Source organism: Rhinolophus hipposideros (genome assembly GCF_964194185.1).
Source record: "Rhinolophus hipposideros genome assembly, contig: HAP1_SCAFFOLD_271, whole genome shotgun sequence".
Taxonomy (NCBI): Eukaryota; Metazoa; Chordata; class Mammalia; order Chiroptera; family Rhinolophidae; genus Rhinolophus; species Rhinolophus hipposideros.
The window spans coordinates 1-72,089 of NW_027669115.1; the positions used below are offsets into that span (position 1 = coordinate 1).

The 72,089-nt window shown below is 36.6% G+C and overlaps 2 protein-coding genes across 2 annotated transcripts; both read left to right on the plus strand.

Moving 5' to 3' along the window:
* Positions 1–7,707: 7,707 nt before the first annotated feature.
* LOC308495686 (protein lin-54 homolog) lies at positions 7,708–29,550 on the plus strand (the record flags this gene model as incomplete). Its single annotated transcript, XM_081080653.1, has 10 exons — positions 7,708–7,746; positions 10,938–11,154; positions 16,001–16,074; positions 16,227–16,424; positions 17,570–17,661; positions 18,502–18,573; positions 19,364–19,466; positions 19,927–20,064; positions 23,586–23,788; positions 25,864–29,550. 10 exons carry the CDS (start codon positions 7,708–7,710, stop codon positions 26,063–26,065), a joined length of 1,338 nt encoding a protein of 445 aa, XP_080936779.1. The 3' UTR covers positions 26,066–29,550.
* Positions 29,551–50,844: 21,294 nt separating this feature from the next.
* On the plus strand, positions 50,845–63,864 carry LOC308495687 (uncharacterized protein; the record flags this gene model as incomplete). Its single annotated transcript, XM_081080654.1, has 6 exons — positions 50,845–50,864; positions 53,081–53,306; positions 54,271–54,362; positions 56,485–56,555; positions 57,801–57,880; positions 63,243–63,864. 4 exons carry the CDS (start codon positions 50,845–50,847, stop codon positions 56,534–56,536), a joined length of 390 nt encoding a protein of 129 aa, XP_080936780.1. The 3' UTR covers positions 56,537–56,555; positions 57,801–57,880; positions 63,243–63,864.
* Between the last annotated feature and the right edge of the window lie 8,225 nt (positions 63,865–72,089).

Consider the following 72,089-nt stretch of genomic DNA (forward strand, 5'->3'; position numbering starts at 1 on the left):
GGCTTATATTACAAGCATCCTGCAAAAGCAAGCTAGGGCTTATTTTCTGGTCAGGTCTTTTTTAGGGGGAAATAATGGTGTTAAAAGTAGGTGACTTAGGGGCGGCCACTTAGGTCAGTTGTTTAGAGTGCGGTGCTCTTAATAACAAGATTGCCAGTTTGATCCCTACATTGGCCACTGTGAGCTGTGCCCTCCATAACTAGATTGAAACAACTACTTGACTTGGAGCTGATGAGTCCTGGAAAAAAAGACATTTAAATAAATAAAAAGTTAAACAAAAAAAAAGTAGGTGACTTAGCACAAAAAGTAAAGCTGCTCTGTTGATTTGCAGCAAATCTGCTTACAAAAACTTCATGATAGTTGAAGTTATGGATAACCGGACTTCAAGAAAGGTAAAGGTTCACAGAGCTTTGGTTCTGGAAAATTGGATCAAAAAAATGAAGGTTAGAAACTTTGAAACCCTTTCTTTCCCACTAATTTGGTCTTAGAGTTAGTAAATATTCCTAAAATGTAAGGCCTGGTCAAACTTTACGTAATATTGATGGGTATTTTTTTACCCCTTCATGTCTTTATGTGACTACATCTTCAAAATATCGTACTCGTTAGTTTTATTTATTTTAGTTTTATTTATTTTCTAATTATCCTGGACATCTTTGAATTCACTTTATATACACTTCTTGTCAGTTTTGTTCTTCTACCCAGGGAAGTGCTCTTTTATTGGCCTTTATCTGGCAAACAAATCTTTCTTGTTGGCCCACTCTGTGGTACGTAATTGAATCATCACATAGCCATTTAGAATGTAGAATGTACTTAACTCCCATGTGAGGAATTGTAGAGCATAAACTATGTAGAGCAAAAGCTATGGTGTAAGAAAAGCTTTTTGCTTTTCTGATTTCTATGACCAGTATACCTTCTTACACTCTTCCTACTTCTGGGTCTTCTAGCTAAGGTAGAATTCAATGAAGCGTCTATAACTAAATTCTATATTCAACATTTTACTATAGTTGCTTTATGATTTATCTATGCATCCCTCTATCCATTAATCATCCTATTTTTTAAATGCATGTCAAAGTAAGTGGCATATGTCCAGTATGCTTCTCCCCAAATATGTCTTCTAGCATACTATTAACTAGAAGTCACTTCGTTTAAAGGGCATTTTTTTCCTTATGAGGTAAAATTTACATGTACTGAATACGTAGATCTTAAAGGTACCAGCGGATGAGTTCAAATAAAATGAATACATCTGTGCAACCCAAACCTCTGTTAAGATAAAGAACATTATTAACAAAAATTTTTTTTCCTATTTCTGAATTTATCAGGGTAAACAAGGCACCTGTCATTTCATAGGTTTTGGTGAAAAACTTTTTCGACATATTTCCTAGAAATTGAGAATAAGTGACTGCAGATTATTAAAAATTCTTTTGTTTCTAGTTCAACTAGGTTCCATTTTTTTCTTTCTACTAAATCGAAGGAGGATCTAAATGAGTTTTCAGATTATTAAAACTAATTTTTGATGTTAGACTACCATGTTATTTTGGTATAAAATTCAGAAGGAGTTGAAAGTATTAATGTATATTATTACAATTAATAGCCTTCTGTTAATATATACTTATTTGTGAAAATGTTTTTCATCATTTTATAAATATATATTAAAAAACAGGAAGAGAATTGGTTGTGAACTCTTATTCTAAAAATATGTAGTATTCATCTGTGGATACAGGAAGTAATCTTAAAAATGAGTCCATCAATCTTACTGCGAGCTGCATTCCAATAAATCTTTTTATATTGTAATAATTGCAATTTATAATATGTTTATGTTGCTTTAAGTATATCCAATAATTGTATTATTAACTACTGAAATTATTTAACACTTAAAGCTTTACATAAGGGTACTAGGGAATAATACTTTTAAAATTTCAGTTTATATACATCTTTTAGTTTCAGAGAATTATAATTAAAATTTTCAGACATAAAAATGTTACACTAAAATAAATTTTTAGAGGATTGGGAATTCAAGTACAAGTTTACAAAGGAAAGGAATAATACAAATTTCTGAATACTAAAGAATGGTTTATTTGCGTACTTAAAAATATAATACTGGGGCCAGCCCCGTGGCTCAGGCGTTAGAGCTCCGTGCTCCTAATTCCGAAGGCTGCCGGTTCGATTCCCACATGGGCCAGTGGACTCTCAACTACAAGGTTGCCAGTTCCCCTCCTTGAGTCCCGCAAGGGACGGTGGGCAGTGCCCCCTGCAACTAAGATTGAACATGGCACCTTGAGCTGAGCTGCTGCTGAGCTCCTGGATGGCTCAGTTGGTTGGAGCACATCCTCTCAACCACAAGGTTGCTGGTTCGACTCCCGCAAGGCTGTGCCCTCTGCTACTAGGAACGGCAACTGGACCTGGAGCTGAGCTGCACCCTCCACAACTAAGATTGAAAGGACAACAACTTGACTTGGAAAAAAAGTCCTGGAAGTACACACTGTTCCCCAGTAAAGTCCTGTTCCCCTTCCCCAATAAAAATCTTTAAAAAAAAACAAACATATATATATATATATATATATATAATATTGCTGAATATCAAATCACTATGTTGATTTGATTCCATTGGATACATTTTATAAAGTGATGTGACAGTTTTATTTTAAAATGCTAATATTTATAACAGGCTAAAAATTACAATAAACTGAGTGAAGGTATCAGTCTCCCTGAAGGTTATCCCCGTTTCAGCCATCTGGAAGGGAAAAGATGTGGAAAAGCACATGTGGGAGGTTTCCATGGGCCAGACCTGGAAGTGTGCATATTGCATCCATTCATCTCACTAGCTAGAACTCAGTCGCAGAGCCTTACCTTACTGCAAGGGAAGCTAGGAAATCTGGCTATATGCCGAGGAAACAGAAGAGAATATGTATTTTAGTTATTAGCAGCAAGCATTCGATAGCATAATTGTCCATATATAGCATAATAGTGCTATATTAGCACAGGTAATTGGCATTAGTTAGGCAGGAAACTGGGAGCCTGAACAATAATGAAGGTTTCCTTCATCCTATGTTTATCAGTGGCTATCAATATTTACTGAGGTCTGTGTGTGCCCTGTGCTGAGACTGTGGGAACTACAGAAGAGTTTACAACGGTTGGGCAGACAAAATTGAATGCAAGTAAGACAATAATGAATAATGAAATAAGTGCTAAGTTGTGTGACATAGACTAGGTGATACGAAACTAAAGAGAAAAGAGAGAGAGATACGAAGTGTCATCAAGCAATACGGTAAATGTTTAAATAAAAAAAAAGTTACAGTAAAAGACACATTGCCATTAATCCCCTGCAAAATACTCCCCTTCATTTCAAACATACTTATCCCATCGTTCTTGCCACTTTCTGAATCAGTTCTGGAAGTCCTCTTCATGAGTGTCTGTAGTTGCGCTGTCATAGCTGCCTTGATGTCCTAAATTGATTCAATACGTTTGCCTTTCATGGTCATTTTCACTTTGGGGAAGAGCCAGAAGTCACATGGTGCCAGATCAGTGAATAAGGTGGATGAGGACACAACATGATGTTTTTATTTGACAGAAATTGCCTTATACCAGAAGCGATGTGGGGCATGGAGGCTTTCCGTTGTGACCACAAAATACGGTGAATACTGCTGCTAAGTGCCATCCAACGGAAAGGCAGGAATCTTCAATATGGGAAGTGGCATGTGGAACCTTGGTAACAGTGTGTGACACATTTCAGCTTGTTCGGTGCAGTCAATCGGGTGTGAGCTACAATTGAGAGAAGGTGTGTTTTAAAGTGTGCCGTAAATCATCCTCCATCATGACATCGCTCCATGTCACACATCGCTTCTGGTATATGGCAGTTTCTGTCAAATAAAAACATTACGGTGTGTCCTCATCCACCTTATTCACCAGATCTGACACCATGTGACTTCTGGCTCTTCTCGAAAGTCAAAATGATTCAGGACATCGAGGCAGCCATGATAGCACAACTAAAGATACTCACAAAAGAGGACTTCCAGAACTGCTTCAGAAAGTGGCAAGAATGATGGGATAAGTAAGTGTGTTGGAAGCGAGAAGGAGTATTTTGAGGGGGAATTAATGGCAGTGTGTCTTTTATTGTAATAATTTTTTATTTTCTTTAAACATTGACTGTATTTTGTGATCACACCTCATATTGTGGGAAGCATGCATGGGAACTCTTTATTAGTTTTGCAATTTCTGAATCTAAAATTATTTTAAAATAAAGTTTTAAAAAAGTTATTTCTACTTCTATTCACTATACTGATTAAAAAATACTTTCATGTTTCTTAGAGGCAGATATGCAGCTTTAGTTCTTACTAGTTCTTGAGGACTGGATGCTCTATTATTCAGACATTTAACATCTATTCATTAAGTATATATAGCAAGAGGCATTATAATGTCTTACTTAAGAAAATGGGCTTTGGAGTTGAATCTGGTTCCAGTCCTGGCTCTGCTATTTGTAGCTGTGTGACTTTGGGGAAGTTACTTTAGCTCTGAGCTTCAGTTTCTCCTTCTGTAATGGGCATAATGATGCTGATAAAAATAACAGTTCACATTTATGAGCATTGTAATATGTGGTGAGTTATTTGCACTTTATATAATGTAACTCATTTAATCGTCACAACAATCCTTTGGGAAAGGCATCATTTTCACATTTTCAGATGAGGACCTTTAGGCATAGAAAAGTTTAGTTAGTTGCTCAAGATCACACAACTAGGAAATGTTGTAGCCTAGATTAAAACCCAGAAACTCTGGATTTTCTGTTTTTGTCTATACAGAACTAGCTTGTTGCAGACCCATTCCACCAAGAACAGCTAAGAAACAGCATAAAGTATGTTTTAGAAATATGTTTGAAGGCATTGCAGACCTACCAGGGAACCATGATACCCAAGGCGACCATCCTGAAGTAAAGGGAAGCCTAGGAAAGTCCACTTGATGTTCACCAGTGACACTTCCCCTTAGGGCACTGGCTGCTTTCTAAGTGGTGGCTGAGACTTGACAAGGTGAGCAAAAAGTGGCCACAGAAAGGTTGAGGAGTTGAGATGATCTGTCAGTCTTACAGCTCTCATGGACAAAAATTTGGGTTCAGGCCCCAACAAGGAGGAGGAATTTACAAACACCCAAGCCGTAGTTGGGACCCTGGAAGTGTAGTACAGAGCAAGGTTGGATCAGAAATAGACAAGGCCTCCCGAAGGCTGAACTTCAGCTTCAAATCAGCTCAATTTATGATTGGTGTAGGATAATCTGCCCCTACTCTTAACTGCCTGCCAGAAGCCAAAGGGAATTCTCTCTAGAGGAATGTAACATCGTTCAGAGCCTCAATCTATCGCGTTAATTTTTATAAGCAATGGCTGGCATTTAGTCAAAAAGCAGACATACCAGGCAACCAGACCAAATTATTCAAAACCGAGAGATACAGGTAATGGACTTATCAACAGATTTTTAAAATAGCTAAGATTAATATATTCAAAATTTTATTTAAGAAGATGAATTTCAGCAGAGAATTAGAAACTATAAAAAGGAATCAGGTGAATATTTTCAAACTGAAGACTTAAAACTGAGGTTAAGAATTTAGTAGATGGAGGAATTAGCAACAAGGAGGGACACGCGCCTGGGCCTCGTGGTGGGGGAGGAAGCGGCCAGTTTAGGGCCTCACGGGACAGATGAGGGCGATGGCAAAGCTAGAGGGGGTTGGGTATACAAGGAGAAGGAGGGTTAAAGGGGAGACTAAGTCTTGCGGAAACTATGCTGGGGAAAGCTGCGTTGAGAAGGCCAGCAGTCAGCGAGGGGGAAGGACAGCCACACTCCAGGCCAGGCTGTTAGTGCTTCCTGTTGAAGGGGCCCTTGACCTCTGCGAGTGTGCCACTCCTGCGTGGGCTGCGGGAGCCCCTGGTTTGTGTGGAAGGAGAAAGGCAGAGCTAGATAGGAGAAGGTGGAGGAGACGGCCGGTCTCGCCACCCTGCTGGAGACCAAGTGGCACTGGGCAGTTGATGCCCTGAAAGTGATCAGGAAGGCAGGCTTTGGGATGCAGGGCCGCAGGGGGCAGGGAGTGCAGACCTTGAACTTGTCAATACCAGCAGCCCCCTTTTTTCCAGACAAAGGGCTGTGAACCCGCCTGGCGATGAGGCCTGGTCTTGTGGAAACAACTTAGCCTCGCGGGGCTGGCAGCTCTGGCCCAGGGTGGTATGTAATTTTGAGTCGGCCTGGGACAGGGTCCTGGCCAGACCCCTGGTCGGTGGTGAGGGTGGTCTGAGGAGTGGAGTAAGGTGCCATCCTGAGCGGTTACTGTTGTGGCGCCTGATGTGTCAGGTGAGGGCTGCTGAGGCAGGATGTTTGTGGACCAAATTGGCCCACGGTTTATTTTCCAGGTGGCAGTGCTCCCCTTTGGACTTTTCCTCTAGGTTCGGTGCTAACCTCTTCTGTGAACTCACTGCCCCTCCTCCTCCCTTTAACTCTCACGAGATTATCCATTCACTTAAAACCTTGCTTCTGGTAATCTGGTAAACCTGGGAAAGTGGCCGAAGTTGCTGTTGGAGTCGGTATTGTTGGTAATCTTGGAGGAAAGACTCTCCCTGCTGAGACTCTGGGTGGGATGGGTTGGTGTTGCTGGCTGGTGGAGAGGGTGGGGACTGAATGCACCCTTGGGTCGGCCCGCAGCGATGGTACCAGCTGAAAGTTACAAAAGTGCCTCGTGGACTGTGGTTTATTGCTGTAGTGCTCATCATGGCGATCAGATGGCACCAGGAGAAATGGAGCCCCTGGCCTGTGTGAGTCGTAGCAGTGCAGGAGGGGAGACCCTGAGGGAGAGCACCCGCCTAAATTGATGCCTGCAGATTTAATTTCCAGTCTTAGGAGGAGGAAGTTCTCCAGTGTCATGGTTCCAGGCCATGTGCAGGAAGCCCTGTAGTCAGGAGGCCATCGTTTAAGGGTTTCAGACTGTGCCCTTTGAGGGGACAGTCTTAACACGTCCAAAGCAGATGCATCCGGGCCACCAAGCAGATGTGTTGATTTGAATGTTGATCCGGAGCTCCACCCTGCAGGCACATGAATGGCCGCAGGCAACCCTCCTTTCCTGGGTGGCGGTTTTCAGATGCTACATCTTAATTGAGCCTCCTGTCATACTAGTTCTGTGCTACGAACGTTGCTTCTAGAAGATTCTTAAGCTGTAGAACATTTTATCGTTGATGCCACAACGCAGTGATGCCTTGTAGATGGAACTGGCAGATGGAGCCCCGTGACCCTCTCACCTACCCACCCACCTACCTGCCTGCCTACCTGTGCTTTGGTTGGAGGAATTCTTAGTGTGATGAAAACTGGGAAAATGTTTGTTTGAAATGCCTTAGGCAAATAGTTGGATGAAGTACATGGCGGGGAGGGTCACTGTGTTGTGCTGCAGTACGGAGGGTACAAGTTGGTCATGCCCAAATTCTGTTAGAAATGTCAGGTCTCCTTTGGGCATTTTGACGGCATTGTAGATTACTAAAAGAAGAAAATATTTTGGGTACCGCTAGTGATCTTTGATTCAGCTTGCTCGGTAGGGTTTTTTTTAACTTGAATTTTAGTTGATTTGATTTCAAGGTAATCTGGGCATTGGAATGGGAGGGAGGGCAGGAGGGTTGTGCGGGGGGAGGGGAAAGTGAAGAAAAGGAGGGGATGGTTAGATACATTTATTGCAGAGGGTGGGGGTAGGGAATGTGGCTTGAAGGGAATTCTCTGGAGAAAGATCAGTGGGTAGGAGGGTGAGGGAACCAGCTTGGTACTGGAAGGGATGGGGGTGAAGAAAGGGAGAGGTGTGTGGTTAGGTTTATTGTAGAGGGTGGCGGTGGCAGGGAATGTGGTTGAAGGGGGGAATTCTCTGGAGAAAAGATCGGTGGGCAGAGCTCTGGGGAATTGAGTAGAGCTCACGGGCAAAGAAAATACTAGTTAATAGTAATAGTGAATTGTTAATGTTAGTTAAATTGTTGCTTGGAAACTTTCTAAAGCACTTGCAAGTCGAAGTGCAGAAAGAAAAGCAGAATTGTTTTGCTTTGCTGCAACTTGCAGGTGGGGAAGAGTGAATACCGGTCACTTGAAAAATTGTGTCAAAAACTTGAATCAGCAGAGGATTAACATCCTTCACTGCTTTGCAAGCCTGAGTGGTTTACCTGAAGGTGTGAAGGTGTGCAGTGTTCAGGAGCAGAGGTCTTAGAGAAGGTTTTAAATGCGAACTTTTTATTTTAAATAAGTGGGAGATTTTGGTGTGCACTTAAAATGAGAGTACATGTACTCATCTGAGTTTGTAACTTATTTTTGCTCATTGAGATAGTTGGTGATTGAAAATTCTGAGCAAAATGAAAAAGCTATGATTTCTAAAGGAATTTTGTATGTCATATTGTGCATTATGTAAACACATCACTTGTCTTTCCTTTGTGGGCGGTATTAATAACAAATTTTGCTTCCTGTTATCTTCATAGTCATTGTAACATGAACCTCATAACCTTTGTGGTCACTGTAAAATTGTTGTAAAATTTGGTAGGAAACAATCTATGTGCCCTTGCTAAGATTAGAGTTAATAATCCATCTATCTTTACTTTGAACGTGCTTTTTGAATGATCCAGTACGAGAGGGGAAACTCAGCCAAAATTACTTTGGGGAATAAACAAAATGGGTGGGGGGATGTTTACTAGCTGTGGTTTGATTGTAAAAATTCAGGGAAAGATCTGAAAACCCTTGGTATCACTTGTTTCTGAGATGCATGGATTGAATTGGTAAAGTAATACCTGTGGCTTTTTGTTACCATGTTCCTCTTTCCCTCAAATTTCACTTTAAAAAATTTAAATCCCCCCCGCCAAAAAAAAAGAATTTAGTAGATGAATTTACCAGCAAATTCCATACAGATAAAGGATTAGACATTTTTTAAGAGGGAAAAAATTTCTTATCAGCAGACCCTGCACTTAAGAAATCCTAAAGTGTGTTCTTTATTCAGAGGAAAATGATCCCAAATGTCAGAACAGAGATATTGGAAGGACAGAAAGAGTAAATTTGTGGGGTATATATAAATGAATGTCTTGTGGAGTTTAAGTATATGTAGAATTAAAATAGTTAACAATAGCACAAACATGGGGCCAGAGTAAATGATACTGGTGTTCTATGGTTCTTTCGTTGACTAGGTGATGTATAAAGTACCAACTTAATTCCTACATTGTAATCTCTACGGTAACCACTAAAACACAGTAACATAATGTATAAATAAGCTAATACAAGGGGGAAATGAAATAAAATATTTAACCCAAAAGAAGTCAAGAAGGGAGAGAAAAAGAAGATTCAAATAGGAAAAAGTAAAATGGCAGATTTAAATCCAAATATTTAACTAACTATGCTAGATGTAAACAGACACATGCTGATTAAAAATATAGTCAAATGTGATATATTTTTAAGACCCAATTATATACAGCTTGTAACAGTTGTAGCTTGAAGTTTAGGATGCAGAAAAGTTGAAAGTAAAGAGATGGAAAAAGAAACACAGTACTGTGCAAACTGAACTAGCCCCTATTCTTGTGCCATGCTGTACCTAGCTCATAATGTGATTGCTAGATTTAAACCAGATAATCTCACTTAGAGGTTTTTAAACCATTGTCCTGGATACATATTAAATACTCAATACATTTAACTATTATGTTTGAGGTACCTTGTTTCTTAAGATAGTATCCCCGCCCCCCCTTTTGAGATGATACAGCAAGGACTTTTTTTGTAATATTGTACATATTTGTCTCGTAGGTTGCTTGATTTTTCAGTATCTTCCATATGTACTCATACACATTTTATTCCTTTTCTTAAACTTTTATATTTTCATTTAACTTGCAGAGTGTTATGGCTGTTATCTCTTATTTTTGTTTTAAGTCTGCTTTGTGGTGCCTCTGTCTAATGATAGTATTACCCATAGAGTTTCCAAACTAAACGGCATTCTTTTATTTTCTCCCTAGTCTTTTATGAGGTGTTAAAATTCTTCAGAATTATTCTTTCTTAAATTATTATTCACATAATATAGACCTTCTCCATCATGTCAATTACCTTTTAGCATGAGGGCTTTTTGAAGAATAGGTGGGTATGTAATTCTTTATAAAATAGTGCTATAGAACTTGTCAGAGAATCTTCTCTGGACCTTTGCTTTGTATGACAGTCTGTTGTACATTGATTACACATCGATAGGAGAAACTTAAAAGACTTTTGTTCTGCCTCTGGTGTTTCATTTAGCTTTTTAAGAAGGCACTGCTTTTTGAAGGAGATTAAAAATGATTATATCGACTCAGATCTGAATCACCCAAAATTAGTTAGTTTTCCTAAACAACCAAAATTGATGTAATTCTGGACTGAATTTGGTCTCCTACCCACATGTTAGTGGGCATATTTGTGTTTGTGGAATGTGCTAAGCCTTTCAGAATTGACTAGACTTACTGAAGGTATAATATGGGCTTTTCTTTGGGGTTTCTTCATCCTTTAGAACTTGGGAAAATGAAATTTGTCATAGTTAATTTGGTGGGTAGCAATAAAGTCAAATATCTGTAGTCCTTTTTTTTTTCTGTGTTGAATCTGAGACTTATTTCTGGGAGTTTAAAAATAATCCGCTTCTTATAAATTTCACCTTGTATCAATAAAACTGTACAAGTTCTTGTAATTTAAATAATAATTTCTTCATAGCAAGTCATCGACCTGGACTAACAAGGAAGGTAACTACTCGGGGTGGAAGGTAGAACTCATTACTTGTGGTTTCACTCCTGTGTTCGTTACTGCTCTTTTCATTTCTCTTTGAACAGGTTGTTCCTTTCAACAGCTTTAGATGCAATACAGGAACAGACATTTTTACTTGAGTGATTGTCTTAAGTTAAAAGGTGTAGGAAAATTCAATACCAGATTAATGAGAGCCATGTTGTATTGTTTACTAGGCAGTGAAATCAGCTGTGCAGACCATCACTGTTGGAGGCGTGAGCACATCACAATTTAAGACAATTATTCCTCTGGCAACTGCTCCCAATGTCCAGCAGATCCAAGTGCCTGGAAGCAAGTTTCATTATGTCCGACTTGTTACTGCCACTACAGCCAGTAGCTCAACCCAGCCAGTTAGTCAGAGTCCCAGTACAAACACTCAGCCTCTTCAGCAAGGTTAGTAACCATTTTTACAATAGTAATTAATGCTTTGAACATTATTGAAGAACATTGATCCTTTTCTTGCTGAAATCGTGATTAAATATGGCAATTCAGCTGAGAGTTTGAATTAGCAGCTGTTATACAAAGCAGTGACAGAATTGTAGTTTTATATAACTGTAGTATTTCATTCTGCTAGAAGTCGGTACACAGTGTGCTGTAGTACCAGATAATCATAATTATCAGTTTGTGGGTAGTCATTTTATTGCTGGTTTAAAGCCTACCATTGATGCCAGTGGGATAAATTTAGATGGAAACAAATTATTTATCGTATTTTCTAAACAATGAAGATGCTTGATAGGGTTTGGGTCAGTTGAAATAACCAGTAGGCAAGGTGTAAATAAGTAAGAATTTATATCACTTTCATTCTGTACTTATTTTGAATCTGTAATTTTTAATAAAAAGCCATTGAAATGTTCTGTTGTTTGCTCAGTTGTACTTTTTTCCTGGAAGATATTCCTTTTTATAGCCCTTCCATCTTCTGTTTGTGTTTAACCCTTCCTACCACCTGATACACATACACAGACTCACACATAGCCTTTCTCCATATTTATCTGCTTGTTAAAAAATTGAATCGTGTGAAAGGATCAGGTTTTTTTCTTGGAAGACTGCCACATATTCCAGTGATGTCAAAAAGCAGTTGAAGCAAATGAATGATTTATTGTTTATAGATGTTAATAGAAGAATTAAAGACCACTTGTTTATTCTTTCCTTTTTTTTTTTTAAAGGATCAGAAGGTGAAGCCGTCTATTGCTGATAGCTAGTTCACTTAAGGGAAACTAGAAGAAAAAAAAAGTTTATTTTTTAAATTACTAGTGGGAGAAAGTGGAGGACCCCTGAGGGAAACAGCATTTTAGTGTGTGTTCTATTAAAATCAGACATATCAAGTAAATCATATTTTCTAATCCTTCTTTAAACTGATTGTGGAAGAAAATCTTTTATTATAGTGTTCTTAATGAGAGGAAAAATGACTAGGGGAGTCAAGTTTTGTATTCTCTCAATACTGAAACTTAGCAGGTTACTAACAGAAGTGCTTACAAGTTCAATTTCCTTAGATATCATAATGATGTAAAGCAGTCATTAGATACAATTGGTGATATTTTATGTGTGTGTTGTTTGTATGTATACAGTATGCTGAGTATAATTTCCAGTGTGATGTTAAAATGAATTTACTCATTATCAAGAATAAGGTTTTGGTATAAGTAGAAAAGGGAGCTGAAGATCCAGGAAGAGTGGAGGGATGGGTTGGGCATTTTGTAATTCTAAGATATTTACCGGTGGCTTCTTTTCCAACTTCATGTCTGTCTTTCTGCCTGTATCTCTCTATTCTCTTTGCCCCCTGAAAATCCGTCATCTACACGCCCCCACATAACACCCTTCCCTGCTTCTTCCTGCTTTTCTGTCCACTTTCAACTTTTCCTCTCTTCACCCCTCTGTCTCTCTGGCTCGTTCTCTATGTATACCCTCTTCCCACCCACTCATAGACACTTACTACCCATGCAGTTTCCCTTATATTCACCCATATTTTTCTTTTTGTCTTTCTCTTCTATCCCATAAAAGATCTGGGTATGTATAATATACTATATTATTTCTCAGGAATAGCGAGTTAACTTGCAGTTTTTATTAGAGATACACTAAATAGTTGCTCTAGTTCATCAAATGTATTAATGTCTTTCTAAGGGCTTAATTTCCTATGAGCGATTTACTTATGCCAAAGAGAATTGGGCTCATCTTATACATTTTCTCATGAAAGCCATACAAAAACCAGCATTCCAAGGCTCCATACTGTTCATTGCAGGCTGGACGGCAGGTAGCACTGCAGAAAGAGCCAGAAGAATGCTTGGTTAACCTCTTTAGAATATTATCTCCTGCCATCTTGGTGAGGGAGGAAATCAGTTTAAGAAATTAAGAAGTCTCAGAAACTTGCAGCTGTGGTTTCTGAAGTTTGGAAGGGGCTGTTCTAAAAAGATTGTCAGAATTCTAGTTAAAGACTAAACAATGAAAGACTATGCCATCTTCTCTGAAAACTGCAGTAGTAGTATTATTGGACAGCTCAAAAGTTAAGGAGGAGAAATAGACTGTTGATTTATTATATAACGTCAATATGATAACCCCCCTTCCCTAGGCAATTTATAGTGTCCTTTTTTCTGACCATATTTTCTGCATTCCCCAGGTTTCAGTTAAAACTCATCATGTAGATACCAAGCTAATGTAAACCTGAGTTCCCAAATTTTCCAGCTCTGTCTATGTGCACATGCGCACACATGCATGGGGTTCCTTTCTTTATTCTCCAAATAGGAATCATCAGAGTTTGAGAGCAGACCACACACTCCTTCCCCATTATTTCGTGGACTCGGAGGACATTCTTACATATCTCTAGTTTTCGCACTTGCTTCAGAATTGCTGCTGTATCTGCTCATGGAATGATGATCAGCATCTCCTCGCCAAGGAGCCAGTGGTGTAGGGAGTCCACTCTTCTGTGTCCCAAGCATGACTTCAGGCTTTTAATACCTTTCAGTTCGCCTTTCAGTGCCTTATAGTATTGCTGAGGCCAGTCTACAATGGTTATTATAACTTTACTAAAGATGAAGTAACTGAGGAGACTCAGAACAGGAAACAATTTCAAATCAGGTATTGGATGTCACTGCTCCTATAATTCATGGTCATACTCTCTTTTTGTTTAACAACTTTATTGAGATATAATTCATAGCTACTATAAAATTCACCTCTGTTAAGCATATTGTTTAGTGGTTTTTAGTGTATTCAGAAATATGCAGTCCTTACCACTAATTAAATACTTTCTGGAGGTCTCCTGCCTTCCCCTCTTCTCCTTAGTTTATCACCTTGATGCAGGGACCTCCTCCCGTTTAGGTCAGCGTACTCACTAATGTTCTTCCAGGACTCTCTACTTTTGGTCTTCAGCCATTGACCTGCCCAGCGTTTCCATCCACAGAAATCTATTTTTTTTTCTTTTATTGTTCTGAGCAGTTTAGATCACCTTATCTCAACCTTTCTCAGACCAGGCTCTAGACTATTTACATAAATAAGGGATGTCCTTTCTAGCTACCTAAATCCCCTTTTTAGACTGTGAAAGTGGCAGTAGGCAGTATTAAACATTGTATTTCTTTTGGTCTAAAGATAATAATAGGTCTTGTGCCAATCTCCTGAGTTTCACCATAGCGTTTCTCTCTGTCACGTTTCATCTTCCCTTCAAATCAGCTCATCCTTGAGTTTTTAGTTTTAATAGCTGTTATTTTCCCAGTCACTTGAAAGCTTCACAGTGACTTTTCTTCCCTTATACCTACAATTTCTGCCATCCAAAAGGTCGATAATTCATGTTCCTTCCACCTCTCCCATGTCTCTTTGTAACTGCTCTCTCCTTTCCATTCCCAGTGCTGTCACCCCAGACTAGACCCTCAGTTTTTTCACTCTTCTAACTTGTTTCTTGCAGCTCCATTCTGTCTTACACTCTGCTGCCAAACACAGTTTCTTTTCGTGCTATTCCAATCATATTTCTGTACTTCGGAATCCTCAGATACTTCTCATTGCCTACTGAATTAAAAACACAAATTTCTCCCCCACATTCAAGGTCTTGCAGTCATCCTTTTTGCTTGTGCTTACCTAGTTGCAGCCAAACTAGCTCTGGTCACTAACATTTTGTGCAATATTTGCTGCTTTCCAGCATTACGCCTCCACTTCTCATGCCTCTGCCTCTGTGTGGAATGTCCTTCTCCAGCCTGTGAACCCTCTCTGTAACCTAATCACTGAACAGGACCTATCTCAGAACCTGTGTCCTCAATGCATTCTTTCCATAGCCCATCCCCTGCCAATCGCATGTATGTTCTGTCGCCTTTGAACGCCCACAGCACTTTCTCTTTTTTTAACAGTATTTATTTTATTGGGTACTTGTCTAATCTGCTCGACTTGAATATAATCTCTTTGAGCGGGTGTCTTGTACTTGAATTTCCCTGGAACACTGTCCACAGTGTATATAGTAGTAGTCATTTATTACTACTACTAGTTATTATTTATTACTACACTACTGTATATAGTAGTGTAGTCATCTACTACAATAAAATAGTAGTCATTTATATAGTAGTAATGGTTGTAGTAATAACATTAATGACAATAATGGCAACTAATATTTATTGAGCACTTACTATTTGTTGGGCACTGTTCTAATAAACGTTTATGAATTAATATATTTAATCCTTATACCCTTTAAGGGAGATACTATCCCCATATTGCAGATAAAAATAAAGGCAAAGAAAGTTTAAGTAGTTAGAAAGCAGCAGAATTGGGATTTGAACCCCCAGGGTCTGATGATTTAAGAGACCATATTCTTAACCATACTTTGCTGCCTTTTAATAGATACTCGGTAAATAATGAATTACGCAAGAAGGATATTTTTCTCTGGTGTAAATACAAACACAGCAATTAGAAATAGTATAGAAGAGTGTTGTTACCCGAGCTCCTGAATGGCAGTATTTTTTTCTTATGTAACGTTTCATCTGTTGGATTTAGTGATGACTATATAAGTCGTCCAAATACAGACTGAAGTATTTTCAGTAGAATGTGTTAAATGACAAACATTCCCTCATAAAGTGGACAGACTATATAGCTACCTAGTAGATGGGTTAAGGAATTTTGAAAGGTAGTGATCCTGATTAAACATTGTTTCAAATAGGAAACAAATGGAATTCTATAGGTCTTTCATAAGGATATCTTGAGGGAACTAAGTATCTTAAATGTTTTAAATACTATTTCCTGTAAGTAAATTGTCCCGTTTCCCTTTTTTAAAAAGCGAAGCCTGTGGTTGTCAACACCACTCCAGTGCGGATGTCAGTTCCACTTGTCCCAGCACAGACTGTCAAACAAGTGAGTATCACATAATGTCTTTTTTCAGTGGCTCCCACAGACAATTTGCTTTTAAAATTGAAAGTTAAGATTGAAGGACAAGAAATGTATACTGCACCGAGAAGCTGTAAAGTTTATCTTTGTAATTATTGATACAATTTATTTCTTTTTAGGTTGTTCCAAAACCAATCAATCCAACTTCACAAATCGTCACTACCAGCCAGCCCCAGCAGCGGCTTATCATGCCTGCCACCCCACTGCCACAGATCCAGCCAAACCTCACTAACCTGCCACCAGGCACTGTGTTGGCCCCAGCTCCGGGAACAGGGAATGTGGGTTACGCAGTGCTTCCAGCTCAGTATGTTACTCAGGTACGAGGCAAAAATGAAGTCATTGCACTTCCAAAAGGATAATTGGGTCTAAAATGTCTAGCGCTATCCCGTTCTGAAACTACTCAAACCATCTAATTCAGTATTAAAATGGCTCTTTCCACAATCTTGAAACGTTAATGAAAACTTCTAAGCTGTTTTCATGTATATTAAGCATTGAGGAGTACATAGCATAGGTCAACTATAAAAGTCAGATAATTTGGAACTGAGGGCAGTTTGGCGAGAGGGCAAGATCATGTAGATATACGAGAAAGTAAATTGAAGCTAAAATCAGCAGAATCCGAACGAATTCAGAAACAACTGTGACTAATAAAGCTCTTCCTCATCTATGAATATGATGCTACTGACTTGTTCTACTGTGAGATGCATTTCTATGCAATGTATCTTTAGTGACCTGTCCAGACTGTCTCATCTGGTCATCTTTAGATCAAAGCTACAGATTATTCAATTGTCTGGTTTGGGTTAGGAGTGCGGCTTCTAGGAAGCAGAAGTTTTTTTTTTCATGTAAGAATCAAGCAAATTAGTACCATGTTCTAAGCTATTAAATTTATTTCAGATTATAAGAGAGACGGAAACCTATCTGTATTTTAACGAAATGTACTTTGAAATATGTTATGTTTTTAAAAAATATGTTTTAAAAAGATGTTTTAAAAAATTAAGGTTCAATATTTTTATCATTAGTATCTCTTATGTTTAGAAATGAGTTTGAAGTAGAAACTTCGTTATTGTGCACGTAACTTCTCATTCTCTATAACTTGCAATGTGATGATCGATACACTACCTGTTTTAGTTACAAGTAGACACATTGCATTTTTCTAGCCAGTACACATTATTACTCTTTCAGAGCATTCATCTAGAATTTCCTAATTCTGATAAGTACTCCTCTATGAAAAAATTTCCTATATTTGTGTAATGTAGCACTTTAAAACGTTTATGTTGTTTTCATCTCTAGTATTAGTTTGGGTCTTTAGAAAAACTTCATGAGGTGGTGAGTTTGTATGAAATTGTCCATTCTGTGTTTCCTGTTAATATTTTAGTATATGAATTGTGCTTCTGACTGATCATTATACCTGAGAATTTATCCATTTTTGTAAATAGAGTCTAAAATTACCTTTCTTTACATGTAGCTACAGCAGTCTTCATATGTGTCAATAGCAAGCAACTCTAACTTTACTGGAACACCGGGTATCCAAACCCAGGCAAGACTTCCATTCAATGGGTGAGTATTTTGAAAATATATAAATTGTTAAATCAGGTGAAATGCAGCATCAAATATGTATATATATATATATATATATATATATATATATATATATATATATATATATATATTTCAAAATACATTTATTTAATTTTTTCCCCTCAAAGCTATGTGAGCATGCCTCTATGGTACTGTTTATTTCTAAATACTTTAAACAGAAAAGTCACAAGAATAGTCAAAAGAACTCCCAAATATCTTTTACTTGAATTCACCAATTTTTGCCACGTGTTCTACTATTCTCTCTGTTTCTCTCTCTCTCCACTTCTCCATCTCTCCTCTCCCACTCTGAAGATACTCTTTTAATTAGTTTTTAAATTATGTTAGGTCTTTGCTTTTTTTTGTCTGTTTTTAAATCTTTTTGTTGTTGCCTTTGCAGTGTTGATTTAGAGGCAGTGCCTAGCTATCTGACGGAATCAGTCTACCCTTTCCTCCCCTCCCAAATTCTGGCCCTACATACCCTTTTCTACTCACTACCTTTTATAATTGCATCCAAAAAGTTTTGAGGAGATTTCAACTTTAATTCTCTCAGAAGGAGGAATATTTTTTGTGGAATGTTTTGTAGAAGCTATTGATAACTTCCTTTTTTCTTTTTCTTTTTTTAAATCCGTATCTTGGCTGTTTCGCTTTTCGTGTTACTACTTGCTTTTGAACTTAATGTAAATGGACAACATAGCAAACTTTTATTAGAGCTGGATATGTTTATTAAAGCTTTATTTTAGGAGGAACTTACAGATTTTCTAATTTTAAATAGTTACTTTTAATTGATTAAAATGTATGTCTTTTTTGTTGTCTGTATAGCATAATCTCATCAGAGTCTGCCAGTCGGCCCAGAAAGCCCTGTAATTGTACAAAATCGCTGTGTTTGAAATTGTAAGTCTTTTTGGTACTGTTTTCTCATTGGATTTACCTGAAATGCTTTTTAAAATAAATAGAGTTAACTAAAGATTCTTGGTAGACCAATTTTATAAGTCTAAGTAATTTAAATAAACATACAAGTGTCAATGTTGGAAAACATATGGCATTGTAAAAATACTTTCATTCATTCAGAAAAAAATAATTTCAGAGTCCTTCTCATAGATGAGGTACTGGAATTGGGGTTAGGGAAGCAACAGCAGGAAGTAGATAGACATAGTCTCTGCCCTTAATAATAACACATTTGGTCTTATTTATGACCTTTCTATCTGGTCTCCTGAATGAGGTGATACGCTGCGTAGTTTTAAAAATTGTTGGATGATTAATTTGCTTCTTAGTACTGAAGTAGGAGATTTGACATAAAACAGTTAAATGAAAAGCGCTGGTCATATGGGAGTCCAAAAAAGCATGATAGTAGTTCAAGTGAGCAGGTTCCACTCATAGAATATAGCCCACAATTTTCCTTTTTCATTATTTTGAAAAAATTTACTTTGGGGGCACATAAAATCACATAGCTGTTATGTTGACAGCTGTTACTGCTGGAACTAAGTTTCTAAACCAAAATTCTAAGGAGCCGGTGACTTTCATTTTGAGTCTTACCATGTAGTTGACAACATACAACTATAACAAGGTAGTTTTAAGTACATTTCTAAAATGTTTTGCTGCATAGATCATGCAGATAATTTCTAGTTTTGTTTGCTTTAACAATGACTTTTTTATATGACTTACATTGACTTTTATATTTCAGATATTGTGATTGCTTTGCAAATGGTGAATTTTGCAACAACTGCAATTGTACTAATTGTTATAATAATTTGGAACATGAAAATGAAAGGCAAAAAGCAATAAAGGTGATTATTTTTATTTCATTTAACTCACAAAAATTTCTAATTTCACATGTTTTTTTGTAGGACTCTTTGTTTTACAAAGCAAGTTAATTCCCTTTGCAGTATGTATGTATGTATGTATGTATGTATGTATGTATGTATGTATGTGTGTTTGTGTGTATTTATTTATTTATTTATTATTTTAAAAAACACTTTTATTTAGAAATAATTAACACATGATTCACCCAATTTAAACTTTATAATTCAATGGTTTACAATAGTCACAGGATTGTACAACCATCATACAATCTTACTTTAGAATATTTTTGTTTCAAGTTTCATCCATGTTGTAATATTCCTTTTTACTGCTGAATTCTATTCTATTGTATGGATATGCCATATTTTATTTATCCATTCATTCCTTTGCAGTATTTAAATGTAATTTGTGATTTAACTTCACTTGATATTTGATCTGTTTTGATAGGCATGCCTTGACAGAAATCCAGAAGCTTTTAAGCCTAAAATAGGGAAAGGAAAGGAGGGAGAATCAGATCGACGTCACAGCAAAGGATGTAATTGCAAACGTTCCGGATGTCTTAAAAACTACTGTGAATGCTATGAGGTAAGATGCTCTTTGGAAAATAATCTAACCATCTTTTGAAAATAACTTTAGAAAGGGCATACTATAAAAATTTACTTGGAAATTGGGAAATTGCTTTGCTCTTGCAGTTAGAAAACATGTACAGTTGGCCGAAGGGCCCTAAATTGAGGAAGACCTGGTCTCCCAAGAAAGGTTCAGAGGAATAATTGCACTTCGCTTTATTGTGCTTCACAGATGTTGAGTTTTTTACAACTATAAGGCGAGACCCTGTACAAGCAAAAAGAGTACAACTCGCTTTATTGTGGCAATTGCTTTATTGTGGTGCTCTGGAACCAGACCCACAATATGCAATATCTACCATGGTATGCCTGTACCTTGGTTTTGTCATTACAGCTTGGGGTCTCATTAGCTGATTTACCAGTTCATAACTTCTTGATCATTATACCAGTAAGTATGCAAATCAGAGCACCAGTTTACTGATTTTCAATCAAAATAACATAAAAGTGGATTGGAAATTATAGCCTTCAACTGAGGGGCAATACCACCCAATCTCCCCCATGGGCTTTTTAGAAATATACATGGATACAAAATAGCCTGTATTTCAGGGTGCAGTCCTGAAAGTAAAGATTGATCTGCCCAAATGCCAGTAGCACCCTGTTGAAGAACACTGCTGTGCGAAAAACTAAATTATGTTAAGAAGTTTGCTTTGTGAACATAAAAATAGAAAAGGAGGAACATGGAATATTGCTGGAATTGGTTATTGGTCATTGTGAGGTGATTGCATTCATTTTTACCATTTCACCCTCCCACTCAACTAGCTGTTTTTATTTATGGGTGAATCATCTTTGCCAGAGAATATAGTTGAAACTCTGCTTTGAGATGCCATGTAAATCATCCCCTTCTTGCTTCAGACAAAGTACTATGTAGTTTATTATTTTTATTTGCAAAGCTTAAATGTAACAATCTAGTCAGGCCTGAGATTAACTCTAGGTTACTCTCATTGGTTTCTTGGTGTGTCTGAAACTCTTTATGGACAATCTTTGGGGTTGAGTTATTTCTATAGTTGGCTCTTCTCATCTGGTATATTTTCATTCTTTCAAATTTCATATTCAGAGGGAGACTTTAGTTTGGGCAGAAGGCCTAGCCTTACACTTGGTAAAGTAATACCACCAAGGATTGCACTCTCACCTGGTAAGATTAGCTCTGTTCCAGGAGCATGTACCTGCAATTTAGTGCCCCTTCCCATACATAAACGTGTCAGAGTAAAGATTTTGTGTACTGAATTCCCTGTGTAATGAATACTTTATGCATTGCAAAGGTCAAATACTTCTTTGAGGAAGTACAGTAAAGTAATATCTTGTTAGTCCTAAAGTCAGTTAGTATGAGTGAAAATTGTGTGTAATCAAGACTATTTATTTATTTATTTTTAAATAAATGTTATTGGGGAATTGGGGGACAGTATGTTTCTTGAGGGCACATCAGCTCCAACTAGTTGTGCTTCAATCTAGTTGTGGAGGGCGCAGCTCAGCTCCAAATCCAGTTGCCATTTTCAATCTTTAGTTAGTTGCAAGAGGTGCAGCCCACCATCCCATGCGGGAATTGAACCGGCAACCTTGTTGTTAAAACTCGTGCTCTAACCAACTGAGCCATCAGGCCGCACCAAGATTGTTTTCGAAAGTCTCTTAAATTGTCTCAGAGTCTAACAAGTTGGTTTTTCATCCACTATTGGAAAAGATTGATTCTTGTTTAAATACCTGATGAAAGAGGTGGCTTCTCTTCATAAACCATATCATATAAAAATTGTCATGAATATATAAAAATGTAAGCTATAAAACCAAGTCCACAAAAAGAGAGAAAATGAAAATTATTGTAAAGCTGGGTCTGAAGGGCAAAAAAAGCCTTTCATGTACATGGCATTGAGCAATCAATACATTCTAGGCATGTGAAATTCAACCATACGTGAATAATGTAATTGTCCACAAAAGAAGTTGAATTAGCAAAGCCAAATGGACGCCTTGTCATTCTAATTTCTCCCTCCTGAGATACTGTTAGGCATTATTAGTACCTTTCTTATGGTTCTTAAAACTTAATCCAAATTTCCATTATTGGTATGTCTCTCCCACCCCTCCACCCCACTTCCTCACTGAGGGATTTTTATCCCTTCATCATTAGATACTTATTAAGTATTGCTTTAGTTAAGTAAAGTAACCCCGCCTGGCTCATAGTAACCCAATTAACTCAAAATGTATATCCATTTTGTCCCTTGGTAAATAGAATTTATTAGTATATTGTAGTAAGAAAGGAGCAGGGTAAAATGTGTTCACAGTATGATCCATTTATCATGCTAGGTGCTGTAGAGAGAAATTATTTATTTAAATTGACATGGGTTCACTGAAGAAAATGCAGCCAGCAAAAGATACTCAAATTTACTAGGAGTCTAGAAAATGCAAATTAAAGAACAGTGAAATCTCACTTTAGGTTCCCCCCCAATCAGATTGGTGAATATTACAAAGAGCTATAATATACCTTGTTGGAGGGAATGTGGGAAAGGTGTCTTTTATACATTTCTGATGAGATGTGAGGTATTACAGCCTTTTGAAAAACAATGTGGCCACATCTATTAAAATTAAAATACATGTACCCTTTGGCCAGTAAGCCCAATTCTAGAAATCTAGCTCATAGAAATAAAAGCATAGTATATACAAAAATCTTTTTATTCATTGTTTGTGGTACTCAAGAACTTGAAACAAAATAAATGCCCATCGACAGGGGAGTGAATGCCCAAATAAAATGTAGCCCATTCATACCAGGGATTAATACATGAATTTAGCCTATGCCAGATGTCTTGGAGGGATGGATTTCTTGAGTCTTAGTGTGAGAAAAGGAAGATGCAGAAAAGTGGGAATATGATTTTGTAAAACAAACTGAAAAGAGAAAGACTTATATTTGTGAGTTAATATATGTGTATGTATATAAGATCAATGTTTTTCATAAATATACATATATTTTGCATATTTTAACATGAAAGCACACACTGGTTTAATATGGATTATCGAAGGGTTTGGGCAATCTGGAACAAAGAGAGGTTCAGGGAAGGAGATATCCATAATAAAAATAGCATCTATTAAATTCCTTCAATGTGAATATTGTGTGTGTGTTTGCATAAGTTGGAGGTCACTAACATGTCGAAGATTTCACTGAGGTGGTTTGATTCTGGTGGACTCTTACTTTTTAATACTGTAATGTATCATTCATATTTTTTATAAAGAACATCTATTATTCATACCAGGAGGAAAATCTATGGTGGAGGAGAAATTGACATGGACGGTCTCAAACACAAACATATAGCCACTCTCAGACTTGAGAATACCTACCGATCCACATGGGTGGTTAGCCCATTTAGTGTTTGTTAGCAAGAGATGTTTCCATTTTATCTTATATCGGTTGACCAGTCCTATTATTTGTTGATTTGATCATGGAGTCTACTTACAGTAATGTTTTTTGATTTGAATTTGGAAGCTTTTCTTTTGTGAATCTTCTAGGCAAAAATAATGTGTTCTTCAATATGCAAATGTATTGGCTGTAAGAATTTTGAAGAAAGCCCTGAAAGAAAGACATTGATGCACTTGGCAGATGCAGCAGAAGTAAGGGTACAGCAACAAACAGCAGCAAAGACTAAGTTATCCTCTCAAATTTCGGACTTGCTTACTAGGCCAACACCAACTTTGAACAGTGGAGGAGGAAAGTAAGTCAATATTTTCCTCTTTTTATAGTATGACATGAATATTCGTTTTTGGTAGTTTCTCATTTTGGACAAAATTGAGTTCATGCTTTTGGTTGCAAACTTCATTTTTGCATTTTCTTTAGTTATTGCTATAAAGGAATTTAAAGGTAACAGAAAAACCACTCAAATATATTGCACAGTTCTAAAATGCACAGTAATGCTTTAGTTGACTGTGCTTTAATTTGATTTCTCCCTACTAAGATGAGCAATTATGTAATTTGAAAAACCCCTAAGAAAACCAAATTTTTAATATCCACTACTGGTTGTGTCATTACCCATATTTTTGCACTTTCTTATCATCTCTTGCCTTTTGCGTATCCTGGTAGCGCTTTCCCATCCCAGTGGAGCACCTAATTTCACTAGACTGCTGAGCTCTGGAGTTGGAAAGCTGGAGCTTCTTTTAAAGTCAAGCCAACCTGAGTTTAAATACTATCTGTGCTCTGTAATAGTTTGTGAATTCGACAAGCACTTCATCTCTAAGCTTGTTTTCTTAGCCTTCAGATCTCCCTTATCACATGGCTGTGAGGAGTAAAGCATCTTTGGTGCGTTTGGCACGGCCTGATGCAACATGTTTACTAACTTGGGTTTATATTAGAGAGTTTGTTAGAGGTTAATTTGAGGAATTATTAAGTGGAATGAGGCTTGCAAATGGTATATCATTTAAAATGCCTAAATTGAAATAAGATCCAATACTAAGAACAGTAAGACTTCCTTTGTACAAAATATTTTGGATATTAGTTTTAAAGAACTCTTACAACTAATATAATCAGCAAATGGTTCTTAACTGAATAAAGTGGAAATGGGCAGACATCTTAATAGGCAGACTCCTTTCTGGTAATCTGCTTTCAATAATCCTTCAGAATATTAAATTTAATCTCCATTTGGAGATTGAAATATTGCTATACTCAAATATTTTACATACAATTAATTTTTCAATTTTCATGGGGAAATGTTTATATTATGAAGTATTTAAGAACACAAAATTATATACTATATTCAAAACTATGTTAAAAAAAACTGTATAAAAAGTTATACCAGCCATGTAACTTTTGTCTTTGAGTGACAAAAATTTGAAATTTTTTCTTTACTTTTGTAGTTTCTAAATATTACATGTACTACTATTATAGTTTTAATAATTATACAATATTATTGTAATATAATATTTTCAAATTTAAAGTGCTTTTTATATTTTAAAGATTTCTATACAACTATATAGCAGCCTAAGTCCTTAATTATCCTCTCTTGTCATGGCAGGCCTTAATTAAAGACTTCATTTATTTTGTTTTGTAGTTTCCTTCTATCAGTGACTGCTTACAAGTTGTTGAGTTAGTGGTTAGAATTAGGTTGCCTGATTTTATCTCTTGAAGGTTTTTACCACTTGTCTATGTATAGCAAGCCTCAGATGGATTGCTCAAATTTAATACTCAGTAGTTCAGAGCTTTATGAATGAAATTCCATGTATAGAACAGCATCTGGTTTCCCCATTGTTTTTGTTGTGATAGAACAATGCAAGAATTTGGGGTGCCTTTTTGTTTTGTTTTAAGTATATGGGACTATAGGAAAGAGCTTTAATTGCAGTGTTGTACAGGAATGGACAGTGCTTTCAATTCCCAGTATTACTCATTCATTCAGCAAATATGCATGGAGTGTCTCCATGTGTCAGGCACTGTTCTAGGCAGTGAAGAAACAGAGTAGATAAAGCAATGACTGCACTTGCGGAGCTTACTTACATTCACAAACTGGGAGGACTTTTGTTATAGAAATAGACCAGTCATGTAGAATTACATCTTTTAGTTAGGTAAGTAGACATATATTTTCTGAACATTTTGAAAATATGTTCAATCATAAACCAGGTCTAACTTTTCAAAGCTCTTTAGGATGTGCTTGTGCTCACTGAAAAGATTGTGGTGATGCTCAGTGTCCTGGTGAACCATGAAAATGTCAACAGAGATTTCCAAATGAAAGAATGTCATCCATTTTCAAAGTTACTCAACACCATCATCATCTCTCTCTTTCTTTCTCAAAAATCATTTCAGATTGCCATTTACATTTGTAACTAAGGAAGTAGCTGAAGCCACGTGTAATTGCCTTCTTGCCCAGGCAGAGCAGGCAGACAAGAAGGGAAAATCAAAGGCAGCAGCAGAACGGATGATACTTGAGGAATTTGGACGATGTTTGATGAGCGTCATCAACTCTGCTGGAAAAGCAAAAAGTGACCCTTGTGCCATGAATTGCTAACTTTTGTATAAAAGACTGATAAATGGAACTGTACAGAAAATTGAAGGTGCAGGGACTCTTGGTTTTCTGCAAGTTAGTTTAACAATGACTGTATTGTTAATTCAGTCCTTGTGAGATCTGAAATTATAATACTGAAAGAGAAGAAATTTTAAATGAGGATATTAGTACATTTTAAATCTTAGTTAAATCTACTTATGCCCCCTCTGAATTGAATTTTTCTGTATTGTATTATATAGATTTTTAATTTGCTTGGGTTTCTTAAGAATTAGATGTTCTATCCTTCTGACTCTTATTGACAAAGAACATTTATAAATTACTATAATTTATTATGTATGGCGTTGTATGACTTTGTTCAGTAGAAAAAGCCAAAGGAACATTGGTAATACCCAGTCGTTCTTTGGTACTAGACCAGAATATAAGCAGATAGAATGCCTACATAAACAATTCTTAATGAAGCATATTCAAATGACATTTTGTGTTTAGAAAAGCACTATCTTTTTAAGAAAAAATGACTTTTTAAGGCAGATTCTGGAATAATATCCTATTGTGACTTTGAGAATGTCAGAAGGGGAAGTAATCTGTAGGCACACTTAAAATGCAAAAGTTATTTTGTTTTTTTGAAAAACGTTAAGCGTTAAGGGATAGTAAAGAATATTCAAAGGATGGCTAATGTGTTTTTATAATAAGGGGTGACTAAGAAATGCTCTGGGATGTTTCCATTTTCTTTTAAGGAAGTGGTATGTATTTGAAATGATAATAAATTGTCAAAGTGATTACTGGGTACTATTAAAATGAGAGGTGCATATAAATAGAAGTAAACATTATTATTATTATTATTATTACTATTATTATTATTATGTAGTGATAAAATAGAACCTTATATAATTACCAGGTATCAAATTCGGCTTGGATGGAGAAATACAGTATATTGAAGCTTGAAGCTCTAAGAGATGAGTTTCGGGAAGGATTTTTCATCTATACAAACAAAAGTCTTTATAGACTTTTGAACCGAAAGGTATTAAACCAATATATGACTCTTACTTGATTTACTGAAATGGGCCTCCTAACAAAGCTTTCAAAATTGTAGTGGGATTTTTGTTTTTTATAAGGGAAGCTTAATATGGCATTATTTTTAGCCAGTGATTTGGTTAGCTGAAGGTATGAGTGTTTTCATATAATTCTAAAATAACTTAAATCATTTTCAGAAATACAAACCTTTATGAATTTAAGAGCCTGTTATAATAGGACTGTGGATTTTATGACAAGAGAAAACCATGTTGGAATTCAGGCATTTTGTTAGGTACCTTAATCCTCGGTAATTAGTATATAATTATTACATTTCCTGCAAGGAATCAATAGTTGTATGTATTAAGTGTGTATATATGTTCATATGAACACGCAAGATATAGGCACTAGAAATTAAGTAATCCAAAAGAAGATTCCGTTATTCATTAAAGTATCTTCCTCTTGAAATTTGGATTTATAAAATTATAGTGCAGTAAACTTTAAATGTAGATAGTGCAGACATTCTTAGCACCTCACTCTAGTATGTTTAATTAAAATTTGTATAAATGTAAATTAGTGTAAGAGGATAAAATAATATCTAATCAAGTTATTTTTCAAAAGATTACAATACCTTTTTGGTCTAAACCTAAACTTTGTTCATTTTGTACATATTCTATGTTTAATTCTAATTGCACCTTTGTGATGTGTATTTATATACAGTGTGCAGAAAATGTTTGTGAAATTTGGATTACAATTATAGATTATGTATGATGGCATTGCTTGAGAATGTTTTGCTTGTAAAAATTTGAAGGTGCAATCAAATGCTACTAGTTTTCCTGATTTTCAAGAAGCTAAAGTATTAAGTCTTTTCCTTTGTGTGTAGTACTTAACTAAACTTTTTGTATTTAGGCATTTGCATCAAATTGCTGAACAAGATTAATATCCACATTAATTCAACAATTTTAAAAGACTTTGGGGAGGGTTGGGTATATAATTTTTTAGCTCTATTTACATCCCAAAGTAGAAAGATTAAATTTATATTTACTAGAGCTATTCAAAGAATACACTTTTCTATATTGTAAAAACAGGACAGCAAAGTAAATCGTACAAAAAATAAACATTTATACTATTCTGTAAAAAAAGGTTTTGCACTTTTTCTTTAATAACACCACTTTTAACCATTTAACATGCAAGAAACCTTTAAAATACTTGATTTTAAGTAAATTTAACATTATTTCTGAAAGCACACAACTGAAAATCTATCATTATAATTGCCCAGTTATCATGAACATAAATTGCTTTGAAATGACAATGTCTTTTCTAATTTTCTAGTTCCTTTTAAGGACAGAAACTCAATCTACTCTTTCCTTTCGTTTTTATGGTGAGCACCTTTCTTAGTTTCCTTTTCTCTCAAGAACTGAAAGCAACCTGTAGATCTTGTCTTTGGACTCTATGGGAACCAGAACCTTAACCTTACAGGTAATGAACCTACTAGTAGCAACTTTGGGGAGAGACTACTGCTTTAGCTTCCATATCCTTTGATATGAACAACTGACATTTTCTAAATTCTTATGTAAAATGTAAATAAAAATACCTTTAGAAAAGTCTTCTATTTTTGTTTTATAATACAAATAAATAGCTAAGAAAATGAATACTTACGTAAATGCAGGACCTTCAGCCCTGTGATCATACGGCATCTCTTAAGCATTTTATATAGTTTTGTATTTTATATCAGCAACCCAAGGAGATGGAAGCCAATCCACAAGAAAGCCTTCACTATTATAATTTCTATTATTATGTAGTATTATGTAAATTACGTAGATCTTTGTTTGGGCTTCTTTAAATGTTCATTTTGTCATCTCTAGGCCAAACATGAGCTTTTCATGATCCACGTGATTTTATTAAATGTAAGTTACAAAGTTTTAAAAACTTTTGAAATTAAAAATTTACCTTTAAATAGTTTTATGAATGCATTTTAGGCATTTTAGTTTTTACTCAAAAGCAGTTAAGAAAATAATTATATTCAGGGCAATGTTTATTATAAGGTCATGTACTTTAACGTAATTTATTAGCAAATAAGATCAGACAATATATAAAACACAATAACATCATGACCAGGGTGGGTTTATCTCAGGAAAAACAGGTTGACCCAACATTCAGAAGAAAAAAAATCAATATTATGTATCAACATACAAAAGAAGACAAATGTGATTATCTCAAAAGTTGCAGAAAACCTTTAATTTATTTTAATTAGTTTATTGGGGTGACAATTGTTAGTAAAGTTACATAGATTTCAGGTGTATACAATTCTGTAATACATTATATCTCATTGTGTGTTAGAAAGCAACTTTTTAGATATGCTAAAACTACTGAGTTTATGCTTTAAAAGGGTGAATATTATGGTATGTAAATTACCTCAAAATTTCCCCCCCAAAAAAAGTGCAGAAAATCATCTGACAAAATTCAACACCCATTTATGATTACAGAAAAAGAAAAAGAAAAGCTTTTCAGCAAACTGGGAATAGCAGGGATCCTCAACTTGATAAAGAGCTAACATACGAATGATGAAGACTGCTTTCTCCTTGAGATTGGGAACAAGGCACTCCTATTCAATATTGTGCTAGAGGTCAATAAGAAAGGGGAACGCCATAGATTGGAAATGAATAAATAAGACACTGTTTATGGATGATGTGAACACCTATATAGGAAAATCAAAGGATTTTTTACAAAAAGCTACTACGATTAATAAGTAATTTAGCAAGGTCAGTATACAAAAGTATATTTTTACATAGTAGCAACGAATATTTAGAAACTGAAATTTTTAAATTACCATTTGTAGCAGCACGACAATACATTAAATGTAACAATATATGTCCAAGATCTGTATGTGAAATGTAGAAAACATTGATTAAAAAAATCAAAGACCTTAAAAAAGAGATACCATGTTCATGGATTGGAACAGTCAATATCATTGAGATGTCATTTCTTCCCATATTAACCCATAGATTCAACATAACTCGTCAAAATCGCAGTAGGGAGTTTTGTAAGATTGAACAAGCTGATTATAAATTTATAAAATTCAACAAACTGATTACAAAATTTACATGGAAAGGTACAACTGAAATAGCCAAACATTACTGTGGTATTGGTGAAAGTTACACTCCTGGATCAATGGAACTGAATAGAGCCTAGAAATAGACCCATATATATGTGGTCAATTTTTGACAAGGGTTCACAGATCACTAGAGAAAAAATGGTCTTTTTAACAAATGGTACTGGAATATTCACATGTAAAAATATGAACAATTTATATACCATACAACAAAATTAACTGAAAATGGATCATAACTTAAATGCAAAACCTAAAACAAAAGTATCCAGAAGAGAAAACATACGAAGAAAAAAAATCTCTGACCTTGAGTTAGGCAAAGATTTCTTAGATGATGAAACTAAGAAGTATGTTCCGTTAAAGAAAAAAAAATCAAATTGGACTTATCAAAATTAAAATGTCTGCTCTTCAAGAAATAAAAGCACTGAGAAATAAAAGCCACAGAGAAAAAAAAAAGCCATAGAGTAAGAGAAAATATTTGCAAAATGCATCTGATAATGCACTTATGTCCAGAATATATAACAATAAGAAAAAAACCAACCTTCCCAAATATGGACAAACAACTTGAACAGACATTACACCTAAGATCATGTGGATGGCAAATAGCCTACGAAAAGATTTTCATCACTAGCTATTAGTAAAATGAAAATGAAAGCCACAATGAAATACCACTGCACATCTATTAGTATGGCTAATTCAATACAAAACCCTGACAATACCAAGTACTGGAGAGGAGCAACTGGAAGTTTCAAATATTCCTGGTTGAAATGCAGAGTGGTATAGTCACTTTGCAAAAGCAGTTCTGGCAGTTTGTAAAACACGCTTACCACATGACCCATTGTATGGATACAGCACATTTTTATCTCTTCATCAGTTGGACATTTAAACATTTTCACTTTTTAGCTATTATAATGCCACTATAAAATTTCTGTACAAGTTTTTATGTGGACATATTTCATTTCTCTTGGGTATGTATGTCTGTCACTAGAATTACTGGATCATATGGTAACTGTTTTACTTACTTTATGAAGTGTCAGGCTGTTTTCCAAAGAGTCTGCCTTCCCACTAACAGGTTATGAGGGTTCCAATTTCTCTACATTCTTACCAACACTTATTATCTTTTTTATTAGAGCCATCCTAGTGTGAAGTGACATCTCATTGTAGTTTTGATTTGCATTTCCCAGAGGGCTAATGATGTTGAATACTATATTCATGTGTTTATGGGCCCTTTGTATACTTCCTTTTAAGAATGTCTACTCACAGTCTTTACCCATTTTTCAAACTGGGTTTATTATTGAGTTATAGAAGTTCTTTGTATACTCTAGATACAACTCCTTTATCAGATAATATGATTTATAAAAATTTTCTCCCGTTCTGTGGGTTGTCTTACTTTCTTGATGGTGTCCTTTGAAGCACAGGTTTTTAACTTTGATGACATCCAATTTATTTTTTGTTGCTTGTGCTTTTGGTGTCACAGCTGAGAAACTATCACCTAATCTAAGTCTCAAAGATTTACTCTCTTCTAAAAGTTATATACTTTTATTTAGGTTTTTGATGCATTTAGAATTAATACTTTTGCATGTGGCTATCCAGTTGTTCCAGCACTATTTATTGAAAAGTAAGAAGGACAAATTTCTGATGGGAATGTTAATTTTCTTCAAAAAATAAAAAGGACAAAGGCGCTGAGTAGAATTTATAAACTAAATTACCCCAATCAAATAATATAAAAAAATCTTCACTGTAAAGCATATCATATCAAGTAAACCTGGTATCAGACTTGGAACACTTTCACTAGGGCAAGAACAATTAACTGAAGGCAGTGCTAAAGGCAGTGATCCAAACATTATCTTCAATATTTGTCCAAATCATCCAGCACTTAAATAATTTAAAACACTAAGTTCTTAAAATATAGAATATATTAGTATATGAGTCAAATGTAACAACAGAAAATAAGACACTACAGATATGAACCCAGTTTTAAGTAAAGATCAGGTACAAAACTTGGATTTATATAAGCAATAAGTTAAAAGTGGTGATTTACAAACAGGCTTCCTTTAAATAAGATTTATCCTGGTGCATCTAAAAATCATTCTGCAAACAAAACAAAAACCACAATATTCAGACGTCTCAGCAATTGCTCTTGTGTAAAATACAGTACAACTCCGGTTACATTTCAAAACTTCAGCATTTGAGGTAGAATAGAAATGTATACAAATAGACTAAGGTGAATTTCAATTCATGAAACAACTTTTATGTAGTCATTAATCTTTAACAATTTTCAGTTTTCATATAAGATTATACTTTGTGAATATTCATTCAATGGCAAAAAGATGATTGACACTCATGGGTGAATAATGTGCTTGTTTCTTTTATCCATTAAAATACTCCCATTTGTAAAAGTACATGTACCTATGATTTTTTATTTATCTTTTCAAATCTGGATGTGAGAATGGAGAAAATTGCCCGTATTGTTTCCACCTTTAGATTATTTAAGCTCCTAAATTTCTGAAAAACTCATTACATTAAGACCACTTTTTTCATAACTATTGTCTCAATTTGCCACCTTTTTCCAATTTATTGCTCAAATACTATGAAATTTGTTTATTCATTCAACATATGAAATCTGTTTCATTATTTTAGCCACCCTGCAAACACAAGTAGACTTCAGAAGAAGTTGGAATAAAGGCTTCTCATTCGCTGATGAGCACTGGATTCTTCGAATAGGAGTCAAGTAAGTGTGCATTCTATTATTCACAAGTAGTATTTCGAAGTCTAGAGACAATGGATTGTGAAAATGATGTCACCTGTGTACTTCCTAGGCTACATTCCCCAGCTTGGTTGCAGCACAAGGAACCATTTCATGGCTTATGTGTTTACCTTCTGCCTGATAAAGCATGGTGTTTCTATTTTAGGGCACCGTAAGCAAAGGGATTTTTGTGGTATTTGATCTTAATTTAGCTTTAATTTTCAAACCAGACCTTAACTTCCAAGTAAAAATTATACTCAAGGTGTTATAGGTATTCTGTCCACATTCTTAAGTGCTGTAAACCAAAGAGCTCTTTTAGGGAATGTAGTCTGTCTATAAGAGGAGTCAATGTTTTGGTGACTCCTAGCTGTTGTAGTTTTCTTGTTTTTAAGGTAGACTGAACAAGTTAAAAGTACGTCCAGTCACATTATTCAGTCTTAGTAAATTGAAAGACAGCACCTCTTAGCTGGTCTGCTTGGGTAACTGAAATGCTGCGAGCCATACCGAAGTTCGAGCAGACTATATGATACGCAAGTGACAAATTCTAATAAGTCAGAAATGCCAACTAGTCCATTGAGCAGAATGGTCAATTTATAAAATATGGTAAGTTGACTTTAAGTGTTGACCAATTAGTCTTAAAGTAAGTTTTAATGTTTTAGATCCCTCATTTGAATGGATATCCATCATTACTTAGCAGATGCCTGAATTTATTGGTATTAGCAAAACCTGGATATCTGTAATCCTGTAAAGGTGGCCAGTGTTTCCTTGACAAAGTTTTCATTTCAGTTCTTTCTGAATGGTGTTTTAAAGGGAAATGAGTTACATCTTCAGCTCTGAACTTTAAGAGACTATTATATCCTTTAGTAACTTTACAAAGTGATTGATGGCACACATTTCTCCATCAAAGAGATGCTCATCTAACTCTAGAAAAAGATAAATATGCCCAGAAAGCTCACATATTTTCTGTTGAAGATAAAATTCCCTCCATTTAGGAAGTCGTTCATTAACTGGCATTCTTCAATGGGTTCTTACAACTTGCTCACAAATATTTATGACTCGAGGTAAATTTTCTGAAGGGATATGCAAACCATTCTTCTTTTTAACACACAACAGTGACCCAATTTTAGAAGCTTTAAGATCTGTTGTATACAGTGCGCTGATGCAGTCCTTACAAGTTAAAAGAGCTGATAATTTATCGGCAATATAACCAGCACAACAGGTGAGACTCAGCCTATGATCTGAGGGGTCTAGTAGTGCCTCACTTAGCAAACAATTAGACCAGTCTTGGCAAATATCCTCCTTGTGAAAAAGAGTCTTTATAACGCTGAGGGCCAAGTCTGTCCAAAGGGCCAAGTCTGTCCCTCAAGCAATTGAAATGTCAAGGATGCTTGGTTCACTTCGAAACACTTCACCTTGTACTCTATATGTGGTCTCCAATTTATGGTAAGCTTTCTGGAATGCCATGCAGGTAGGGTTAGAACTGGTTGCTGATAACTGTCTAAGCATCTTTAGAAATAATTCCAGATGGTCTTGACTGAATTTGTAAATCAGAAGATATGGAAAAGGCATGGCCTTTGGGAAAACATAATTTTGGTAGACCCATTTTAAGCTCTCAGCGTTGAGTGAAAATCCTAGGAATCCTAGTTTTCGCTTACCTTTAAATATTTGATTATTGCTAGTGTCAGCTAAATGTAACAAAAATAGTCTTGGCTTCACTTAACGTGTAATTAATTTTATTAAAAGTTTCTGGCATTAGAGGTCCTTTATGTCCCTTTCCATAATAGTTCCTACTATTAAAAATGTCAAAGAGATAGTTAATTAAGCATATAAAATGGATGGTGCCAGTATAGATTTGAAAAGGAGGCAGGCCTAATGACAGCAAGCATTCCAACGCGCTGGCCACGCCTTCACTGAAGAGTTGGGCAGCACAATTCATTTTCAATATGTGGTTTTTCAAATTTGCAAGTTTTCTTAGGATTATTTTCATGTTTGATAATTCCTGTTCCTCTAGCGCTACAAACTCCGTAAGGTGTTGCCAGTGTGCTTTGCCATTAACAAACCAAATGCTTTGAAAATTCTGAAATGCATTTCTTATTAATCTAAGCAAGTGGCAAGAATCAAAGATGTAGGCAATCTGTTGACCGGAAGATGAAATACACGCTTCATGTCGTCTCCATCAATATGCATCCCCAGTGCTTTTGCCATCTGAACACTTAGAGCTGTAGCATCAGACGTAACAGCCACAACTGTGATCCCTATGTCACTCAGTTTGCCAATAGTCAGACGAAGCAGCTGAGCTTGCAAATATCCAGACACTCTGTTTACAAAAAAATAACCAAGAGGTGTTTTCCAATGACCAGAAATACCTACTGCCATTAACAAAATCGTTTCTGAGGCGAGTGGCATTTCATCAGCGTCAAGTTTGCCAAGACCAGAGTCCATAAACCCTTGCAAATGGTGACTGCTGGGGTCCCACTGAAGCTGTTGCTTGAGAGATACATATTTTATGATCAGTGAACAATACTGATATAGCTGGTCTCCATGCTCTACTCTTTGTTGAAGAAAAGAAAAAATGTTGTTGTTGAAACCTGGACTGGATTTGCATTTGGATAACCATCTAGAAAATGTAAAAAAAATGAAGAAAAAAACTCAAATGAAGAAATGTGGAAAAGGGGAAATGCCTTAAATGGTACTAAAGTAGCCTCAAATCCCTGTGGAAATAAAGCCAAGTATAAATAGCCAAATTCTACAGACATTTTCAAGTAAATATTCAGAGTTACCTTAATATAGTAAGATAATAGAGAAACTTAGAAACTGAGTAGTATTCGAAGATGCAAGCATAACACAAAATAATTTTTCATTTCTCCTTCACTTCTTTAAAAAATATACAAATCAATTACCCAGTTTTTTCTAATTGATGTGTTTATAATTAAGATGAGAAACCAGTCTCACCTGTAAATTCACTGAAATGAGAAAACTGTTGAATGGGAAGGACACTCTGTGAACATGTAGTACACCTACCTCACTGTACAGTTAGGAAGCGGGTACAGGGTGGGAGGCTAAGCCCCTTGGCCAGTGCTGTGCTGCTAATTCTGCACAAACGTGAAATCCAGCTGTGCTGATGCCCTGACCAGAGCTTTTCTCACTGCTCCTCCAGGCCTGAGAAGGGTGTGTGCCTCTGTTCGCTCCTACACAAGGTACCTGCACACTGTGTCAGGAGTTCTTGTAGCACATCCCTGACCTTCCCAGACTGCTGATTCCTTCCTGTTACTACTGGTGTGTATCTTTGGACTCCTTCTCACTCAGTGAATTCGTTCTTTCTAGTTTACTGTAAATCAGGAAAGGAAACAGCCAGTTTTAATAATTGCCTAAAATAAGACTAAATGGATTCTGAGGTAGAGACTGAGGTGCTCATCTTAACTGAAATTTACTTTTGTAATTCAAATGACCTGGGGATTAAATTTCTGATTTTGGGGCTGACTTCTATTTAATTGAGATTTTAATGTACTTCCCCCTAAGTATTTCAGGACAGGGCTTTCCAACTATTTTGCTGTAACCAGTTAGATGTTTCATAAACTGAATTTACCCTTACTACCTGCCATGCGTGCACACACATACACACATAAAATTTAATGCTGATTATGGCCCACTAAATTGATTTTAAGATGCACTAATGGGTTTGAAAAACACAGTTGTAAGATGCAAAAGATATAATTTCACTAAGTAGCTTACAATCTACTTAAGAGACAAAAGTATTAATCAGTTGTTATATTTTAAAATAGGGCAAAAGAGTAAGACAATGAGAAAATAGTACAGTGGCTCTCCAACAGGGTGCTATAGCCACTAGTATGCTGAAAACCTTTTCAAGTGTGTCACCAAATTTTAATTGTTTAGAATTTATCCTTTTGCATTAGGATTCTCAAATGAACACCAAAGATGTTAACTGTGTTGCAATATGCAGTGAATATGTGATGAAGCCACTTAATGCCTCTATGTAAAACTTTTCTTTTAAATAGGTTTAAAAAAAAAGCTTATGTTCTGGTGAGCTTGATTTTTAAATGAAAATGTAAATGGTATCTTAATGTCCACAGCTACTAGAATGATGTTCTGACTATCAGGCAGAAAGGGATGTGTACTTGTTGATTTACTTTTAAAAGTTTTTATAATTGACAGTACAAATACCCAAATCATATTTGTGAGTTAGAACTGTAGGGAAGCAACTGATGACTCTCTTAAATCTTTCCCTTGCCTCAAAATGAAGAAAAAAAATTCTGATTGAAAAAAAGAAAGTGTCAATTTTTACAAAACGAAACAATACAGAAAGGTACAAAAATGAAAGTAAAAATTACCATTGATATTTCAGGAACATTCATTTTGTACACATACCTAAATATAATTTGTAAAAGTTATACTGAATCTATTTTTCTTTACTAATAGTAATGTTATACAAAAATTTTACATGTCCTTAACTGCTGACCTACAACAGCTTAAATGTGTACATAGTATACCACAGTATAGTTAAAGCACAAATAATTTTACCAACCTGTATGTATTGAAGGACATTTAGGCTGTTTCTGTTTTTTAGACAATAAACAGCACCACAGTGTGTTTGTGTACACACATACACATATACATATTTATGTAATTTATGCAGTTCCTAGGAGTAGTATGCAGAGGTAAATTTACTTACACATGTATTGGAATAAATGGACTTCACTTATATAAGAAATTAAAAATAAATTTTGGACCTCAGGTGCACATAATTGGGTGGGTCAATTGGAAATTAATTCACATTCCTAAACTGTCCTTCAGAAAGTTTATACCAATAATAATTTGCATTCTCATCAACATGATTTTTAAATTGAACAACAGCTTAGTTATGGAATGATTATAGGGAGTCATTTGGGTGGCTTAAAACTGCCTGTGAAAAATATAGTGCTAAAGAGCCATAACACTGAGCTTAGTGGTTTTGTTTAATATTAGAAAAAGATTAGGTTATTAGCTCCTCCCACTGTCCTGTTCACTTTTCAAGTAAAAAGTAGAAAGCTATAACTCATCTATAGAGAGGAAGCTAATTTACTAAATTGTAATGAATAAAAAAATTGAATATTAGAAACAGAAAATGTACTAAGGTCATGCAAAATATCAGTTTTATAATAAGGAAGGCTTAGGATGTCAATGACATCATTTCAAAGGATTTGTGAAAACAAACTACCTTAAAGACCGAAAGCACTGTAATTACAAGAAGCACAGCTCTGGGAAAAGTGCGGACATAAGGAATTCAAAGGAGAACTGAAAAAGTATTTAACTTCACTACAGATTAGAGAGATGATAGTAGCCAAGAATTAGAGAAAGATGGTATAACAATTAGAAATTAGTGAGTGAGTGAGGTACCTAGCTAACTAAACAAGGTTTTTTAAAATGTTGTCTGTCATCACCTAATTGTTTGCCATGTAATTGTTTCTCCATCATCATAGAGGGAAAAAACAACAACTATTCACATTTTCTCCTTTCTCCCCAAACTTCTAATGCCCCTTCCCCAACTCTCAGCTATTAACTTCATGTCACTGAGAAAATAGAAGCAATCAGATAGAAACTCATTTTCTTACCACCAAATCTGTTAACCTTTTGAATGTGTATCTGCCTTTTTCCTGTTTCAGTGCATGAATTTCCCCTGCTAATTAAGGCCCGACCTCCCTCCACAATGGTGTTGGATGTTATCCTCCTGCAGTTATCCTTTCTCTGTATATCACCAATTTTCTTCTGTGTACTAGATCATTCCCATGTGTACATAACATAGTGGAATCATATCTGCCATCTCAGCAAACACCCTGCCCTCCATCTATGTTCCCTTCTACCTACAAGGGCATTTTTCTGCTCCCTTCACAGCAAAACTCCTTGAAAGACTCCATAATCATTGTCTCTTCTCATTCCACTTCACCCACGCTTACCTCTCTACCACTCTCCTGCAACTACTTTTGTCAAGGTCGTCAGTGACCTCCATCTTGCAAAATCCAGTGGTCAATTCTCTGTCTTCATCTTACTTGATGTCTTAGCAGCATTTGATATAGTGGACTACCATCTTCTTGAAATATTTTCTACCCTTGGTTTCCAGGCCATCACAATCTCCTGGTTTTATTCCTGCCTCACTGGCTACTCCTGATCAATAAATATTCACTGAATAAATGAATATTAAATATAATGTTTATAAAGAACTAATACTTAAGCAGATATGTATTAAAATAGATACAGCTTTTTAAATGGGAAAGTGAATGGAACTGTAATCAAATACGAACATGTTTGACAAGTCAGATTTTTAAGGATAAAAATCTAGGTACTTCTAATATATTGGAATAAGACATGGCCATTAAAACAAATTTGTATTGATAGATAAATGTATTTTTAAAAAGCATGAGGGAATATATACCAAACTGCTAACAGTGGTTATCTTGTAGGATTAGGAGAATGGAAGTGGTATAAGTATTTTTCACTTTCTGGTATTTATATAGTCACATATTGTTTGAATGTTTTATAACAAACATGTATTACTATCACATTAAATAAGGTACCTTAGTTTCAGACAAAGTACTCAAAGAAATAAGCAACGTTTTGAGTACTAAAATTATAAATCTAAATAGATAATGTCAGAGCAAAGGTTACAAAATGCAAATGACATGAAAAGAAAAAAGATCAGTGTGAGCTGGAATTACCAGAAGAGATTTAATCCAGGAGTTGATGCAAAACTATAGGAAATAAAGAAAATCATGAAGGAAAAAAAAGATAAATCACATGGAATATCTCGCATAAACCATAGCGTAAAACCAGTACAGAGGACTTGACTAAAAAGATGTAGGAGAAGGAATTATCAATGTAGCGTCTATAAAAAAGGCTCTTGCTTAGCAGAAACTAGACATTTATAAATAAGTATAATGTCTAGCCTAAATGGTAAAATCATACACAAATGTTCATCTCAATATAAGAAACAGCAATTACAACCAAGAAATGGAAACAATGTAGGTGTCCAATAGTTGGAGAATGCCCAAGTTAATAGGTACGACTACCTGATATTATGCAACTACTAAAGATCAAAACTATATTAAAAAACTAGTAAATCTAACCACAGGAAAAAAAAACCTGGAAGAAAATTTCCTAAATGTTAATAATAATTGTTTATATATGGAGGAACAATTAATAAATTTTCCTTCCTTTTCTCTCATTTTTAAATTTTTTATTAGTAGTAGTATTTTAATAGTGTGTGGAGGAAACTTTCATTCATTTTTTTAAAGGGGGATGTAATGTACAGCATGGTGGCTACAGTTAATAATACTGTATTACATATTTGCTGAAAGAGTACCTTAAAAGTTCTCATCACAAGAAAAAAAAAACTGTGATGAATGTTAACTATACTTAGTGTGATCATTTTACAATATATATAAATATTGATTAAATGTACACCTGAAATTAATATTATATGTCAATTATATCTCAATTAAAAAAAATGTTTTCCCTGAAATGGAAAAAAAAATGTCATAATTAAGGTCCTTCCTTCTACCAGGACTCAATTTCTCCCTTCTTTAAAATGAGGGGTTGGACTACATGATTTCTAAGAGTTTTTCCAGCTCAGAGCTCCTGTGAGTCTGTTTTCAAGTTACAGCAATAAGAAACCAAGATGCACCTTCCAGGAGAGATGGCTCCTGCCATTCGTGGCTTGTGTCTGCCCCAACTACAGTGAATGAAATGGAGTGCTACGGTTTAGACAGCAACTTGAGGTCTACCGCATTTCTTCCTTATATCTGTTCAAAATCTTAAATGATCATCCAGGCATTATTTCAATTCCACAGATATTTATCAAGGGACCATTGTGTACCAGGCACCACTTGGTCAGGGTATGTGTATATAACAAAGAACCAGACGCAGGCCTCATACTTGGGCAGCTCACAGTCTCGTGAGGAAGATAGTAAGCACTAAGATTCAAGTTCCATTTAGTATGTGCACAATGGGCACCTAACCCAGAATTGGTGGAAGAATGGCAGGTCAGGCTTCTGAAAGGATGTGATATCTAATCTGAGCCTGAAGGGAGAAGACTAATCACCAGGACTAACAGGTAGAATGGGCAGTTTTAAGTGGATGGAAGAGTCAGTCCCTAAAGGAAAAAGCAGCAAGAAATGCCTTACAACCAGAGCATGGAATGCAGGAGGGCAGGGAGGGAGGCGAGAGATAAGCTGCAGAGCGCATATCATGGGAAGCAGTAAGCCACAGGAAGGAGTTGGCTTTTAGTCAGTGGGTAATGGGAGGCTTATGTAACAGGAAAGTGACTTGTATAGGTTGAATTGTGTCCCTCAAAAAAGGTATGTCCTAGTCCTAATCCCCAGTACCTCAAAATGTGACCTCAAGTTAAATGAGGTCACTAGGGTGAATCCTAATCCAATGTGACTGGTGTCCTCATAAAAAAGAGGAAATCTGGACACAGAAACACTCAAGCATAACGTAAGACGATGTGAAGAGACACAGGGGGAAGACGACCATATATAAGCCAAGGAGTCCTGAAACATGATTTTGGACTTCTAGTCTCCAGAACGTGAGAGAGTAAATTTTTGCTGTTTAAGCCAAACAAACAAAGCGAGTAAAAAGGAATCTGTTAAACCAGTGATAAAAAAAAAAAAAACGGTAAAAACTGAGTATTAAATTTATGACATTACTATGCATATTACTCAGCCATAAAAAAAGATAAAATCTTGCCATCTTGGACAACATGGATGGACCTAAAGGGTATTGTGCTGAGTGTAGTAAGTCAGGCAGAGAAAAACAAATGTCATATGATTTCACTTATGAGTGGAATCTAAAGAACAAAATAAACAAATGTAACAGAAACAAAGTTGGATACATTTGTTTCATGGAAAATAAACTCAGATAACATTTTGATGGTTTCCAGATGGGAGGGGGTTTGGGAGTGGGTATGAAAGGGGAAGGGATTAAAAATACAAATTGCTTGTTACACAGTAATCATAAGGATGCAGGGTATAACATAAGGAATTTAGTCAATAATATTACAATAACTATGAATGGTGTCAGATGGGTACTAGATTTACCCAGGTGATGGATGGGAGGGGGGTTGGGGACAGGGTGAAAAAGGATTAAGAAATACAAATTGATATTTACAAAATAGTTATGGGGATGTAATGTAAAGCACAGGAAATGTAGTCAATGATATGGTAATAGCTATGTATAGTGCCAGGTGGGTACTAGACTAGTCAGGGGGGGTCACTTCTTAAATTATATAAATGTTTAACCACTGTGCTATACATCTGAAATGAATATAAAATAATACTGAATATAAAGGGGGGAAAAAGGAAAAGAAAATATTGATTTTGATAATATGCAAATACCACCTAGTTTTTAAAGACAAAATTGACTAATAGAGTACAACTACTAATATCTTTAATGTCTAAAATGCAATAAAAGAACAAAATATTTGTTTTATTTAGCTCTAAAAAGTAATTCACTTACGTTCTGAGGATGGAAGAATGAGGCAGCTGAAGAATCTTTTCTACATAATCATAGACTCTGCTACTGCACAATACAGTGTCCATGCAAATTGGTTCATTTCTATGGAGTACTCAGATGTTTCTGTCCAGTCATAGAATTCCCACACAAAATCTGTTAAAATAAATTTATTTAATCTTTTCGATGAAAAAATGTGTACAGTAACATTTTCAGGTATAGATCATAACTGCACTGGTCACCAAAATTCAAACACATTCACATTTTAACTGAATTTGTTCAGAGATTAATATCCAGTCTTTGAGGCTGTTGACCAATTTATCGTGTTCATCTTGGTTCATATCACTAAAAAAAAAAAAAGGAAGAAAAGCGTTTCAACTTGAATTATTATGTTTTGTTATTCAATGGCAGCCTGAGTGGAGATTTTTAGAGGAACAGAAAAGAAAATGAAATAATTGGATAAAGTTAAGTCTCTTGGTTATGAGCACATTTATTTATTTAGTTTCCTGGTTACCATTTACCTGACGGTAAAAAATTAGATATGAGAAATTTCTAGGGATAGGGCAATATTCAGAGTGAACAGACGGAGTGAATCTTGCCTACTACTGAGAGAAAAAATAATCCTGTGTTCCTGGTGGTAGGGACCCCTTTTTATCATCTCTATTCCCCTGTTGGAAAAACAAAATATCTCCTCCTTCAGAGATACCTACTTTTTCTAGAAATAGGACATGCTTTTTATCGACCAGAGTAAATCCAAATATCTCTGCTTCTTTCATCAAAAAGTTGGTAATTTTTATTCTGGCCCTCTTCAAACATCCTGATTCACAAAGAAGACTGGGTTGTTTTTCAATGGATATACTGGGGGTGCCAAAAAAATGGATACCAGTGGACACTTTGCTCAACGTTGCTCAAGCAGTAGTTCCCGTAATTAGAAGTGTCTGGACGCTGATGGTAACCACTTTGAGGACCTCTTGTAATTGCAGAAGTCAAACGTGACTTGTATTCATCTTTTGTTATCAGTATATATTGAGTATTATAATACAATTTTAATACAGTTTTCCTTTCTTAAAATGTGTATACATTTTCTTGGCACCCTCTGAATGTATGTGTATACATATATACATATTATATATATTACATGTATATAAATACAATATGTATACATTATATATAATATACAATATAGACAATAATATATAATATGTATGTATATAATATATAATATGTAATATATATAATATATGGTATATTACATATTATATATGAAAATTATTAGAAAAAAATTTGGAGACTCATAGTTTTGAAGCACAAAAGGATTTTGCAAATTATCTAGTTCAATTACACTGCAGAAGGCCTTTAGTGATAAATTATATAGCAGTTAAGATTGTTTATAAAGAATTTACAGTAACATGGGTAAGTGATATTATAAAAAGTAAAAAGTACAGTGTATGGTATAAACCATATGTTCTTATCTCTGGGTAGTAGGATTATGTTTTATAATGATCATTTATATATTTCTTTGCTTTTCCTATAATAAACATATTACTTTCAAATTGCAAAACCATAAAAAAGATTTTGGCAATTACTCTTTATTCTTCTTGTTTACGCTACTGAGACTTTTCACTTCTCAGCTAAAAGCATGTTTTCATAGGCAATAGCAAAGTAAGTACTTAATGATATTTCAGAAAAATTATAGCGCTATTTTGTAAATATTACAGGTCATGGGAACATACCTGAAAATTGTGCTCGTAGCAGACACTGTTTCTTCAGAAAGTAGTTTCTCTTCCTTCAGAAAGTAGTTTCTCTTCCACCAGAGTATCAATTAATTGTAAGCCCTCTCTCTTCTTTTTTTTTTTTTTTAAAGATTTTATTGGGGAAGGGGAACAGGACTTTATTGGGGAACAGTGTGTACTTCCAGGACTTTTTTCCAAGTCAAGTTGTTGTCCTTTCAGTCTTAGTTGTGGAGGGCGCAGCTCAGCTCCAGGTCCAGTTGCCGTTGCTAGTTGCAGGGGGCACAGCCCACCATCCCTTGCAGGAGTCGAGGACTTGAACTGGCAACCCTGTGGTTGAGAGCCCACTGGCCCATGTGGGAATTGAATCGGCAGCCTTCGGAGTTAGGAGCATGGACCTCTAACCGCCTGAGCCATCGGGCCGGCCCAGCCCTCTCTCTTCTTGATCGTCCTGTTGTTTCTGATAGCCACAAGTCTTGGTTTGGACACTAGTAGCATCTCTTGCACCTCAGCCAGTTTCTCTGCACTTACTGTTAAAGGTCTCTTTAAACTGTAATTATGGTCCTCAGTAGCGACCTCTTCAGAATGATCAGGAAGTGGCTTTTTTAGGATTTTAAGTCTTGCTTTTACCTTTAAGGTGTACACCTTGGAGAACCTATGGCAGAAGTAGAAAAGTAAGGTTATTTTAGAAATTATCACAGAAGAGTATATATAAAAATACCACTGAATGCAAAATACTCCCCTGGTTGCTGTGTAGAGTTAGTTATGAAAGAAAGGTAATAATCTCTGGTTTTTTAATATATGGATAGTCTAAAGGACAATGTAAACAGGGTTGTTGTTTTTTGTTTTGTTTTGTTTTGTTTTGTTTTTGAACCTATACAGAAATAGTAATGTGATGCTGGAAGTTTCTGAAATGATTAAAGTAACTAGAGAAAAGTGGTAATTTGGGAAGGTTTCATAGTTATAAGTTTTGAGTAGTTCTTTGAAGGAGCAATAGCATGCGTTAGTAGAGGGGATAGGGAAGTTACTTGTGCAAAAAGGAAGGCATGGTGGACGTAGTTGAGCTTTTGGAATTAAGACCCACCTGGATTTGAATTCCAGCTCCTTCACTTGTTAGCTGTCACTTAACCTCTACAATTCTTTATCTTCTGATTTGTTTTGAGGATACAAGATAATTTATGTAAATCTCTTAGTACAATGCCTGAACCATTGTAGGTCTCAATAAATAGTACTATCGCTGATTTTACAAAAAAGCATGAAAGCAAGTCATTTTACTACATATGCAGTTAAGATAGAGAGATCAGACAATTAAGTTCGGGAAAGTTATCCTAGAAAAATCTGCTATATACTTCATTGCTGAATATCACTATTGTCACCTTTGAAGTGCTCCCCTTGGGAAGTTGTGCACCAACACCAGCTCCTAGTCCACCCTTCAAAGCAATTTTGGAACTGTTTCTCTGGATTGGCCATCAGAGCGGTCGTCATATTACTCTTGATGTCCTGAATGTCATCAAAATGTCTTCCTTTCAATATTTCATTTATCTTCAGGTAAAGAAAGAAGTCATTGGGGGCCAGATCAGGTGAGTAAGGAGAGTGTTCCAATACAATTATTTGTTTACTGGCTAAAAACTCCCTCGCAGACAGTGCCTTGTGAGCTGGTGCATTGTCGTGATGCAAGAGCCATGAATTGTTGGCGAAAAGTTCAGGTCATCTAACTGATTCACGCAGCTTTTTCAGAACTTCCAAATAGTAGTAAACTTGGTTAACTGTTTTTCCAGTTGGTACAAATTCATAAGGAATAATCCCTCTGATACGGAAAAAAAAAGGTTAGCAACAGCATTGCAACAAGTTTGCGAACTTAATTGTCAGACCTCCTATGTGGTTTGAAAAGATAGTTCAAAGCAGTTAGAAATGCACACATCAGTTAAATAGGAAACTCTTGGAATTTGAGATTCGGTTTGACACTGAGTATATTCTTCTGACTAGGGGAATAAGATAAAGCAATATCAAAAGAAGGAGACTCCACTGAACACGAGGCAGGCAGGACAGGGATACTGGCGGGATAGAACAGTTGGATGACTGTTGCAGACTGCAGATAGTGACTCAGCCATGTACAAGAATGTGGCCAAGGGGCAAAGGATAAAATACAATCAGAAGAAAGATAAGAATGTTAACACCAATACTGGTGACGGACTCATAGAAAGTCTTCTATTTCTGTATACCTCTCTCTGTATCAATGCTAATAATTAGGTACCTTTTGGGTCAAGATCAATAACATTATTGGGAAGAATCAAAAAAGGGGTAAGTAATTTCAAAGTATTTTGAAAACTGTCTCATACTTAAAAGCCTGAGTTCTTAGTCCACTTATATCCAGTTGATTTTGTGATTAGTTTAGTGACCTTTATGTCACTTTATAGGTAGACCTATGATTTGCATTTATATCTTATTTTTTAAAAAAGTTCCGAAGCAGAATTACTGTTACATTATAGATTAGAACTAAACAAATTTTCTAAGCATTTAAAATCTATTATTGCACTTATTTTAGGACCTAAGTTTTATCTCTGCAAATTCTAGCTATAATGTGAACTATCTTGATTTTAAACGGCTCTGTAAAATTTACTTTTGTTTACACCTAGATGTAAGTACTTTGTACAGAGAAACAGAAGGCACAGCTCCTTTTTTCAGCTTTCTTCTTATGCCGTATGACTCAAAGTCACTTTCTTGAAAATGTTTAGAACATAGCAAAGCACTTGGTCCTGGGATCCAAATCTTTTTGGCCCTATGGTCCACATGGTTAGCAGCCCTGATCCATTTTGAGCGATGTATGCTATCAGTTGGAAATCTATAGCAATCACATTAAAGTTCCATTAACATGAAAATATTATAATGCTCCAGTAGACTAAACCCATTTATTATTTAAATGCTTTAAATAAACATTAAGTACAGTTAACATTTAATTTACTTAATGATTTCATTTTTCGAATGTCAACTAATTTTTTTAAATCCAAAAGTTCAATATCTAAGTGATTTTGACTGTTTCAATTTGTATGGGGGCGATTCTTATATTAAATATCCTACTACATTTTGTCTTTACTACCTACACTTAACAGAACCTGATCAAATTTAATATGTGTGTCTTCTCCTTTCCTGTGACGATTTTAAACTGTCCACAAATTTTTTGGTATTCTTCCTTCCAAGGGGTGGAGACTAACTCCCCTCCCGTGAATGTGAGCTGTAGGTAGTGATTCGCTACTAAGGAATATAAAAAAAGCAGAAGTGACAGTGGGCGGTGACACTAGATCATAAAAGACACTGAGGCTTATTATCCTCCGTATTCTATTAAGGTTTTTTACTGGGGGAAGTTATCTGCCACATCATAAGCAGCCCTAGGGAGAGGTCCAGTTGGCAAGACTCTGAGGCTTCCAGCCAAAGGACATGTGTCTAAGTCTGTTTGAAAGAACTTCAGCCATCAGTCAAGACTTCAGATGATTGCAGTCTTCCCTAACATTTTGACTGCAATCTTATCAGACTCCCTGTAACACCCAGTTAATCCACTTCTGAATCCCTGATCCTTAGAGATCATGTAAGATAATGTTTCCACTGAATTTTGAGGAAATTTGTTACACAGCAGTAGAAAACAAGTACATTACCTATACTCAATTTTCCTATTTTGTTTTGAAAGGCACCACTTTTTCTTGCCATGAATATAAAAATTATTGTGCATTTCTCTATTTTTCAATCCCAAATTATGTTTAGAAGTGGGTGAGGAAAAAAATTCATGAAATTCATATAATGAAATCATAAAACTACTCTTTCTGCACCCTCTTCAATTTATCTCAGAGATAGATCTCAGGTAACTGTATGACTTTTGTATATTTTAATTTAGGCTTTAAAGCATATAGTTGTTACGAACTAAACTAGTGAAAATTTTCATTTCCTCAGCTAACTGTTAGGGAAATATATAGATAGCCGTATGGGAAAACAATTCTGAGCTACTCTCTCAATCACCTTGGGAAAAAACACTGAATTAGAAAACCTGTATATAAGCCTCAATTACCTTTTACCAACCATATGGTATTAGATACATCTCTCAGTCTTTGAACCTCCTCATAGGGCTGCAGTAAGAGTGCATGCAGATACAAATGAGTTCAAAAGCACTTTGGAAATTACAGTAAAGTACTATCCAAAGTCTGTTCTTTCCTAGGAATAACTAATTCCACTTTTGGGACTTTCTCTTGATAGTTCCAGGAAGATGATGTTACTTGATCAAGAGAGTATATACAGGGAGTTGTTTTTCCAATAAAGGAGAGGCAAACCTATCCCTTTTTAACTAGGTTCTTTTTAACTAATGGCATGTGTTTGTGAGGCAGCTTATCCACCGATTGAGTGTAGTCTCTAACCATGCATGGGACCATCAAAAGTTGGCTAGTCCACCAGGTTACATTACTAGCTTGATTACTAGCTTCCCAACTGACATGCCTGGTGAGCACAGCTATCAACTCCCCTAGCCATGAGGTTGCCTGGGCCACCTGGAGCCCTTGAACAGTAGTTACATCAAGCCAGTCCCAAACAGCTTTGTTGGTTTGCCCCAAAGTATTAAATATTTCCTATGTGTAAAATGACATGAAAAGGTTTAGGAAATACTGTAATCTAACCAACATGACTAATTTGAATTCTGGACAAAATTATATTGGCAATAATAATTGCTATTTTAAAGCATTTTCCTTGTACTATATGTGTATTTTAAAAACTTAGTTTTAGTCTTGCATAAACTCTGCAATACAGGTTTTTATCCTTTTACAGAAGATGAAAAAACACCAGAGCCAAGTATAGCCACTAGTAAATAGTTGCAATTGGAATTCATGTCTCCCTAGTCTGAAGTCACCTGTGGCAGATGAAAAATCTCAAACCAATCATCATCTCATACATACAATAATGAACTGGCTTACACTGTAATACACAATCCATTTTACTTCCCCTGTTGACTATGCCTTCTTTACACTGTTGGCAGGAGTTTACAATTGGCTCCCTGCACATCAAGTCTTTTCCAGACAAGTGGCTAACAAAACCCCTTCTACAGTGGTTATTTCTGTGGAGGGAGCAAAAGGGTTGAGGGTTAGGCTTTAACTACATCTATAACCTGATTATCTTCTAAAGAAAAATCTTAAACTCGGTAAAATGTTAATACTTGCTTAATCCTAGTGATTGGTACATACATGTTTGTTATATATTATTTTTTGTTTGCTATTGTATTTGAAATGTTTCATTAACTAAAAGTTTAAAAACAATTAAAATTCAACCAAAAACTCTTCCAAATTACCAGACATATACTTCTTTGGTTATGAGATAAGTTAAATTTCTTAATCTCTTTCCACCAAGAAAAAGAGAATGAATCAAAGGATCACTTTAATTTTCAACCTGCCAGTCCCACTTCCCATTTAGCTACCTATGCATATGACAGAGCACCAATATTCTTAGAGTAAGTTTCCACACCTTTGAGTCATGTTGATTCATGCTTTTCAACCAGAGCCTTTTGCCTATGTCCTTGCAGCCTTTCACAACTCTGGTGATGGTGTTGGGGGATGTTGGGGGAGGCTTCAGAGGAGAGAATATTGGAGCTAGGGCTGAAGTGTCAGGAGGACTTTACCATGAAGATAGTAGCCACTCCATGCAGATGCAAAAACACAGAAATATAAACTAACTACTGTGTTTCCCGGAAAATAAGCCCTAGCATGATTTTTCAGGATGACATCCCCTGAACATAAGCCCTAATGCATCTTTTGGAGCACACCTTAATATAAGACCCGCTCTTATTTTCAGGGAAACATGGTACTTGGCTCTGATTGGCTGAGAAAACATTAACAAATAAGTTAATTTGGAGGCTTGAGAGTAGAGGTAGCTGGGAGTGGTTCGAGATGGGGTGGAGAGGACAGATCACACAGGGTCTTGTATGCTAATAAGTTTTGGATCCATCCTTGAGGTCAGTGGTCACCATAGGAGGCTACGCTCATCTACTAAGATTTGAAGAAAATATCAGAATTTAGTTTTATTATTTTTTCGCCATCCTCTAGTTTTTGTTTCATAATATATATTAGTATATCACTTCATATATGTAATTTTTAAATCACTATGCATGTATCAGGAGAATGTACTCAAATTTTTTTATGGAGAGAACTCTATGATCAAAAAATGTGAAGATGGCAACTTTAGGCAATGGCAAGTAGACTAATTCTCTCCTTCCCATATTCACTTTTTGTTGAGCCCTAAATTCGGACTGATATTACCTTGTTGCTGCTAGGACTAACACCATAGTACTTAGTACTCTCACTCCTTTCCCATCTCTATTCTCTCCTGCCTTTCTAACAACTTCCTAATGGCAGGAAGACACGATGATTCCTTTCCATTTATACACAGACATGTGTTTGTTTAATTCAGCAGACATGTACAATAAGAGAAATAGTGTAATTCAGGTTGGAAGAGAAGTGTATGAGGAAGGGCTTCACAGAAAAGTTTGGACTCTATTAGACGCTGAAGAGTGCAAGGGACTAAAATCCTTCCTTGGGAAAGGAAGGAATCTTTTCATCCTTGGCTGCTTCACGGTCGGCTGCCATCATGAACAACACAGTAACTGTCCAGACCAGGAAGTTCATGACCAATTGACTACTTCAGCAGAAACAAATGATCACCGATGTCCTTCAAGTGGGGAAGGTAACAGTGCCTAAGACAGAAATTTGGGAAAAACTAGCCAAAGTATACATGACCATACCAGATGTCATCTTTGTATTTGGATCCAGAACCCATTTTGGTGGTGGCAAGACAACTGGCTATAGCATGATTTATGATCCCTTGGATTACGCAATGAAGAATGAACCCAAACATAGACCTGCAAGACATGTATAAGAAGAAAAAAAAACTCAAGAAAAGAGTGAAAGGAACGCAAGAATAGAATGAAGAAAGTCAGGGGGACTGCAAAGTCCGTTGGTACTGGCAAAAATCAGTTGTAAAGGTTTGTCAGTGACTTTATCTGTGGTGCTTGCGCAGATTTATCATGAGAGGATTAATAAACTAAGAACTTTTATGTGACAAATCCTTCATTTGGGGAATCAGCATGATAACATTTGCAGCTGTAGGACATTTATTGCCAGGAATCTGGAAAATGGAATGAATGGGTAAGAAATCAGGCTGGAAGAATCACAGCAGACTATTGTAATAATTATTGTAATGATACATCACTTTATTTTTTTAAATAAGCAGGTCTTACTGTGGTCCTCAATGTAACAAATAAAAGCAATGAATGAGTTCTTCCCTATTTAAGGAACCTAAGAAGAAGCAGGGCAGCAAAAAGTTGAAGAAGAAATTAAAGAGAACTAGGGACAGTGTGTCAATAAAGCCAAGGGGAGTGAGAGTTTCAAGTAGTATGATTTAAAGTTAAAAAGAGGTCAAGAGAAGGACTTAGAAGTGCTAAGATTTGGCAAGATTACCAGGGACCCTCTGTCATTAGAGCAGTGGTCACAGGTATCTGGCTCCAGTAGGTTGAAAAGTCAATGGGACTCGATTGCGCCCGTTTTGAGGAGCCTGGTTATAAAGGGAAGGAGACTGGTAGGGTAGTGTAGAGGAGTACACAGGCTCAACAGTTTGTGTCTGTATTTAAAAATTAAGCACAGGTATCCCCCACATTCTGGAAGTTCAATTAAGCCACTTTATTTTATGAAAGAGTACAGTAAGGGCTTCTTTTCATAAAAGTGAAAATCCTCTGGATTTCTTTCGGTTAGTGAAAACAGGTACTAACGTAGCTCTTTCATAAAAACGACGACGTGGTGGAAGGCACACTTTCTGAAAGCAGGGCACACTGTTCACTACGTGCCATTTCAGCACGTGAAACATTTCATTGGCATGCTCTACTTTCCGATGAGGGGGAGGCCGTAATGTAAACACGCTCACTGACTTTAGGCAAGTAATCTGTAGCGAGAGCGGTTTAAAATAGAGAACAGAAATTGATGAAAAAAGAAATCCCAGAGGAAAATGGAAAGGATATAATTATAGCAGCTTAGGTGGAGGAGTCAGTCCTATTTAAAAACACAAAACAATGACTACCAAAGGCCTACCCTACACAATTGAAAGTCCCTAACCTGACATTTTGATTTTTAAAAAAAATGTTTCCAAGCACTTTTTCCACCCTGTACATGTACCTGCACTTACCATCCCTTTATATTTTTCCATGCTATTCCTATTTAACTGCTGTCCTCCTCCCCTTCCCACCCCCCAATCTAGGTAAGGTTCAAGGTCTAATCCAAATACCACCTGTCCCGTAAAGCTTTTTGATCTTCTCATAAAAGCGCTTTGTCAATGGCTTAACTCTCTACATCTCACATTACCTTCATAGGCTACCACTTTGTGAAGTACATTTATTTTTGTCCTTGCGGATGTTTCACCCACGTTTCTATTCCCCACTGTGCCTTGAACACTGATTTGAATGAGCTAAGTACCAGTCTAGGCCAGACATGGATTCAAGTTAGATCCGTGTGAAGATGTGCCCCCCTCTTGGGCCCAAGGAAACTTCCTCGCCGTGACCAGATCCCGCCAGATTAGCACCCTCCTTGCCGAGCTCGGCTAATACTCCTCAACGGCAGCAGCGGCAGGCAGGACTGGTGAAAACTGATCCGCACTCATGCCCAGGGGCAACCGACCCACCTAATGGGGGCGCACGCCTTCCAGTCTCTCAAACTTCCCTCCCTCCCTGTTTCCTCACGTTAGACAGAAAGGAAGCAGAACTCCTTTTGAGTAACTGTCGCTAAAAGCCTGCGAGAGGCAAGGAGAAAGAACTAGTAATTTGGAGGTAAACTCTCAGCGGGAAAAAACAAAACGACCTTCATCCTCAGAAGTTCCCCAGGTGCCTAACCCCGTCCCACGTGACGCACGTCAAGCACGTCACGTCGACGGCGCGACACACCGCCCGGCCCCGCCCCACCCTGGCCTACTGCCCGCCTGGCTGTGCGGGACGACGGCTGGGAGGCTGCTCTCCCGCCCTGGTGGAAAGAGAAGCCGCGCTTGCGGCTCTGCGCGGTGTCCCGGGTGCTGCAGCCCACTGCCGAGCAACTTCGGGTCATCGTCTTGCTACGTGGGGATCCACTTCGGAGCTCCCGTGAAAGCGTGAGTCACGACAAATTTAGCTCCGCCCGCTCGGCGTCTGCGACCTTTATTCGTCGGGAAAGTGAGCTCTTAGGGCGCAGTGCCCCCACTCTTCCTCTCGGTGCCTGACGCCGTGACCAATCACAGGGCACGCCGTGCCGCAGCAGCCAATCGGAAAGGCCAGGGGCATTAAGACGAGCACTTGATTGCTCCTCCCTTTCTTTTCAAGGGTGCCTGGGGGATTTTGCTGTAATGTAGTCATTTTCCTGATTTCACCCGGTCTGGTTAAATCCGGTGCCATCGTCCTATTGTGAGGCCGAGGCTGAAAATGCGAAGCGGCGAGGTAGGACCCAGGTTGAGACGAATCCGGAGATGTCCTGATGGGTCTTTGGGTGCGAGCTCTGAAAGTGAATGGAGGATATATTGAGAGGGAGGCGAATAAACTTAAGGTCCTAGAAATATTGAAGACAAAAGTGGGCCAAAAGCACATTAGTTACTGAAAGGCTTGTCGTTTCCTATATTTGGTAGTTCCTTGATGCGGAGATAATGTAGGAGTTGCTGGTGTGGTTGGCGATAGGTACCTTACCCCATAGGAGATTGAATGAGTCTAATGTGAAAATATGTGGACTCTTAATTCAACGAACCGTTTTCTGCAAGATCGTTTGCCATAATGTGGGGGATTAAGATGGAAATACGTGGGGACTTGTCACCAGTACTAGGAAGTGCAAGAGACAAGGGGCGATAAGATGGTTTTTTGTTTAAGGTATGGGCCAGCTTTCAGGAGTGAGATCTTAGGGCAGTGTCTCTGTGTTTTATAGTATGAGATTTCAGTTTTCATAGAAAACTACAATGCAGCCAACGTAGGGCATAGTTTCTATTTTGTGTCTTTGAAGAGATCCTTAACATTAAGTGGCTTCTTTCCTTAACGTTGGAGGCCCATTATAAAAAACAGAAGTGTTTGTAACTTTTTCATTTCCGTCTCTAGCTTGCAGGAATGATTACGTTTTCAAGCCAGATTGCTTCTTTTCCCCATTTGGTTACTATGTCCAGATTCCAGCCAAGAAGATTCAGCACAAGGTATTACTTACTTCTACTTAAATTGTAATATGCTTATATCTTATTTGAATGAAATTAACAGAGGTTTTGCTTATGTAGCTTTCTTAAAAGTCACGAGGCCTAAGAATAGTCCACGAATTGGGGGAAAATTGGTCCATGGGGGATGTACTATCTTGGCTGTAAGATGTGCAAAGGGTAAGATCTGTATTTAAATCACTGTCAGTTGACTAGACTATTGGAAACTTTTCTAGGACTCAGCCAGTTAATACCTACCTGCATGGGGCTAAATAGCCATAAATAACAGTTTTCAATTATTTTTAAGGAAAAAAATTGTTTGCCTTATTTTTTGTTAACGGTTTTATGGAGATGTAACTCATATAAATACAAATTAACCCATTTAAAGTATACAATTCAGTGGTTTTTAGTATATCCATGAATTGTGCAACCATCATCAGTCTTAGAACATTTTCATCATCCCTATCTCCGAACAACCCCATTCTCATTAGCAGTCACTCCTTGTATCTTCCCTATCCTGAGCCCCTGGTGCCCACTAATCTTTTTGTCTGTGTAGATTTGCTTGTTCTGGACACTTCATATACTTGTAAATGGAATCAGAAACTAATATATGGTCTTTGTGACTGGCTTCTTTCACTTAGAATGCTCTTAAGGTAAATCTGTGTTGTAACATGTATAGGTACTGCTTTTTTTTTTTTTTTAACTGCCAAAAGATATTCTGTTGTATGGATATGCCACCTTTTTTTTGTCCATTCATCAGTTCATGGACATTCGGGTTGTTTCCATTTTGGGGGGTAATTATGAATAATGCTGCTTATGAACATTAGTTGTACAAGTTGTGTGTGGACCTATGTTTTCTTTTCATTATATACCTAAGGATGGAATTGCTGGGTCACATGCTAACTCTAAGGCTGCACCATCTTACATTGTCACTAGCAATGGATGAGCGTTCCAATTTCTCCACATTCTCGTAGGTATGAAGTGGTATCTCGTAGTGGTGGTTGTGCTATTTTTTTTTTTTTTTGGTTGTGCTATTTTTAAGGACTCAAAGATTGTAAGAAGATGCTCTTTGAGTGCAGAGACAATGCCTGAGGTGAATTTGTCTTTTCCAGTCCCTGGCACACAAATAGGAATGTGTATTTCTACTCTAGTGTTATGTGTTCCTGGAAAAAACCTCATGTTCACCAAAGTTGCATTCGAAAGAAGCATGGCTTGTGGGGAAAAATAGGGTTGACAACTCGAAACCAGTGCAATTTGCTAATCTCAAAAATAAGCAGCGATTTGTGGGGGGAAGTAAGTACTGTTAAGGCCCTCCCACCCAATTAAAGGTCACTTTAAATGGAGACTCCCATGGGATGTATTAAAGGAGCAAGCCTGATGGGTGCTAGACTTTACAGATGGCAGTGGATGTCTGGGTGAAGGGGCTGTGGTTCAGATGGGTTCAGAAGTAGAGAAAACCTAGGGGGAGATGGGTGGGGCAGGGGTCCCCCCGTACAGGCACTCATTTTTCATTTTCTTAAGATAGATGCTAATTCAGCATCAGTACAGAGAAAAAGAGTGCTTTTTTCCTTTCTACTTAATTGGATTCTAGATATTGTGGTTCTACGAAAGATGAAACTGTGGCTGTCACATTCTGACACATTCTTCTAATTATTAATTACAAATGAGTTACTGAAAACTGCTATGCTGTAGAACATAACAGTTTTACTTAAATGTTGTAGACTGTTTAAATGAAAATAACCAACTCACTTTACAGAAGCCACAGGGGTCACTGCTCTAAGTACTACTGTACTTTTGGAAAGGAAAGTATGCACTCCCTTATAAATGGAATTATTTTCTTTGAGTTGTATTTATGTATCTACCTTTGTTTATAACTTTTACATGCTTTTCTGTTGCTATTTTTTACTGTTTTACTGGTGACATTGAGGTTCTTATTTTGATCATTATATCGTTGCTTCCTCCAGTAACTTCATATCCAGTGATTAAACCTTTTCACTGCTGTTCACATAATGAACCATTATGATTATTGACACGTTTATGAGGATATGTAAGCTGTATTAAAGACGTTATTTGCAAAAGGCGTTGACTGTTACATAACGTAATTTAAAAGAAATATATCTCTTTTCAGGAATTACATTCTTGGAGATGCTGGAAAAAGATTCCTGGGTCTTAGAAGATGACTCAAAATATGCAAGGGAGGTAGTATATCTTTCTGTCTTAAATGTATTGGGTATTTATGGATCAATAGCAGTGAGTTGGAAATGGAGGATTGTCCAAGTAAAAAAATAGATTTGTAAAAGCTTTGGTGAAATCAAATGGCCCGTTTTATGGTATAGAATCTCATTAATTGGTCACTTGGGGAAAAACTAACAGCTAATGCTGAGTGAATGGTTCTACGCCAGGCATTGTGCTAAGCATTTTATACACACACAAACAGTTGGGTTTTTGTTTTGTTTTTTTAAACAATATTTCTCACAACAACCCTATAAAAGCAAATAGACTTTTTGCTTTCGCTTTCTGGGACTGTTATCTTCCTTGTTGAACACCTACCTTTTTGTTAGATTCTTAACTAGTTCCACTAGAACCTTTATTTTGTTGTCCTGGTATAATAAAATCAATTTCCAGTACTGGTTTATATTCTTCCAGAATTTTTTATCCTTTTATCTCTGGGTTTTTTTCGTTTTATCTTTTTTTGCTTCAGAAAGCCTTGGGATTTGAAACTATTGGTGACCAAATATAAAGACAATTCTGAATCTGATCCTTTCCCAAACATTTCAGACCTTTTCAACTAATTTACAAGTTATACATTTTACTTTTTAGATACAGATTGTGACCCTCTGTGTTACTTGTTTATTGCTGTGTAACAACTTACCCAAAACTCAGTAGTTTAAAACAACAAACACATACAGTGGGAGGACGGGGGAGACATCAGCTTTCAAACTTTCCACTTGGCATTCCTCAGTTTTTTGATGGCTGTTGGCCATATAAAGCAGGGCATAGCAGTTTTGGAATGATTAAGGTATCGTTACCCTTTCTATATCTGGCCTGATGGTGAGAAGAAGACACCTGCAAATTACCATAGGGTAATCTTTGCAAAGTAGATAAAATGATATACTTGAAATTATCTTTGTTAAGGATTTTTTGCAGTCTTAGTAAAGTTGCAGATCTTATCTGTTACACATGAGAGAATTGAAATGTATAGAAATGTGCATATATGATGTGTATTTTTAAAGGACTAGGCTATGAAAGCCTTATGACTCGAGCATAAGTTGAAAATAAGAAGAAAATATAAATGTCCAATGATTAAATCTTTTCCACTGCTGTTCACATCATGATTTGTTGTGATTAATGTATGTGGATGAGGACATAATGGAAAAAAAATCGTGAGGCTTATAGATACTAGTTTTTGTACATTGATTTACCTGTAAATGTTTTTCCTTTTAGGAATAAAGCTGAAGGATATTTTTCTTAGAAAACATTTGTCTCATTTATCTGATCAAGAATTCAAAGATGTATGTAATAAGGTAAGAGATTTATAAATTTACTAGCTTTGACAAAATACAAAAAAAATCTGAACAAAAAATTGACATTTGAGGATAATTTGGATGTTGTACTTAATTTTTTTCCTTATTTTAGCTTTCAAAGATAACATAAACATGATTTCAAAGAATACAATTTTGTGAATCAATAGATTAAGAATAGGCAATTTATTGAGTGGGGGGCAAGACTTTTCATTTTAATTGTCATCTTTTGTTAAAAATAATGACTTAATCTTTTCAGTCCCTGAAATTCTTAGAGGTCATGTGTTCTGGGGTTTAAATTTCCTGACATTGGATATTCTATAAATACTCTGATATGTCAGTGGGTGACCATCCTATAACTTAATCTTTGTTTAAAAACAGTAGATAGGCAGGTGGCTGGAAGCTGGAAATCTCGATTCTAATACCAGATTAATCTGTCATTAATAAGTAGGCATGTTGTCTTAGGTGTCCCTCCAATTTGAGGGAGTATAAAGGGAATACATTCTTGTGACTACTCAACATTGATTTAATTTTCTGTTTCTTAAATTTCTACACTTGATGTTAGCCAAAAGGCCGAGAAGCGATGTATTTCTTAAATTTCTACAAACAGAAGTTGGTATAAACTTTAAGTCCCTTAATGAAAAGATTTACAAAATAAATGCATTCATAAACAAAACTAAAACATTAATGGGATGGCTGCTACTGTTTTACAGCAGTAAACAGGGTCCTAGTTGTAAACACATATGGTCTTGTGCCTTGTGATGACTGAAGTTCAACAATCTGGAAAACAGTAAAGTCGTCCAGAACTTTTTTGCAGACATCAAGATTATTTAAATAAGGAGAGGGGGCCTAAGTTCTAAAAAGAATGACTTTGGACTGTCAGCCTATCCTAATTTGAAGAATTCTGTATTATCTCCAGTCTTGGAATTAGCATTCCTTTGAGAAAAGGTTCAGTTGTTATTTAATCTAGGATTAAGCTTGGCTGGTTGTTAACTGAATTGGATTAAAAATGGACTATTTATGAACTAATACAAGCTTTTCTTTTTAGATACAGGTAGTCCTTATTTTGTATCATTCCAACATGCTTGAATATCAGTTTTCACAGTTTAAATAACACCAGCCCAACAATATGGTTGAAATTTCAGTTACCATAATATTAACTGAATTGTTGCATAAACTTTGTTGCTAGCTCTTTATTACACAAATCATTATGCAAATAAAAAATGTGCATCATCAGTAACCAGTTACGTAACTTCTTTCAAAGTCTTTTGGTGATTGGTGGTCACTGAACATCTATTCACACACAGAAAGTAAAGAATAGTTGTGTTGCCTTCTTTTCTCTCAGTAAAAAACCTATGCAACATTTACAAAAATGGATAATCAAAACAGGGAATTGGTCGACAAAGATGACAGCAGCAAAGAAACAAAATATGATAACCATTGAAGTGAAATTGGACGTTTAGATTTGAAAATGGTGACAGCAAAGAAAAGATACGACGAGACGTAGGCCTACATGAAGCTATGAGCCATATTTTAAAAACCTGATGAATATAAAATGCAATGTAAAGTTGCTTCAACATCTTTTATCTTAAGTTGCACTAGGAACAGAAAGCCACTTAGGGTTCAAGTGGAGCATTTACTTCTACTTTTGATTGAGGGATATAATCAAAAACAAATCCCCGTGCTCGCTTCGGCAGCACATATACTAAAAACAAATCCCCACCAGTTGGACTAGCATTCAGGCCAAAGCATTCAAGTTAGTTGCTGCATTGAAGGAAAGGGTAATTACGAGGTGACTGAAAAAATACTGCCAGTAAAGGCCGGTTTCATCGTTTCAGAAGTCTGCATGAATTGATTAATGTTAAGCTATCTCATGAAGCTACAAACTCAGATAAGGATGCTATTGTGAAATTTGCACCCAGATTCCAAGAATTACAGGCAATCCTGGCTTTGCACAACAGTGCAAGACTAAGACTGTCCTGTGCAAAACACTTTGCAGGATTTGGCTGGAATATAAATGAAGTTGTAAAAGATGTAGATGACCATGGGAATGTTGACACTGCCTCCATTCAAGAATTAGTTCTAGATATGCAGCCAGAGCAACTTAGTGAAGGCAAACATATTTATAAGTGAGGACAGTGGTTGTGTCGTAAAGGATGAACACATCTTGGAAGAAGTGATACAGATGAAAAACTTCACATTAAAGGAACGCTCAGATATTTCACGCCGTTGAGAGCACAGAGGATAAAATTTCGGAAGCTGATCCAAATTTAGGAGTGTGATGATTTGCCAAGGCATAAAAAAGTTGTTCACTCCATATGATAAATTATATCACGAGAAGAAAGCAAGCACTGTTCAAACTACTCTTAATACATTTTTATAAAGAAATAAAACACTATAATGTTCACTGTTTCTAATGTTTTAAATATTTTACTATTTACATTTATAACCAACATCAAGAGAATTTTTAACGTTTTGACAAATTTTAAGGTCACGGAATAATCATAGATGGTTAACCCTATAAATTAAGATTGCTTTGCTATTTTAGCTTACATAGTCAAAGTGAGAACTGCCTGCATTTAAAACAAATTTGGGAGTCTTTATATTTTACCAAATATAAATCAAGTCTAGCAATGGCTATATTTGGGCCTTGTAATAACCAGTAATAGTTTACATTTTCATAATGTCTCTTGCTCCCATATCAAGGCTTTGAAATAATTCATAATTCCGAATGTCTTGTATTTTGACTTATTGTAGTAATCCGTTTGTAGGCTAAATCCTGTCTAATAGAATAGGGTTTGGCAAACTTCCTGTAAAGGGCCATATAGTAAATACTTAAGGTTTTGCAGGCATATGGTCTGTAGTAACTACTCAACTTTGCACTTGTAGCACAAAAACAGCCATAGACAATAGATAAACCATTGAGTGTGACTATGTTCTGTTGATACTAAAGAGCCACATGTTTCTCCAGCAAAAGGTTTATTTGGGAACAACAAAGAATTGTAGTTTTGGACATTTGGTTCAATGGCAAACCATACACAAGACCAGAAAGCACAGGAGGAATGTAGAGGAAGTCCGGGGTTGGGGGATGAATTCTTTCAAAGGAGCTGTTGTAAACAAAAGAGTGTTGGAGGAAATGGAACTCTGTCAGTGTAGTGGCTTTTTTATTGGTGGAGGAGATCCAATTACCTGCTGGAGCAGTAGAGTAAAACATCTTCCTATTGAAGATGGGAAGTACCTCTTCCTGTTTGGGGTAATTGAGGATGAGTGTAGGGAGTGAGAGCTCCCCCTATAGGCCCTCAACTCCAATATAAATGAAATTTATTAATCACCGTTAAAATTGGACACTGATATTTGAATTTCATAATTTTCTCATGAAATACTTTTCTTTTGCTCACAAAATATTTTTTATTCACAAAATATTTTACTTATCTCACAGGGCCTTACAAAAATGTGGGGAGTGGGAGGTTTGTAGTTTGACTTATGCAATAGGAAAATGAAGTTGTATTACATAATTGTTTTTCCACTGTAAAGGCATCGGCTTTAATAGGATTACTTTGGAACAAGGAAGAAAGATTACATTTGAAAATTACAGGGTTTTTCTCCCTTACCAGTTCTGTTATCAGATAGTGGTTTTTATGATACAAAATAGTAAACTGGGATCACAGGAATCATACTTCTAAGAATTACTGTATTTTCCCGAAAATAAGACTGGGTCTTATATTAATTTTAGCTCCAAAAGATGCATTAGGCTTATTTTCAGGGGCTTTCTTATTTTTTCATGTTCAACAATCTACATGTATTCATTCATGTACAAAAACCTACATTTATTCAAATACAGTCATACCATCTTCTTGTGGAACATCGTCATAACTCTCCAAACCCCGAATTCCAGCTTGAATTTCTTGTGATTCCATTTCCTGTAGAATGATTGGCCCCAATCTCTCATGTCCAGCAATAGAGCTCTCCTTAAATGAGCACTTCTTGTCCACGTAGCCTGCTCGTAGTGCACTGGCAACACATGTCACTGATTTTGTCCCATGAATTCTTCACCCAAGTCACGACCTCTTGCAGGCCAGGCTTCACAAAGTTTCCACGCTGATTTCTCTCCATTCTATTTTCAATGTAGGCATTGATTTCTATGCACAAATGGTCCTTGAATGGCTTGTTTATTGCAATATCAGGAGTCTGGAGATAGGCAGTCAATCCTGCAGGAATCATTATTTGATCTATTCTCTCTGGGTATCTACTCTCTGGTTGGGTATTTACAAATACTTAATTATAATTTATATTTGTATTAATATCAGTATTTTAATATTTTTCAATACGTCCGTCGTGTGTTGCAACAGATGTACTAAATGCGTCAGTCTGGCTGATCTTATGATCTTAACGAGGGTTTATTTTTGGGGTAGGGCTTATATTAGCATCCTGAAAAATCATGTTAGGCCTTATTTTCCAGTTAGGTCTTATTTTCGGGGAAATACAGTAACATTTGAAGAGCACTGACTGCCAATCACTTCGGAGCACTTAGGAGGCATTACTTTAGTCTGCCCTCACAAACCTACTGCCTCTACTTTGCAAACCTCAGAGGAGACTCCATTCACTCAAGGACAAAGAGATAGAGAATGGGAGCAGCAAGCCTCCCAAATCCTAGGTCAGGGTGTGTCTCACACCACCTGCCCTGACATACGGTGACGGCCTGAATGCCTTTGACTAACGGCGAGTGGCAGAATGAGCCAATGGTTACAAGTGTGGTCTTTGGATCTGGACCGTGTTGCTTCCAAGCCCTGCTCTTCCATTGCTACCCTGATTTTCCTCCAGCTCCTTAACTCAGCGCTGGTTTCCTCACTTGTAGAATTATAACAGTAATAATAACTGCTAACTTTTACAGATGCTGTCTGTTTATGGAACATGGTTCTAAAACTTCCTCCTGTAGGAACTCATCTAATGGGGACACCAGAATCTTCCTCACATGGAAATATCTGTACAGTGCCCAAAGCCCTGCCTGGCACAGTGCTCAGTAAATGCCAGCTTTGATTGAGAATCCAGTCAGGCTCTGCTAGTGCTGGGGTCCCTCATCTTGGCTCACTGCTAGGTATTCACAAGCGCTGGCACGTGGAATGCTGTCACCCTCAGTTCAGCATGGTCACCCAAGTTCAGACTATTGATGCCCTCAGTGCCCCTGGGGGAAGAGCCGGTGGATCCTAAGCAGGCTCCAGAGGGTGCTTCTGAGTCTTGACAGGCACAGAGCCGCTACCGCACTCATTCCTGATTTGGAGGGCCTGGGCCTGATCCTTGATGAGGTCCGCCACCAAGTTCAGCCCCCAGGCCCTGAGCATCCTTCTTCCCCTTTGTGTGCTTCCAGACTCAGCGACTCCTGCACCAGTTCTGCCATCTTACAGGATACTTCACCTCCATGGCATCGTGGCAAGAGGCTAAGTCGAGCCAGTCTTCTCCAGTTCTTCCCACGTGATCATGTACGTCTAATCACGCTGCATTCAGGTCTGGCTCCTATGGCGCGCGACCCAGCCAGCTGCTTCTGCCTGGAAGTCGTCCAGAAGCCACAGCAGATCTTGGGGCCGCGGGGAGCAAGCAGTTCCCACAGCAGCTCATTGTGCTCAGGATGGAGCTCGTTCAGCTCGAGATGCGCAGAGAAGAGGTGGCGGCCATGCTGCAGGTGCTCCAGCTTCCTCTTGCCCACCTGAACAGGAGCTTGAGCTCCGTAACTTCGGCACTCGACAGGCCTAAGGATACAGTGTGGCAGCACCAGGTTAGGGTCCATGGAGGTGGGCAACAGCGGCCTGTGGGCGGGCGAGACGGGGCCAGACACTGTCCTCAATTGGTCTCTGCTGCCCTGGCCCACACCCCTGATCTCAGTCCATCGCCTGCTTCCCACCCATCATCTACCCCACGCCCCAGCCTTCCCACCAGAAGTCAGCCTCCCAGGATTGTATTAAGTGATAATAAACGTAACTACTGCTTGAATCTTTGAGTTTTGGGAAAGTTCTAACCTTTTTTTTCTTACCAGTGCATACTTCCAAGGTAGTAGGGAGTTCAGTGTTTTCTGTTGGCCCAAATGGCCCCACTTTTAAGTCCGGGGTTATTATTGGCACCTATCTAAACTAGTTTTTTTTTTTTTAACTAGTTCTTGCAGTTATTAAAAATGGAAGGCTTTTTAGAACACTGGAAATTAGCTATTGTAGCCTAAGTTATGCACATGATATGGTCTATTTCAATCCCACAGAAATAAACTTGCTTTTTAAGTTGAACCACAAGCATGAGACACTAAATGGATGTTGGAAAGAGTGCAGTGAAAGTACAAAAATGTGCCTACTCTCTAGTTTAAAACCAAACTTAAATAGGGTTTGGTTTTAAAGAAATCCTTAAAAAAATATTGTAGAACCAAGTAATTGTAAGAACCAAGTCACAAATTATTGTTATTGCAATAAGTCCCTCGCAGCCCTATTTTCACGTGGTTTGTCCGGCATTGGCAGTGTCCCGGGGGTTGGTGACGTCTGAGGAGTAGTGCTACGTGGCGTTCCTGCGAGCCACAGCCGTTCTTCGGCCAGACAGCTGCACCCAGCAGGACTTTCCTTTTCCGCATAGTCGGGGACACTGCACCGATGCCCCACGCGCCGCCCCTCCGACCTGGCCCCTACACAAACGCTGGGGACGCCGGAGTTTACTGTCCCGCCAGCCGCCCCGGCTCCGCCCCGGACTGCCACCAAGGACTGCCACCACTCCCGGAAGTGCCGTGGAGGGGCGCAAGCTGGGGTGGGCGGGGCGAAGCATCGCTGCCGGAAGCTGGCTGGGCGGCGGGGCGGGCCTGCGGCTGCCACGTTGAAGCGGAACGTGGAGGAGGCCCTGGGCCGGGAGGAGGGGCGGCGGCGAATGCTGGAAGACGCTGACGGACGCCGGGCTAACGCAGGAACCGGTCGCCGACGGTCTCCGCCAGGTGTGTCCACCCTCTTCCCTCCTGTCCTTTTCGCTGGCGCGCAGGCCTTGAGATCGAGCACGGGCCATAACTGTGACCCCAGCCTCGGTCTCCGCTGGTCCCCGTCAGCCTGCGGCCCGGTCTCCGGTAGCGGCGCGCCCCTGCTCTTGGTTTTGGGCCCAGCGGGACAACGCCTGGCGTCACGACTGCATTGGGGATCGCGCCGGTTCACTTCCGCCGTCGTTTCCACTGCTGAGCAGGACGGTGTCTTGTCAGGGTCGGTAACTGGGGTCTGAGGTTAGGAGACCTTCCCCTCTTGTGCACAAAGAGGTGCCCCGTCCCCAAGGACGACGGAAGGAAACAAACCTCAGGGTTACTTTGACTGACTCTAGTGGGGTTAGGACTTTTGTATTTTAACTGTTGCCAGATTGAAAGGTTCGTAGGTTTTAACTGACGGCTACTATCATTTAACCAGGATTGGATTATTTTAAAGACAGTTGTCGCCAGTCGTAGCCTATACCTGGAAGGAAGTCTCATTAAGTGTTGTGTTTTTGCTAATTATAAGATGAATTATGGGGCAGGTGTAAAATAAAAGATTGCCTGGGCTTGTGGGCATTATAAACTTTTCTGTTTGCTCAAGAAACTTACTTTGCATCGCTCTCTGAAATTGCAATGATGGTCTGTAGTAAAATTTTTCCTCCTAAACTGCCTTGTCTAAGTTTAGAAAACTGAAGTTTGATTATGTTTGTTGGCCACTGTAATTGTGTTTAATCGATAATTAGAGCCTCATCCTTGTATCATGATATCGTACTTTTTCTGTACATACCAGTTCTAGAATGGTTAAACTTTACTCACCTTTTATTAGTAGTTCTTCTGTGCTACATTGTCCCTTAATTACAGCTCTGGGAAAGGTTTGTAGACTCTATAAACAACGTGAGATTTGGAATGGATTTAGAATTATACTGCTTAATTTTATAGAAGCAGGCTCTTTTCTGAAACTAATAACCTAAAAATAGAAAGGAATTTGTAAGCTGTAAAGAGCATGGATTCTTAACCTTTTGGGTTTCCACTCATTTTTGAAAATCTGATGAAAGCACTGGATCATCTTCCTAGAAAAATGCATATATAGGATTTTCTATATAATTTATGAGGTTTACCAACCCCAAGTTAAAAACTCTTATAAGGTGATATATTAAATTGATTTTTACATTGTTTTTAGAAATGTTGTCATTCTTATGTTAATTTCAGCTCAAAATGTTATATTTATTAGGTTCCAGATAAGTATGATACCATTTAGCCCAGTAATCAGTGTACAGTTGCTTCTTTGATTTTGTTTTGGTTTAGTGAGATGAGCCTAGAACATTGATGACACTAAATAAGTCCTGTAGAACAAATGTGCCCATCTATTATGACATACTTGGTCCACACAAGATGGATTTTTTTTACTACAGGCAGTGCTAGCTAGGGATTGTATTCCTGGTTCAGGGGTCAAAGTTTCCAATTCTGCTATCTCCTTCACTTTTTACTTTCTGAGGTATGGGTCAGCTCTATATGTAGCCTTGTTCGCATTTGTTTAGTGTACTGTTGGGTGTTAGTATTGTTTCACAAAATTATCATTTAGAAAGTGAGCAGAAAGAAAAAAGTTTCAACTTAACTACACGCAGTTGTTGTGGAGAAAAAAGTTGGATGAAAAAATAAGAGTTCTAGTCTGGAACATAAATTTTCTTCACTTATATGTATTCTTGAGGCTTCACTGGGATAAACATTTTAAATTGTTACTTTTGTAATAGCTCACATTTATGATAATTTATTTGCTACCTGCCAGGTACTATTCTCAGCACTCTGTATAATATTAATACCTCATTTAATTTTCTCAGCAACCCTATGGTATCCATACTTTTATTCTATTTAATTTACCAAGTGGGAGTCAAGACACACGTAGGTACAATTACATGCCTAAGTCACAGGTAGGACATGAGCTGGGATTTAAACTGAGGCTATTGGCTCTAGACTCTTAACTACTGTGCTAGATATTATCTTGTAGATGGCATATGTGAACAAGCCACTGTCCTTACAACTTTCTTTTCATATTTTCAGAATGATTAGGTTCTGTGTAAAATAGCCTTAAATGAAACAAGTCTGCATAGTGTGATTTCTAATCACATATAATACTGAAAAAAAAAATCACACAAAGCCTTTAAAGCAAGTCTCATTTGGGAAGTACACGTGTTTTAATCTAAGCCTTTATATTTTCAAGAGTATTAATTACAGCTAATGAACGACCATTTCTAAGAGAAGGAAATACATATGCTTCCAGATGAAGCTGTATTTCTAAAGCATTCTTAGTAATTTTGAGAATGATTACAGTAGGTAGATTATGGTTCTCTTGTTTAATTAGATTCAGACCACATAATATAGTTACAGGCCATTGTTGTAGTATAGTGCTTTTTTTTTTCCCCCCTTAATGGATTCTATTGAAGCCTTGTGTTCAGTTCAGGTTAATAAATGGAATTGCTTCTGGGGGAAGTACTAAGACAAAAAATAGACTTTTATAAATGCTTTGAATTCCCACTTAACCATTTTATGTTCTTGGGAGTTTATCTCTTTCTCTTTCAATAAATGTTACATATTAACTAAATATTCATGAATTAGGTAGCCCTTGTACCTTTGCTCTTAGAGATACTGTAATTCTATTCAGTTTAGTTTAAATATATATATATACATTTGCATATATATATTTATATACAGCTATTTTGTTTTCACTTTTAGAAATTATTCTTAAAGTGTTTTACAAAACTTTCTCCCAAAAGTACTTTCCCCTATTTTTTTTTTTTTTAAGGAGGGCACAGCTCACAGTGGCCCATGCAGGGATCGAACCTGTAACCTTGCTGTTATTTGCACCACGCTCTAACCAACTGAGCTAACTGGCCACCCCTCCCCTATTTTTTAAATAAGATCTTTTAAACAGTTAAGAATTTAAAAATTAAATGTTTACCTGAAAATGGCCTTTCTAGCTCATCAGTTTGAATTCCCCTAAATATAAATATTCAGAATCAATCAAACAAAATTTTTGTGTGCCTCATCCTGTGCTAAGCAATTGTGTGTCTGAAAAGAGTAAAAGTTTAAAAACTTGATTGAAAAAAAGATATTATTTGTCTAGTTTGTGAGACAAGATGATATATAAAACTATTGGTAAAAAGGCAGTGGGAAAATATGTAAACAATTTGTACTATAGAATGTTATAAACTTTTGTTAAGATTAAATAAGACTTTATTATAAAATATGTAAAGTGTGGTACAGACAGATAGAAACGGTTAAGGGTTTATTTATTATAAGTCAGTGTGGATTGGATCATTAGGGCAGTTTTCATGAAGGAGCTGGGACTTGAACTTGATAATTGGCTGAGAGGAAGAGGGTATTTCATATAAAGAAAATAGGCTTTTTCACTTCTTAGAAAATGGGGAATATTTTTCTTTTTTTTCAGAATAATCTTAGGAAACTAGATGTGTAGTTTTCTTGATGAATCTCATGATAGTAATAATTTTTAAAAGTAGTTAGCATATTAAAACACTTACTAACCTATGTGTTGGGTATTATTTGGCCCTCTATAAAATACATCATCTCATTTAAACCTCACAGTATCCCATGAGGTAGACACACTTATCCCCATTTTACAAATATAGAAACAGGGGCTCAGATAGATTAAACAATGTGTCCAAATTATCATAAGTAACAGCCGATATTCAAATCAAGTATTGAATTTAGAGGCCCTGCTTTTAATCACATGAGTCATTCAATCTCTTAATCCACTTTTGCTTAACCTAGCATAGTTTCTAAAACATATTTCTTATTCTCTTAATCTTATCGTGAATCACAGTTGCTTTGTCATTAATTATTTCTTCTAAATGTTAGCATTTCTTCTAAATGTTAGTATTTCTTCTATGATTAAAATTGAATATCTGAACTTGTTGAAATAACAAAAGCTTGGACTCTGGAGCTAAACTTCTGAGTTCAAATCTTGGCTCTGCCTCTTGCTAGTATGTACAAATTATTTAATCTTTCTGCGCCTTAATTTTATCATCAGTAAAATGTTCTTTATAAACATTTTGAACCTGTATGTCTCAGGGCGTATTGTTACTCTAAGGTCCTCTTAAGGAAACTAATAGAAGATGAACTTTATCCTTTAGAGATAAGTAAGAAAACTGGCAAAAGTACTGTCGATTGTATTTAACTATAGATCTGAGACTAAAAAGTGGGAATAAAGAAGAATAAAATGTACATGTTAAATATATGACAATGTAGGAATTAGTTTTAAAACTTTAAAAAATTAAGAAAACTGGGAAGTAGGAAGAAAATTGGAGGTAGAATGAGTTTGTGGATTGCCTCATCTGTAATGGCTGGGAGTCAAAGGACATCATTTAAAGCTGACAAATCAGTTAGTAGAAGCATAGGCATACTTGACAGTACAAAGTTAAACACTGAGAAAGATAATTCCTGTGACTATAACTGTAGTGCAAGGAACAGTAACATTGTACAACCTAATTTCTTTAGTGCTCATACTTAACTGTGTAAAGAAATAGAAAGTTAATGGTATTAAACAAATTATTTAAAATTATGCTCATAAAGATACAAGCAGAAATACATATTTAAAAAAATACAAGTCATCCTAACTATCAGAAAAACTATAAATACACAAACAGAAAATAGACAACAGTGAAAATATTGTTTTAATTATAAAACCAAACAGCAAAATAAGGTAAACTAAGAGCAACTATTTGTCATATCAGTAAATTTTATTTCATTTTTGTTTGTTTTCTTTTTTCATATCAATAAATTTTAAATGACCGTATTAGTGAGTCTGTTGAAAAGATTTTCATATTGGATTACCAAGCAAAGTCTGATTTTTGTTTGCTGTATTCAAGGCAGCCCGTGAAAACTAAATAGTTCAGAAGTTGAAAAGGGCAAAAGCATACACATAAAAACAAATAAAAAGAAAACTACAGTGTTTCCCCAAAAATAATAGCTAGCTGGACAATCAGCTCTAATGCATCTTTTGGAGCAAAAATTAATATAAGACCCAGTCTTATTATATTATACCATACTATATCATATTATATTATATTATACTGGGTTTTACTGTAAAATAAGACTGAGTCTTATATTATTAATTTTTTGCTCCAAAAGATGCATTAGAGCTGATTGGCCAACTAGGTCTTATTTTGGGGGAAACATGATAGGCTGTTGATTGTTCTATGAGACAAAGGAGAATTCAGGCCCAAAGACATTATTTAAGACCAAGAAACATTCTTCATAAAGCTAAAAGGTATATTTTACAGTGAACATTTGATATTATGAATATCTGTCTACCAAATAGTTATGTATTAAATAACAAAGTAACTTTCATAAAGCAAGTTTCGGGTGATACCAGGAGAAATAGATACAAACACATTAGTAGTGGTAGACTTATAACTAACTTCCTGTTCCTGGTCAAGACAGATCAAATGGGGAAAAAACCAGGGATATGGAAGACCTACTAAAATAAGTAACAGAATAGATTTGCTTAATGTATATTGAACTCAACCCTGAAAATACAGTACCTCTTTTTTTAAGTCTCATGGAACATTCACAAAAACACGTACGTGTATATGCCTCAAAGAAAACTTAAATAAATTTCGTAAAGGAGAAATAGTATAGGAAAATCACAATGCAGTAAAAATAAAGGCTCCTCGACTTGGATATGAAATTCGACAATTCTTGAATCAATGGAGAATACAAATGGAGATTGTAAAATGTATAGATGACATAGTAATGAAAACACTAGGAAATTATAACACCAAAAATTACCTTGAATAAAGAAAATTCAAATAGATCAATTTCCATAGAAGAAACGGGGAAAATTACTGAAGGATCCCCAAAAGTATAAGAACATAGAAAAACAAGGAAAACTCCCGCATTTTTTGTGAAACAAGTAAAACATTGATATCAAAATCTGACAACAATTGCACAAAAGAAGAAAACACAAAAAATATAAAAAACTTATATAAGTCAACACCAAAAAAACAAACCATTCAGTTGAAAAATGGGCAGAGGACCTGAATAGACATTTCTCCAAAGAGGACATAAAGATGGCCAACAGACATATGAAAAGATGGTCAATGTCACTAATCATCAGAGAAATGCAAATTAAAACCACAATGAGATATCACCTCACACCTTCAGAATGGCCATCATCAAGAAATGAACAAACAACAAATGTTGGTGAGGATGTGGAGAAGAGGGAACCCTCCTGAACTGTTGGTGGGATTGCAAATTGGTGCAGCCACTGTGGAAAACAGTATGGAGGTTCCTCAAAAAATTTAAAATAGAGCTATCTTATGACCCAGCAATTCTACTCCTGGATATTTATCCAAAGAAATCCAAAAACACTGCTTTGAAAAGATACATGCACCCCTATGTTTACTGCAGCACTAGTCCCAATAGCCAAGATATGGAAACGATTGAAATGCCCATCAATAGACAATTGGATAAAGAAATTGTGGTACATTTATACAATAGAATATTACTGTGCCATAAAAAGGAATGAAATCTTACCATTTGCAACAACATGGATGGACCTAGAGGGTATTATGCTAAGTGAAGTAAGAGTGAGAAAGAAAAATAACCATAAGATCTCACTTATATGTGGAATCTAACAGAATAAATGAGCAAACAAAACAGACTCAGAGATACAGAGAACAAACTGATGGTTGCTGGATGGGAGTGGGGTTGGAGGGCTGGGTGAGAAAGGTGAAGGGATTAGGAATTACAAATTGGTAATACAAAATAGTCATGGAAATGGGAAGTAGTACATACAGTATGGGGAATATAGTCAATAATATTGTAAAAACTATAGTGTCAGATGGGTACTAAACTTATCAGATGGATTACTTCTGATATGGATTACTTCATAAATTATATAAATGCCTAACTACTATGCTGTACATCTGAAACTAATATAATATGAATGTCAACTATAATTAAAAAAAAAAAATATATATATATATATATATATATATATATATTACAATATCATTGACTACATTCCCTATGCTGTACTTTACATCCCTTGACCATGGATAGCTATGTATAGTGTCAGATGGGTAGTAGACTTGTTGGGGTTATCACTTTTTGAGGGGTGTGTCTAATTACTGTGTTGTTTTGTGCACCTGAAACGAATAGAAAAAACACACACAAAAGAATAAATCTCACTATGACCGTAGAAGCAAAGCTCTTAAATAA